Source organism: Gobius niger (genome assembly GCF_951799975.1).
Source record: "Gobius niger genome assembly, chromosome: 1".
Taxonomy (NCBI): Eukaryota; Metazoa; Chordata; class Actinopteri; order Gobiiformes; family Gobiidae; genus Gobius; species Gobius niger.
Window position 1 is genome coordinate 61,145,063 of NC_136852.1, and position 56,114 is coordinate 61,201,176.

The 56,114-nt window shown below is 40.2% G+C and overlaps 1 protein-coding gene across 1 annotated transcript; it reads left to right on the forward strand.

Annotated features, from left to right (window-relative positions):
- The first annotated feature begins 9,639 nt into the window (after nt 1–9,639).
- Nucleotides 9,640–39,556, forward strand: aacs (acetoacetyl-CoA synthetase). The gene is made up of 18 exons (XM_079555130.1): nt 9,640–9,945; nt 10,340–10,443; nt 11,001–11,121; nt 11,847–11,960; nt 16,687–16,784; nt 17,429–17,543; nt 17,638–17,719; nt 17,778–17,931; nt 19,357–19,437; nt 19,889–20,013; nt 29,174–29,238; nt 32,570–32,692; nt 36,336–36,449; nt 37,369–37,494; nt 37,583–37,652; nt 38,445–38,503; nt 38,749–38,951; nt 39,282–39,556. The coding sequence occupies exons 1-18, from the start codon at nt 9,807–9,809 to the stop codon at nt 39,417–39,419; spliced, it is 2,031 nt and encodes a 676-aa protein (XP_079411256.1). The 5' UTR covers nt 9,640–9,806; the 3' UTR covers nt 39,420–39,556.
- Nucleotides 39,557–56,114: the final 16,558 nt, after the last annotated feature.

The window sequence follows — 56,114 nt, forward strand, 5'->3', positions numbered from 1 at the left end:
AAAGTGGCGCTGATACAGAGATTATTGCAGTTTTGCAAAGGGGTTATTGCACATGTTACTTTACAGTCTTGTTGTAGAGTCTAACAGCAGTGAGGATGAAGGCCCTGTGGTAGCGCTCCTTCTTGCACTGAGGTGTCTCAGTCTACCACTGAAAGAGCTGCTCAGCTCCTCTACAGTCCCGTGCAGTGGGTGGGAGGTGTTGTCCATGATGTCCATTATTAGTTTTAACATTTCTAAACTCTGTATAGTCCCTTTCAATTTACGCATTGGCTTCATAGTAATAATAATAATAATAATAATAATAATAATAATAATAATAATAATAATAATAATAATAATAATAATAATAATAATAATAATAATAATAACAACAAAAAATATAATGATCATTGAAAATAAATAAAATACCCTGGCAGGCAGGCTATACACCTCAACAATAAACTGGACAATGAACTGGCCTGTGCACTCAGGACTTTGTTTGACTCTGTGGCTGCTATATCCTATGTGCTGTTGTCTGCTGGGAGGATGTGAACTCCTCAGACTTGACAGGACTTGATGTTGGCCAAGTTCTCATCCAGGACAACACCTCGCACCCACTGCATGGGACTGTTGAGGAGCTGAGCAGCTCAGTGGCAGACTGGTACCTCAGTCTGCCACTGAGGTACCAGTCTGCGCTCCGCTACCGCAGGTCCTTCATCCCCACAACTGTCAATGTACCTCATGTGCATTTGGCCCCCGGGCCTTAGTTTGCCCTGCTAGGGGATCGGATTTGGTCGCTGGGCTTGATGTTGGCTTGTGCACATTGCATAAACTTTCACCCAATAAATACAATAAATACAATAATGTACAATTTATTTTATTACAGATGTTTGCCTAAAGAACAAAAAGAGCAAACAAAAATGCATCTTTACTGTGAGTCCTCTGGCCTGACTGTGACTTTACAGGGAGCAGGGACGCCTCCAGCTTGTCTCCATGTAGATGTCCATTTTCAAGTCCATTCTTTGATTACTCACTGCAAAAATAGCATTTTCTGTGTCAAGCTGGTCATTAGGAGCATGTTATGTATTGCATGTTATGTATTGTTATGTATTCGGTGCGTGGTGGGGATGGATTTTTTTATGTCTGAGAATAGCAAAAACATGGTTCTCAAATACGCTAACAAACATTTTGACCATTACTGTGAATGTCATTACACACACAATGGTTCATAAAGTCAACTTCATCTCCAGAAACGAGCCTTAAGAATAATCTTTTGTGTAGTTCGTAGACATTCCTCAAGGCCCCTGTTTGCTAAAGCCGGTGTTCTTAGTGTTCACCAGGTTAACCACTTCCAAGTTGGTCAATTTGTTTACGGTTCCGTTAAAGGGCTACTGCTACAGCACCTCAATAAAATGTTTTCCTTTAACAATGAATTTCCTCGATTTCCCACTCGCAGCAGCAATCTAATCAGAGCACCTTTTGCTCGCTCCAGACACTCTCAGTTCAGTGTTCTATACAGAGGACCCACAATATGGAATATCCTGCCAACTCCTCTCACGGAGCTTTCCCCAATGCAGTTTAGAAAATCTCTTAAATCTTTGCTTCTGAGTGATTGCTATTTTCCTCTTGGGATCCATTTCTAAACCCAGTATTGATGTACGTTGTATTGTGTTTTCTGACAATGTACACTCAAAAAACGGACTCAGGCCACTCTTAAAATGAACACATTAAACATTAATTATCTGGATAATACTATATTAAGTATAACCCAAACCTAAAAAGAACTATTCACTGTAAAGTAAATTATTTGTGTTTGTTCAGCCGATCTTTGAGGTGACACATTTATATTTCATTTGCCTGAAGCATATACATTTATTTTGGCAGCATCCGAAAAAGTGTATTCAATGTAACCTAAAATATTTTCATTAAATGAGCCCCTCTTTAATGCAAACACATTAATCATTCATTTGCTTAAAGAAAACATATGATTTTGTTAATAACCAAATAGTGTTAATCCGTGTAACCAAAACGTTTTTCATTATCAATCAGGCTAAACACATTCACACATAGTTTGCCTAACAAACATAAAACACTTTTCATTAAAACCTAAATAGATTAAATAATTCTAACCTAAACTACGTTCATATGTGAGTGTTTGGACATGCCCCAACACATTTAAAAGAGATTGGGCGAGGAGGGCGGGATTTGAATTTTCACTTCCAGGAGTTCACCAGCCATTTTGACCATGTGCGTCGTTGGACTCGGTTGGCAGGCAAGGCCAGATGTCCAAATGGTAAGTGTTCTTTTTTTTTAATGAACGAATATGCAAATGTCTTTAGCATTATGAAAACTCATATAGGTCGTTGTACAAGAGTAATTGTCTCGCTCGTGGTAAGACGCTTTCTGTTGATAATTTACCTCAGGCTGCCATACAAACTAAACTTTTCAAACAAGCAAATCAAGCTAATCATTCCAGATTTTGGATGTAAGCAAGACGAGGTCCGTCTTGAAGGTGTATATCAGGGCACACATTTGGACAGACGCTTTAGCTGCTCATTGTTTTAGTGTTCAGCTGAAATCATTATCCAGCCTTTGCTCAAACTCAAGTTTTTCGCCTGCAGCTCGCGCAGTAACGTGAGTCAGTCAAAGATATTCGCCGTTCACGTGAATCGTGAAGATCTGTCATCAGAAAAAAATAAAAAATAAGGGGAGAGGGGGTTTATGGCGTGTAACGCTATGCACTGGCTGAGGCTTGTTAAATGTTCACCGGTGCTGTTGCGCCAAATATGCCATTTCCCCGTGGCTGCAGCCGGAGGAGCCTCCAGCTCCAGGCTGCGTGAGCCCCGCTGCCCCACGTGCGCTCGCTCACTTCACCTGAGCAGCGCAACAGCCGCCCGCATCAGCCGGCTGACTGTAGGCTCGTCTACTCGCTAACCCCGGTCCAACAGACGCACCACTGAGGGCGATGAACCGCACGAGACATCGCGCTGACGCTGAGGTGAAAGTTATACCGCTGTATGGGCGCTTTTACTGCTGTTCACTTCGTAGCTATAGTGGTAGCGGCTAAAGCGCAACTATACAGTGCGCAACTATGCATAAAACTAATCCAAGTTTTGTGATGACTGTAGTTTTCATATTTGACAATACCCGCGTGAAACATTAGAGGATCTACAAGCTAAAACCTGCAAGGCTAACGGATAGCTACATTTACTGTGAGGCTAAATTGACAGGGCAAGTGCCCGTGGTTCTGCGCACGCTCTGCGCTCGTTTGAGTGCGGTGGAGGTCTGCAGGCAGCACGTCGTGGTTGATGCGCGGTTGCGGTCAGCGAGGAGAGGGCTGACCTCCTCAGGTGGACGGTGTGGTCATTGGGTGCTCACAGATATGTTTCTGCTGATCAGAGATGTTAACGTTGGCAAGTTTACTAAAACTGAACGTGTCTAAAAATACTTGCAACTATATGCCAAACCATTTGTAAACTTTTAGTAGCCTACTGTAGCCATAATAACAAACTGATACCATTTTATTCTGAAGTGTATGCTATATTCCTATAAATAATCAATACAAGTTTAAAATCCAGATTTAAAAATCGAAAATGTAATTTTTGTATATATATATAACCTTTTTGGAATCCCACATTATGTACAAATCCTTTACTCTATTCACTCTGTGATTAAACTGAAGCCATAAGTAGAACTACAGTTCTAAATAAAAAACTTTAGTGGAACTTCAGTGTTCAATTAATATAGTTGTCCATCATATGCACTACATAAAGTGGATTGTTGAGCTAATTAATTTAAAATCTACATGTTCTGTTAAAAAATTCCCACGAACCACGCTTTCCGCCACGGACCGTGAAGGGACACCTTTTTTACTATGTATGTGTTTGCATGTCTGTTAACTACATTTCATTGTACTTTTCTTTTTTCTGTATGTGCTGCATGAGCTAAAAGAGGGTTTTTGTTTTGCAGATCTCTCCTGCCGTGTACAAGTACAAAGCTCATCCCAGTAAAAGCTCTGTAAAGGCAAGTCATGATTTGTGTTTGGGAGATGCATCACACCTTGATCTACATTGACGTTTGAACAATGTTAATTTCAGTTCAATCACAAATTGAAATTATTCCTGGACCAATTGGGAAATTAAGGCCACAAATGCCATTTAAAGGGGCTAGATGCAAGTTAGCCATTTTATACTCACTACTGCCACCTCAGGTCATACGTGTAACTGCACCTTGTATATTAAAGGAATAGGCCACCGTTTTTACATACTGAGATTAGTTCTTTAGGATCTGCCTGGTCTTCACCCGTGCCTTCAGTCACGTAAACACAGCGCAGACGGCGTTAGCATTTAGCCTCTCCCCCTCTCCTCCATAGCTCCAAACCAGGTGAAGATAGAAGCTACCAAGCTCTTCCACGTTTTCCCTATTTAAATATGGTTACGCGAAGTGTTCCACTACAAAGTATAATTACACACAATTAAACAATGTGGATTTTCTAAGAGGATAAAAGGGGGAACTATATTGTAAGGCGTAATAATACTAGGAGTAATTTGGCATCCGCACAGTAAAGTGAAGATTACTGCGCGTATTTCGAACTACTCCTGGTATTATTACGCCTTACAATATAGTTCCCCCCTTTTATCCTCTTAGAAAATCCACATTGTTTAATTGTGTGTAATTATACTTTGTAGTGGAACACTTCGCGTAACCATATTTAAATAGGGAAAACGTGGAAGAGCTTGGTAGCTTCTATCTTGACCTGTTTTGGAGCTATAGTGGAGAGAGGGAGAGGCTAAATGCTAACGCCGTCTGCGCTGTGTTTACGTGACTGAAGGCACGGGGGAAAACCAGACAGGTCCTATAGAACTCGTCAAAGCTCAGGTAAGAACATATCTCAGTATGTAAAAACGGTGGCCTGTTCCTTTAAGCTTGTGCATGACGGATATTCGACCCGAAGTAACACCTTTTTAAGTGACAGTGCAGGATTTTAGAGGCAGTTGTGGTGAACAGGTCTGAGCTCATTCTACACACTATGACATTGTTGGAACATGTAGGGGGAGGAAAATGCATAATTTTAACATTGTTAAACTCCGTATAGTCTCTTTTTTAAAGGAATGTTTAAATAAACAAATTATAAAATTATGGTCTACAATGCATTAAATGACATACTTTGTTACAATGTTACCAGCATAACAACTACTACTTACATATTAAATTGAAAGCATGCATGTCAAATTATTAGACTATGGCCTTGCAAAAACTGTAATGCTGTTTCCAAGCGGATTTTGTGTTTGATTTGACAAACGTGATATTATTATTATCTGTACTTAATGTCTGTCTTCTTTTTTTAGGCTGTCCCCGCTTGCCGCACAAAGTTACCAAGCTATTTTTGGTTGGGAGCATGCGCATGTTGATGTTGAAAAGATTCGTCATTGTTGAAGGTTGGTATGTTTTTTAAAATGGGCGTGGTGGCTTAGGAAACATTACAATTTTCTCAGTGGGTTATGAAATGTGGTCTGCCTTAAACATGTTCTTCCTGTTTTGAGAATGTAAACGTTCTCTAAAATTCTAAATAAAGAAAATACTTTTTTTATTTCTGGATTTAATCAAATACATTTACAAAGTTCAGTCATTAAAATAAAAATTGGGATACAAATAATAAATATCTAGCAATTACATTTCATTGGGTTCTATTATCTTCTAAAAAAAAAACTCGCATTACAGAGTCAATCTATCCAGGATTTCGTGATGTTGCACTTGCAACGTCTCTGAAACTTGGATTGCGCGCATTCAAAGGGCCTATGTTACCGGCCTTAACACTACTTAGAGACTAGAGTTGCTGCTGGTCACGGAGATGTCTCTGAGACTTCCCCTGGAGATAAGGCCAGTCTCCAGGTAACCTCTGTGAAAATCAACCAGTTCAATGTTAGCTGTGGCGTCCCCGCAATGTCTCCTAGACATGTCGGCTACAAAGGAGATCTCAAAGAGTCGTGTGGAGTCTCTTTGAGATCTCCTTGATATCCGAAGGGTCTAGGGGACATTGGGGGGGACATCACAGAGAGGTCTCACAGGTTTATGATAACAAATAGTATTCACAACATTGTCACAACTGCTTGAGACCGTGTCGACCTCTTCAAGGTCATGCAGAGACTTTTTCAAGTCTCTATGTGGTCTCCGCTGAAATCGAAAGTTGATGTTCATTTTCACCCGAGATTACCTGGTCTCTGGAACATCTCCTTGAGCAGATCAGTCTCCAGGCCTTGATATGGGCCCTTTAGCTTTGTGCTTCTTATTAGAGTATATACTTGCCAAACATTGTATGTTGACTGTTGCAGTTCTTTAATAATGAAAGAATTTCATTTTGTTTTTTGTCAATTGTTTATTTTCTAGATTAAAGGAGTATGATGGCGTCTCCGGCCGTTCTGAGGGTCCTATTTGGAGATGAGTCAGACTCCAGAAAAATGACTCTACTGTCAGGAATTCCTGGGACAACCGAAGAGCTTTACGAAGTTATTAAAGACTTTCAAGTGCAAAGACCTTTTAGAATCCAGTATATGGACACAGACTTAGATGCATTTATAAACTTGGATTCAATGTTTGAAATCAGCTCCAAGGCCACAATAAAAGAGGCCTATTTACCTCCCGAGGATACCTTAATCACGCTATACCCTGTGGAAATGACAAACGCACCAGATCTAGTATTGACATCAACGCCCAGCACTTCAAGACCTGAAACAGTTTCCTCCCTTGTTTCATCCTGCAGCAATGACACTATCATTTTACAAACTCCCCATTCATCACCAGAATTGAGAATGACCTGGCCTCGAGTGTTCGTCATCCCAAAATTTCCGTATGAGGTGGAACTTGAACTGCGGCAAAAAAATTCAGAGTTCGCAACAACTGGAAAATACAGGAAATACTGATCTGTTAAGATGATTTGTTTTAAAATATTTTGTTAATTGTGCTAATTTTATACTTGTTCAAGAGCAGTGAAAATTTAAGGGAGAGTTTACAATTTGTGTACATTTTGAACATAAGCTAGTGAGATTTTATACACAAGATCCCATGTTGATGGCGACATATTTTGTTTGAAAAGATATTGTGATTCATTTGTAACCATTCAAAACGTCACCTGTTAATAATGGATTTTACAGTGATTATAGAGCTCAACATTCCCAGCCACTTGTGGTCACATGTTGGGGTCCGGAAAGAAAACATCTGATTCTTCGATTTGCATTAATGTTTCGAAAATTCTAACGCTTGAGTCTAAAAGCACCGCGCCGGCTAATCTGCTCTGTGCTAGTATTTTTGGAAGAACGAAAAAAAAAAAAGAATGGGACTTTTTATTCTGGATCCCAACATGTGACTAGAAGTCTGCAGGCTTGTTGCACGGTATGGCTATGCTAGTTCCTCTGAGCGCCAGTACTTCCTGTCTGTATTCTTTTCCTGGAATAATAATCATATTTTCTTAAGATTATGTTGTGGGCAGTGAGTTCCCAGTAGATGATCATTTACTGCGTGTTCAAATCTTGATGTAGCGAGTTCAGAGGAGACGCCTGTGATCATGAAGGATTGATAGTTTGTCTTGAAGCTATAGGCTAACATGCTATATACTATTTCAAATTGTATAATGCATGAAATTAATGCTAGCCAAGACAAACTTGCTAATCCTTATGAACATAGACCTCTCCTCTACGGAAATATTTACACTGTACAGCAAGTCGTTCACCTGCAGGAAGTGATCATCTACCAGGAACTCGCTGTCCACCACAGAACTTGTAGGAAATACGATGATTCGAACGGGTCTTACTAGCGCCTACAACTTCAGCTCAGAGGAACTAGCATAGCCACATTGTGCAACAAGCCAAATTGTTAATAGGGTTTGGACATGAGCAACGTTAACTATCAGTCAAATATACAACAAGTCCGAGGTTGAGAGTGTGACTTTGGCATTCATACTAGTGCTGAGCTATCCTGATAAAAATGCCGTCCTCATGGGGATTCTCGCTCCATTTAACGCTGACTGTTAAGAATTCATTTTTTTCAGAATACAGTTTTATTAGATTAGAAAATCATATTTCTAATGTCTAAGTGTAAAATTGACTTTCTGGAAGAAAAACAACTTTTAGAAACTGTTCAGAGTAAAGTTTTAACTTGTTAAAAGAAATAAATCTTTTAGAACAAATATGGTTGTCTGGATCAAATTTGTATGTTTTATTTAGAATGAAAACTTTTGAGTTGAACAACCACAAATTATAATAATACATTTAGAATATAAAATAGCTTTAGATATAATTATTAAAAATGGCTTGACCAAACTCATTTATAATTATTTACATAAAAACCTTTTAGTTGAGCTATTAATTGTTAAAAATTGATTGCCCAAACCCATTTCATTTTTTTTACTTGAAAGCCTTTCCTTTTAGTCAGCCAAATGAAGAAATATAGTTCTGGTCAAACTAAACAATATTAACATATACAGAAAAACTTGGTTTGAGTTAAGTTTAAATATATTTTTTGGATGGAACTTCTGCCCACAATTAAATTGAGTTAGTCCAATGAATCATTTTTTTGAGTGTACTTGAATTTACTTTTTTGACAATTGCATGCCTCACATTTGCTTTTAATTTTAACTTATGGAGGTTGCCACTCATTAAGCCCCTTGAGGGTTTTCGGCAACCTTCCATCACATTTGTGAAACCATAATCATGCTATTGTTTTATTATGTGAAAATAAATCAAATCAAATCAAACTTGGTAGAGTTGTGGAGGAACACAGATTCTGCACACCAGGAGGCCCCTGATATAACATGTGTTTAACTATTGCATTATTTGTATAGTTGCACAGGTGCAAAATAATAAAAATGAGAAGCATTGATTTTTCGTTTATATTGGAAAATGAACTGCTCAATTTCACAACTAATGAAATGCAGCATTGCACAATTATTTTCACAAGAGCTGAACTGTTGTCTTGAATGGAGCCAGGGCCAGATTCTGTTCTGTGATTGGGCACACCCCTCAAACATCCCTCCTCGCCTCGGCTGTGATTGGTTTCTTGACAAATCTTGCCCGCCTTCAGTCAGCGCTCATTGGCCTCTTCGGATGTCTGTCCTGAAGAGACGATCAAACCTTGCGCATAGGGCATTGCATAGAGCCATCGCTCGGCTGATGTGAGACCAGCGCCCTGAGAACCAATCACGGATCTTCATAAAGCTCAGGCGTGCCCGTGACGATACACTGCGCACACTCCGCTGCGCGTGCATGAAGGAGACGTTCATAGTCAATACAAACATTCGGTTTTCCATTATTGTTTTAGAATAAATAAAACAAATGGATAATATCTATAAATTAATTAAACTATCTCGGGCGCCAACATCAATTGATGACAAAATAATGGTGCTTCTAAAATTGCGCTAAGCTACTGGTAATTCATATCTGACCTCTTTTATGAAATTTGGTGTAAATTAATTTATGTTTTGCATTGAACAAGAAATCGTGTAGGCTATTGTTTTTCTGGTAAATATTGCTGTATATATGTATACAATATAAAGCATGTGCATGCTTTTAGATAATTTAATAAATACTTTAATTATACCCTTTGAGCTTTTGACAAGGGTTTCTTGAACTAGCCTTCCTGTGCGTCATGACGCAGGGCGGAGCTTGTCCTGACAGTTTTCTTGTGCTGCCCCATGCTTGTCTTTGACAGAGCCCTGCTAGCTGTCGCGCACAGTAATACCTCAGTACTTTACCCGCTGATCTTCAGCTCACGGACAGCAAGCGGACAGTGAGACACAACTGACTTCACCCTAGCAAAACAAGAGGCGCATCATCATGTCCAAAGACATGGAACAAAAGAGTGAAAAGATCATGGACATGGAGTGTAAGGCGCTGTGGTACCCAGACTCCAAGAGGAATACACAGATGGATACATTCAGGATACAGGTCAACAGAGATTTCGGCCTTAATCTGGGTGAGTTGGGAGGAGGAGACTCAAAGACTAGACAGAGTCGAAGACATGGGGTTACACAAAGGTATCTTGTCTAGCTGGTTTGTTAAGCCACATTAAAGCAACAGACGTGCAATACCATGTCACAATTCATACGTGTAATCATTTCATCGAGTTATTGTTGCTTTGGTTTGTCAGAGTGTTGTTTAAGAGTACATCTGATTGAGAAGTGATGTTGAAGCAATTTTAAGTACTCTTAACTATTCAAAATGAAGTTATAGTATTTCCTGAGTCCTAGGAAATATTGTAGCTCACATACATCAACATGAGCAAATCACATTAGACCATTTAGATGCACAGGATCAGTTCTGCTTAACTCAATGTTGATAAGAAAGTAGCCCCTCTTTTCTGTCTGCAGCAAACTATCAGGACTTGTATGAGTGGTCAGTGGACAATTATCCAGAGTTCTGGACACAAGTGTGGAATTTCTGTGGAGTTGTTTGCTCCAAACCGTATGAAGAGGTAAGAAAAAATACCTGTAGTAGAATTGACAATTCTACTACAATGTTACCAAGACTTACTGGATCATCCACATCATACCGTATCTTAGATATAGATTCATCTGTCAGCTACTAGGCTTTCACATAACTTCAGTCACCTTGCGAAAATGACACTCATATTGTTGGATTAATTTTAAATGAAGCAAGATGAAGCAATCTAATTGTAGAACATTTGTTTGACTTTGATAAGCCATCATTTCTTCATCTGTTGCAATCGCTGTGTGTGTATCATTGCATTGCACCCATTTTGTAAATTAAACATAATATTACAAGGTCTTTTATTCTCCTCTGTCTGAGTCAGTTTTAGTCTGAATATTTACAAATATCAAGTTTTAGTCTGAATATTTACAAATATCAACAATATTAACGATTGTGGGATTGTGTGTAGGTTTATTCTTTTTCAAAAAAAAAAAAGAAACTGGCTGAACACATACAAGCAGCATTTTGATGATTAGTTTACCTTCATATCATGACCATTTCCCCAATGTTCATTCTCTGTTTCCTGTCGATGTGCGCCAGGTGATGGATGCATCAAAGCAGATATCAGACGTTCCTGAGTGGTTTAGAGGTGCACGACTAAACTACGCTGAAAATCTCCTCAAACATGCAGACCAGGACAAAGTTGCTCTGTATGCTGCCAGTAAGTAAATTATAGATCATTTGTTTAGCTTCATGAAATGCTGTGCAAATAATCTTGGAAATGCAGAACATTTACAACACATTTTGCTCATTATGGCATTCATTGGTGAGTTTTACATTGCTCATTCTAATTTATTTTCTTTCTGGATATTAAAAGACAGCAGAATCCGTCCTGTTCGTGGCAAGTAGTATAAATGCTGCATACGTCAGTGACGTGTTATTAGATTAGGGCCCTGCTCTACCTCTCAGACTGTCACACCGTAATGAAAAGGCCATACTTTATGGCTGTGCAGGAGAGAGAGAGAGAGAGATAAAGTGGGCTAGGGAAAATGCATCCGTGTTTGTAGCTGTAATGCAATTATATGCAGGAGCCTGCCTCAGTGTCAGTAAACTCAGTCAGATAAGAGGTCATGGCATGTCTGAATGTTGGGTTGATATTAGAGAGTTCCTGTTTCGCCAATTATGTATCCCAAAATATTTAAACAATTTGTCTTGTAAATTTTCCCTTTGATTTCATATAAGAAAAACGTCTGTTCTCTAAGCTGTTTAAGTCCATAGATACTGAAGGAAACAAAGAAAGAAGCAGAATTTAATCAATTCAAAATAGAAAATCATTGTAAACATAATGCCAATTTAGTTTTGCATTCAGGGAATCAAATAAATGTAATGGCTAAAACCAAACATTCATGTTCCCATTGTTTTAATCTGTGTCCCGTTCCTTCATAGCGGAGAAAGATGAAGAGATAGTGAAGGTCACATTTGGGGAGCTCCGACGTGATGTGGCGGTGTTTGCAGCAGCCATGAGGAAAATGGGTATCCAGACTGGAGATAGGGTCGTGGGTGAGTCTCCGTCTCAGTTCAATGTGAAGCACTGTGCCATTTTGTTGAGGAGAGTTTTGAATAAGAGTGTGGGTGTGTCTACGAGCGAGAAGTTTGCCTTTCTGGCACAAGGCACAGTCTATACTGAATGTGCCCATTTATTTGGGCTCACTCATATTTGAACAGTGAGGAACGGCTGAAATACACATTTTCTAACACAATTTTAAACAGCTCTCGGAAAGTTCACACATGTCTTTATGTCTTTATCTTTTTCATTGACAATGCCTTTTTGCCACATAGCCAAGGAAAGGAAATCCGTATTTAGAGGAGTTAGCGACTTTTACCATTCATCATTACTGAGAGGTCACAATAAAAGAAACTCTAGCTTTCCTACACAAAGTCTTTCTTTTGTTCAGTGGCATATTTCTGGCCGCAGTGTATTCAGTGTTTGTATTATGTCAGCATGATAGGATTGTGTCTCACTGTACATTATCAAACCACTGAATCTCAAATATCCATAAAAAACAAACACTTGATTGTTTATACTAAAATATGCTGTTACCTAGAAAGCCAGTCATTTCTAGCGCTGATAATATGTATTACAATTTGCTATCTACGGGGAAATTCTCCATCTATTGAGCCCAAAAGCCTTTCTAAATCTAATAACGGTAAGAAACTCCATGTGGTTGGAACTTGTGCCATTGGAACCATGTTAGTGTACATATAGTAATTTTTTAATAATTACATTTAGTAATATCTAAGATTAGAACAGAATTTGGCTGCAGAAAGTAATCAAAATACATATCTTGATATTATTTTTTGTTCACTGGTTGTGCTTGAATTCATATTGAACGCCATAGCTTAAGAACAAGAACTTGAATGGGCCCGTGCTGGCCAGTTTCGAGATGGATATTGCGGTGAAATCCATTAGCTAAATGACTTAAGCTTTGTGGGAATCTCATTAGAAAGATGCAGCAGGGACAGCTAGGACTCGAGAGGCAAAGGAAGGGACAGGAGGAGATTGCACCCCCTTTATATCTGCCATCGCTCCTGTTCTCTTAGCCCTTATGCACGTGCATCATTGCGTCATCTTATTGGTGTGTGTTGCAAAAAGAGATGTCCTTGTCCCCTTGTTGGAAGTGAAATGGCTTGCCAAGGCCTCACATCTTGATGATATATAAGCACTTAGCTAATGAAGACAGCTTTAGTAGACCGCCACCAACTCCTCCTCCACTTTGCACACCCTCCCTCCTGAGTTTAACTTCGCTATTACTGTGAACACTACACATTCATACTGCCTGTTGTCACACAGTAATAGAATAAAGAATTAAATTATTTACTCTTTTTGGTGAAAAAAACATATTTAAAACATTTCTATGATAGGACAGCACAAGCTTGTCTCCATGGCGATGTTGCTTGCCTTGCTTTTTTTTGCTTAATCCCCACCTTAGGTTTAATACATGAGGTCCTCTTCCAAATGTTTGAAATAACAAACCACTGCGAAAATTGGTTAGTGTCCAGCTGATTGTTTGCATTTTGTTTTGAGATTAACCGTTTTTGTTGCTCTGCAAGATACAGTATAAGTTTTTAAAGAGGGGGTATCCAGTGGCACTGAGCCCGACCGCCACGTGACGTTGCAGAGGGGGTATTATGCTTTTTTCAATCACATAGCACCAGTCTATAGCACACTACAATGATGACGAATCCTTCTGTTGGTCTGTAAATGCAGTAAATTAGAATAACTGCCTTGTATAAAATTGCTCTCTCACAATGGCTGTAGCGAATGTCTTGAAATAGGCCTCTGTCTCTTTAAGGACCTCTGACCCTTTCCGACACGCCCCCTCCACACGCTGTCTGTGGCATCAGTGGGGAGGGGGTTCTGCTGAGGAGCAGTGGTTGGTTACTCGGCTGGTGACAAAATCTCGGAGGCGTCTCCAGGAGGTGGAGGCGTTCCTAGGAGGACTCAGGCAAACCTATCCCTAAAATGGCTGCCATCAGAGTTTTTACAGATTACTCAAAAATACGTGAATGTGCCGAGGCAACACTTCAGGCATGTTTTTAATGAGGGAATGACATAATAACATGATGTAAAGCTTGAAAAAGTCGATTTTGCATAATACCCCCACTTTAACATTTGACAGGGCTTTATAGGCTCTGTGCTTGATCAAAGGGACATGTTCCATTTGAAGCCTCACGTTATCACTTTACAATTCTTTAGCCTGCGATTCCATTATAGGGATTAGTCTACTGGGAATAAAAGTTAAGTGGGCTTTTCTACTGTGGAACAGTGGCACTCATTCAATTGACCTAAAGCTCCCAAAGATTAATTAAAAATTGTCTTTGTATGACGTTTCCATGACTCCCCATTGTGACATGGGCACTGCCTCTTAAACAACTCTATTCCACTTTGAGTTTTTTATTGGTCATTATGTGCAGCTTTCAGAATAAAAATGGTTGTTACTACGGGCATAATAAGTGTTGGTAGCCTTTAGAAATATTTTTTATTATAGACAATAAAAAAAACAAGCCCTGCCAATACTTATGTCACCCTCTAGAAGTCTTGTATCAAGTATCACAACAGGAGTGACCTCTCAGGGCTGCACGCAAACATCCAAACAGTGAAACAAAAAAATTTACAAACAGTATCATACACCACTAGAACTGTGAATTGTCTGTACCTGTACAGTTAATAAACTGTGCTGGAATTATACTTATAGTGATACCTGTGCTGCATTAATTATTATCTAGAACCGTAAAGCCGATCACGGCCAGAGGCTTTATCATAAATTGTATTGGGAGTGGGACAGCATAATAATACAGTAGTTGGGCTGTTGTCTTAATATGTCACCAGCACTTTTTTTAGGGGCAGCCTTTACTATAGAGGTATTGTTAAAATGCTGTGTAATTTGTTGTTAGTAGTATTCCAAACCTACCCAACGCACAGCAACACGTTTTAATAAGAGTGACTCATCAAATGTTTATTAGTTTTTTATTTGTCAAACAAACAAGCACAAGAACATTTCCAAAGGCTCTTTAAGGTTTCCTTATTGGAGTGAGTTCTTAACTCTATTGTATGAGGCAGCCAGGCAAGACACTGTAGTAACAACATAATGCATGACGCTGTTGTTCCTGCTCTGATGTATGAGAAAGGTAATTCTCAAAGCGCCTGGCAGCCAGCGGAGCAGGGCGGTGATCTGTCATGTACAATGCCATCCAACCCGGATCTGCCTCCTGGTTATAGCTGGGCTCCACGTAGCAACCATTCAGAAAAATGAGTCATGATTCATCAAGAACGGTGACAGTACAGTTGGCCAATGGTCCAGGAAGTACCGTCTGTATAGTTTTATATAGACAGATAAGGTGTTGTTTATCTTATCTTAAACATATCTTTGCTGAAATAGAGCAGGAAAGCTTCTGTGTGATTCCAGTTGGCTCAGTGCCCAATGTCTTTTACTTGGTGTCAATATCTGTCCACGAAGAAGACTGGTTTTGTCCTCGAGCTCTATTTCCATTATTGATGTTTGAATCAATGCTGCAGAGCAAGAGATACATGCTTAGATCTGCTTGTTAAAATGAAATATAAACAGTTTTTGAGTCCATATTCTCAGGTATAAAGTTAGTCTAGTTTTAATAGCACAGGAGCATGAAGATTTTAATTTTACTGATCAAGGAATTGTCCTAGAAAGAAATTCACACTTTTTTAATGTGATTCCACGACACAGTTCAAAGCCGTGTAGTTTTTGAGGATATCGATGTGATAGTATAAAGGCTCAGTAGTTGTTATGGCTGATTTTAACTTTAGCTGGAAAACATTAACACCGTCTTTAGGGTGTCCGCCGTTTGACTCACACAAAAAAGCACTTTCAATAACAAAAACTCACGTTGCCAGTGTCGATTCAGTTTCCAATCTTTTATTTTCTTTTATATCAAAGTCCAAAAACTGCGTTGTGCGTGGGTGCGGTCAAAGACCGTGTCGGTCACCCTCCAAACCTAGTTTCTCTTCCCACACACTTGTCTCCCCTACTTGACCTGATTCCCGGTGGCCTAGTTTCCTTTGACCCGCCCACTACCACTATGAAACGTGCTAGAATTTAGAAATACTTTTAATAATTGGTTAACGTAAAATATGGCTTTAATTAGGCAATTATCTCATTTTAGTCAAAAGATGTTTACAGTAGTGAATGTATTTAGAACCAGGTTTTAGACCTCTGTGTCTTTGTACTATTACTTGTACTTTATAAAGACAAAACTGCGCTCTAAATGCTAAAAGAAGTTTTTAATCAATGATTTTCAAACTACAACAAAAATATCACTCAAAGCAAGACCTAAATCTCTTTAACAAGACAGTACCAGGTCTAAACTTAAACTGAAAATTGTTAACTTTGGTTGAAGCAGATCTAAAACAGAACCAAACTGACCCAAGCAGTTCTACATAGGAACTAGCCCGATAGAGGACTAGTGAAACCGCCTAACCCTTTTTATTATACAAAAACTAAACCTGCGGGGGACTCGAGTACCATTGCAGCATACTCCGTACCATCAGCAGAACCCAAACCACACTATTCTCAACACTGTTATGTCATCAGAAGTAATAGATACTTTTTTCTCACAAAGATAATGTCTAAAAATACAGAACAAGATACTACAACCATGATGATGTTTCCCTTCAATTTAGTGTTTTACATCTTGGTTCTTCTCATGTTTCATCCTGCTTTATGTCCAACTCCTTCTCCATTTCTTCTTTTAGGCTATCTTCCCAATGGTATTCATGCGTTAGAAGCTATGTTAGCCGCAGCCAGCATTGGGGCCATTTGGAGCTCCACATCGGTCGACTTTGGTGTCAATGTAAGTTTGTTTCAATGCAACACAAATCTGTGTGATGATACTCACGTTTTATTGAACATATTAGCAAAAATGATTTATCTTTTGGTAATAATCACTTTGATTATAAGCATGACAGGCACGTGAGCAGAGAAATAAATATATTTTTGTGTGAGTGTACAAGTTTTTTCTAAGAATGACATTCAACTCAATGGTTGAATTTTGCCTTTTGTTAGGGGCTTTTGGAGCGCTTCTGTTTCTTGAGTGCTAGTGCCCTCTTGTGGCAAACATAAATGCTGCAAAAATAACTCGACATAAACAAAGCATGGAGAACTTCAAGAGGCAATTAGCAACGAATGTGTATTTGCTTCATCAAATGCATGCTTTCATAAAACAAGCTTTCTGAAAAATATTTTGTGTGAATTAACTTAAAGATATTAATCCAAACCCTGAAACAATTTTTCAAATATTGTTAGCCACATAGCATAATTTAAAACAATTTTTTCCACTGTTTTTGGAAAACATGAAAAAAAAGAAGACATTTTTAGGCAACACATTAGAGTTCTCTTATTGCCATTGTAACAATACAAAAATTACTCATGCAATTATGCTATGTGGCTAACGATATATTTTCTATTCATATTTCTCTTGCATATCCTATTTTCCAGGGTGTCCTCGATAGGTTTTCACAAATCCAACCCAAACTAATCTTCTCTGTTGCGGCTGTGGTTTATAATGGAAAAACACACGACCACATGGAAAAGCTGACCAGTGTTGTTAAAGGTGTGTAACGGTATTTAATAACATGCATGTTGTGTCTTTGCCTTACAGTATTTGTTTATATCCAACAACTCTTCTTTCTTTGGTCTTTCTGTAGGCTTACCTGACCTGAAAAAAGTTGTAGTAATTCCCTATGCTCGCTCGAAGCAGGAAACAGACCTTTCTAAGATTCCCAACAGGTACGATGATTTTTCAAAGAATGAGACGGCATGTGGTACATCTTTACTTTGTCTACAGTGTATTTATAGAAGACTTCTTGGCAACTGGACGCGGCGATGCTGGCCAATTTCCACAGCTAGAGTTTGAGCAGCTTCCCTTCAGTCACCCACTCTTTATTATGTACTCTTCTGGCACTACGGGAGCCCCTAAATGCATGGTCCACTCTGCCGGGGTAAGATACTATGACAATAACAGAGATTTTAAAGATCGCAAAAATCTACTGAATGATTATCATAATTAATCATCAATAATAGTCAATACCAATAGTCATTGGTAATTAGGCTAGTAGACACTATGGTTTTTATTTTATTGTGATTTGTTACATGTGACAAAAACAAACCACATTAATATCTTAAGATGAAAAAAATTGAAATTAGAAATCCAAATGTTTCCATCTATGCCTGCCCTTTAAATGGTATCAATTCATCATTCATTTTATCTTAAAACATCATTGATATGATCCAAAAAATGATTTATTGCTATAACAAGTTTTCTTTAACAACAGTACATTTTAGTAAATTTGTCAGATTCTCAGACTTGTCAGATGTGATAAGCTGCTTTTCCTCTGTTGTACTGAGAAAGGTTGGTCTACATAACATCATCACATACAAACACATAACTTGATATAAATATTATTAACTGGCTGCAAACACTAAATAAGCAGGCAAGTGTTTTATATTGATTTATCATTCATTTGTTTGATTTTATTTTTTTTTGGCCACAAGATGGCAGCATATCTACACCAGTTATGAATTAAACGCACTCGAAGTGGCCACTTTTCCAAGGTTAAAACACTCAGCTGTCAGAGCAACTTACCTGGCAAAATAGACTATCAACACTCTGCATCATTAACATGTTTTACTGATGCGCTGTTTGCTCTTTGTCACGTATTCTATACTTTTCTTACTAACTTCTATCACATCGAGTCCTTTCAACCACCTTCTTCATGTTTCTTATTATGGTCTACAGTATATTGGTGTTTTTGTGGTCCATCCTCTCCCCTTGAAGCCTGCAATAATTTGCAGGGTAATGTTTTGTGAAAACATTTCATCGTGAGACACTGGCAGTCTTTTTGGCTCTCCCAATTAGCCCTGGCACTGTTGTGCTCTCTGCTTTGTTACGGCTCTGTTAACATGCTGTCAACAGCAAGAAGGCATGCACCAAAGCGAAGGCTATGGCAGTTTGTTCAGCCAAATACTACATTCACACTGTATTTAACAGGCACACCCCTGCACACTGACTCCATACGCACCCAACACAGTCCACAGCTACTGCCAGTGAAGCATTCGTCCTGTTGTGATCAGTGGGTGATTGGGGATTCAATTTAACACAAAATAGTATTTTGTGTGGGTCTTTGTGTGTTTTTTTTAGCCTAAAAGATTTTACGGTTGAGGAACTTGATTATTGAACTTTCTTTGTTCCAAGCTGAAAATGTTGATAAAATTCCAAATGTTAATGTCTTGCCATGTTTCAAGGTTGTTGTTTTTTTTTCCTCAATAAAAAATCAAAGAAGCTTCACTCTTCAACTATAAACTATATTGATCATTGGTGAATCATTGTTTATGGAAAATAATACGTTTGTTTCTTGCCATTTTAGGGTACTCTCATTCAGCATTTGAAAGAACATGTTCTCCATGGCAATTTGACCTCGAGTGACGTCATCATCTACTACACCACGGTGGGTCCTGAAGTCTCTTGTAAAAAACATCCCAACATTTGTATCTATCTATTTGATGTTGTATGTCTTGTTGCAGCGACATTAGTTTGACTTTGTGGCATCCAGCTCTCAGTGGGGGGCAAAGGGTGCAGGAGGCTTTAATCACGAATCTGTGTTCATCAACAATAGGCACACTCAGCTCTTCTAATGAGCGCTATTGTGTGCCAAAGGTCATTGTCGTGTATATTTTCTAATGGTTCCTCAAAGAATACAGAATCCTTGATGAGAGACTCTTTTTTGATTGAATATTAGAATTTGTGTGGATTTCAAAGTGGCTTTTATTAAAATTGCCAACGCGCTAACCCTGCTAACCAACTTTCAACTTGATACCCATTTAGCGGTCTATTTGTCTATGTTAATGTGAAGGGAGTGTTTTCACAAGATAAACTGAGTGCTGTGTGCCTGTATCCAGACCGGCTGGATGATGTGGAACTGGCTGGTGTCTGCCCTGGCAGTGGGAGCCTCAGTGGTTTTATATGACGGTTCACCTCTCGTGCCCACCCCCAATGTACTGTGGAACTTGACTGACCAGCTGGGGTGAGAACACATTCTTCACACACACACACACACACAAAAAAAAGCTTTCATTTTGATCGGCAATCAGTTGAAATCAATCGTTTAAGAGCAAAGACGTACTAGATTCTGAGCACAAGAAGCATCAGTTGTTGATAAAGTTATAGAATAGCATAAGCCTACACAATTTACTGGAGAAATAATTTTAAAAATGAATAGGAAAAAATGTAATGGAAAGGATGCGATTCCATTATGTAAGCTATTATGTGACACGTAACCTCCGAGTGCAATCTCCGGAGTCCGCGGTTCCTCCTCTCTCGATATTTACACAATAGCGAATGTTGTCTTGCACAAATCAACAATAGTTCAAGGACACATCACAGACAATGAGATATTGATGGCCATGTGTTAAAGGGGGCGTATTATGCTTTTTTCAATCACATAGCACCAGTCTATAGCACACTACAATGATGACGAAACCTTCTGTTGGTCTGTAAATGCAGTAAATTAGAATAACTGCCTTCTTGAAATAGGCCTCTGTCTCTTTAAGAACCTCTGACCCTTTCCGACACGCCCCCTCCACACACTGTCTGTGGCATCAGTGGGGAGGGGGTTCTGCTGAGGAGCAGTGGTTGGTTACTCGGCTGGTGACGAAAGCTCGGAGGCGTCTCCAGGAGGTGGGGGCGTTCCTAGGAGGACTCAGGCAAACGTATCCCTAAAATGGCCGCCATCAGAGTTTTTACAGATTACTCAAAAATATGTGAATGTGCCAAGGCAACACTTCAGGCATGTTTTTAATGAGTGAATGACATAATAACATGATGTAAAGCTTGAAAAAGTCGATTTTGCATAATACCCCCCCCTTTAAAAACATTACGTTGGATGTAAACACTCACTGAGGTACGAGTTTTTTATCTCTAAAAAACAAAAGTAAACACAGTTCAATTGTTTTTGAGCTGGCTCGTTCAAAATCTTGGTGCTTTTTTAATTCAGTAACTCACTGCCTGCCTTGTAATCTTGAGCTATTTAGTTATTATGTATTATTTATTATATTATTTGGACACCACTATTAACTCATAGGGAAATAGCGTGAATTAATACATAAGTCACGTGATGCTCGCGACTCGTGCTCATATTCACCTCATTCCGTCCCGCCCACATTTTCTTCTTTTTGCCAAAGTCCGTTCCATCAAGCGGAGAACAAGGGTAAATGTTTAATAGATTGATTTGTGTAAAATTTCCAATGTTCTTTTGCACCAACAAGTCAACATTCCACCATTTCTCTGTGCGGCCTGAAAATGGCTTTGTGTCCATGTAGAACTGATTTTCTCTTGACTTCTCCTGTCCCCTGTAAACTAATACGAGTGAAGGGGCGGGCACAAGGGCCAGCACCCACGCAAACTTCCGGAATAAGGTGACTAGCTCATTGAAATAAACTTCCAGACTGAAGATAAAGTCAGTAAAGTTTGCAATAACATTGATATGAGATATTCCACTATCAGTTATCAAAAGAAACTCTTGCGGCTGTAGAGCTGCGTGAGGAAACAGCTCAGAGTGTTATTGACGACCGCAAAAGAGCTGCTTCGACATCAGTGACAAAGTGCTGTGATGTCGAACTCCGCTGAACAGGCGCTTTCCACCGAGCTGGGTCAGCTGTCTTCAAGTCTATTGTTACTACAATTGATGGTAATGCCGTACATTTGGACCCACTTAAAAAAAGGTCAAAACGCCATGGTAAAGAAACGTTTTTTTGTTTCAATATCAATTTTGTTTTTAATTACTGTTGGATGCATAATAAACCAAACCTATTGACTACACCGCTCTGAACTGAAATGAAATACTGTGTTTTGGATTCAGTATTTCATTTCTATTGACACTTGTACATAAGGATGGAGAATATTTTCACTTATCTAATGTAGCAATCTTGAATACTGTTGTACATACTTTAGTTGAGTCCAAGTTCTGTCTTTCACTCATTTACTTTACATACAGTAAAACTTGAAAGTACGTGAGAGAAACATACTGTGGTCAGCAGAAGTCAGACTCTTCAAGGCAGTGATACTACAGGCACATCTTCAGTGTTGGCATATTGCCCTTAGCAAGAAATGGAATTGGTCACAGTGAGAAAAAAATCTGACATAGATGGGAAGAAATGCCAAATCTATGTAGAGCAAAAGTGTCAGGAAGAGTAATTTGAGTGCTGAGGCTCAGGACAGGGGCAGTTTGCACAGAGACTCCAACTAATGAGCTGCTTTAGAATCCGTTTGGCTTTTCCAACCAATTTACATTCATCATTTTGGAGCATGACCACAAATGATGATTGGTTGCCTGGTAACCGATCTTGTAAAGTCGAAGTCATTTCCCTGCGTTGTGTACCAACTTGAAGTGACACACCAGGATCTGAAAATGTAAATAGGCGTTCAGAACTACCAGTACGGCAATACGTTTTCAGAGGGAGTACATTTTGGAACCAATTAACTGCTGATGTAGCCCTTTACACATACTTCCCACAATCCAATGCTTTGTGGAAAACCCTGTGGGAAGGGCTGACATGAAACTTCCTCTGCTCTCATCTTGTGAACGGAGCCTGGACATTTTAATTGGGGCTAAATCTGCCAAGGCCTCCCGGAGACTTGAACTCACTTTTGAGAGTTGAGTGTTGGATTTTGTGCGGTCCAGGTTTGCCGTCGATTGTTGCATTACTTGAGCGGATGACATTTACAGTTTTAAAGGATTAGGAGGTCAGCGACACTATTACAACATGACATTTTCGATGATGGAATGGTAATTTACTGAAAACGTTTGCCAAATGTATAATTGCAGCAATTGTTGCATTAAAAAGCAGAGAGAGTAGGAGATGGAAAAGATCATTGGTGTTTTTTTTCTTAGGTTCAGTGATTTTAGGAGTACTTTGTTAAAATGAGCAGCACACGGTACAGGAAGTCAAATGTCTGTTAACTCCTTTATGTGCTTTTTCAACAATGTTCACTACAAAACCTTTCTGTTACGCTGCCACTTTAAAAGTTTTTCATTAGCATTACCTTTTGAGAGAAGACTGAAATATGAACTGCAAAAATGTATAGAAGACTCATGAGAAGAAGAATCATTTGTTTTGTAGAGATCCAAATTACAGGCATTGAGTTTCATGCATAATTCCATATGAAATGTATTTTGTTGCCTGTTGGAAAGGATATTGTACCGCCCCAATGACTGCGGTTTTTGCCATTTCCGATTCCGACTATTAGGGCTGCAACTAATTATTTTGGTAATCAATTAATCTACCAATTATTTTTACGATTAATCGATTAATCGCTTGGCTATGAAAGGTTTATGAAAATGTTATTTTTTCAAACCACTAAAAGCTAAAGTGACACCACTGGAGCTTGTTTTGATGGAGTAAACAAAGTGATTGTTTGTAAGTAGCTCTTAGAGTTAAAGCAGTACAAAGTAACTCTGGCCCCTAGAGGCCATAAGCGCAACTGCAGGTGTCGTTGCAAGTTGCGAGTTTTTAACTTATTAATTGATTAATTTGTGAGAGTAAATACTACGCAGACAGAAATGGCGAAGGGAGAGGGGATATTGTACATCCAATTACACAATGGAAATTCTTTTTTTCACTCAATCTTGGCTGTAAATACTGTTTAAAGTGAAGCTAGCCCACAGTTAGCTTTTCCCGTTAGCCTGTTAGCTTCTTCTTTGTGATTCTATTAGTGTGTATTGCGCCTCCGACCAGGTGCAGGGAAAGTTGCAATTGTAGTTTTCTGGCCAGAGACACCAGGAGGAGATGAAATCTCATTAACACTTGTATTACTCCCAGAGGGACTACGAAAAGGATTTATTCACCTTATTCCGGAGGTTCGCGTGGGCTCCGCCATGAACTGTGCCCGCCCCTTTTCTCCTATCTGTTAACATGGGACTGGAGAAGTCCAGATAAAATCAGTCACTACACGAAAATGAAGCCGTTTTTTCGGCCGCGCAGAGAAACGTTGCAGTGTTGACATGTTGGTGCAAATGAACATTGGACATTTTACACGAATCAGTCGACTAAACATCAGATTTGAGCGGAGAATATTTTCCCTCGTTCTCTGTATAAATGAAGCACATTGAGTTGCCTTGTGTACGAAATGCGCGGTATAAATAAAGTTGCCTTGCCTTGAACGGGTTTCACGCTCGACCGGAAGTGTCTGTACAACGGAAGTGCCGAGACAATGCAAAAGTGGGTGGGGCGGAATAAGGTGAATTAAGGTAAAGTTAGTATTGCTTTAATTCTGATTTCTGATTGGATGAGACACAGACAGATATTAATGAAACTGCTCTTCCATCTAAGCTACTGTCACCCCGATACAAGTGATTACGAAGCATGCTCACTTCAACAGTGCAATAGTTAAGACATCATACTCTGCTTTTTTTAAGCATCGACTTTTGCTGTACTTGTGTAGGAGTTCACTACTGTATTGTCGTAGAAGTTTCTTTTCCTCAAGTTTTGCCAAACATAAGATTTGGTCCCAAGAAAAGAAGCAGGGCCAGTGCCAAAAGCGGATGATTTTGCCAACTCACAAACTGCATGCCGTTCATGTTGTGAGAATTAAAACCGACAGTTATTTTTATGTTCTAAAGGCGAGCTGATTCTCTACGGGTTGTTGCTGCTATTTGGGCTCAGTGATACCTAGAGCACAAGAGTGTCTATTTTTTTTATCACCAGATCGGAGTGCAGGAGGTCAGTAAACATTTGGCGACAAGTGCCTTTTCAATTGCTGCATCACGACACGCACAAAGCAGCGCTAATGCAATAACTGCTCAGTCCTCGAGCTCGATTGGCTTCAAGTATCTCTTATTGACTCGACAGCTTTCCGTAATGTGCCACACTTGTACTGTACGGGCCGCAAACACAGGCACACACAATGTCGGGCGGCCTCCATCCTAAACAGCCTATTAGTCCCACACACCTGGCCACCTGCCTCCAATCAGCACTGAGCCAGCGTTTCCATGGCAGCGAGTGGCCAACAAATCCGCACTTGGACGGGGGGTCTCACATGATTGATGGGCTCATAAATAGCGTTCAAGATGACAGGGACGCCATTTGAGGTTGCGCGAGTGGCTTTTTGGATGTCGGCACATATACATTCACTTCTTTCTCTCATGTGTCTTTTTGTGTGGCGAGATCATCAACAAAGAAAAGTTAAAAAAAAAAAGATTTGTAGATGTAAAATTACACATGATAGAATAGGTTGTGTTCACGTGACATCACAACAGTCTAAAGAGCCTATAGTTTAAAATTGAGGTGGAGGGCAACTGAAAATTCCATGGTGGTAACTATGGTAACAATGGCGACTGGCAAGCAGCGAATTTCTATGTCTTAGTTTTTGGTTAATATCTCAGTCATTACTGGGAGAATCCACATGAAACAAAAAGTGCCTCAAAGTTCAATGTCTTCTCTGTCAGGACTTATGAACTAGTGTCTGAAAGGCATTTCAAAAGTTTGCTGAATCCAATCACTACCAAATACTGGAAAAACATTTGTCAATTTTCGTTTTGGAGGTTTCTTACAAAAACTGTATTTCTCCCATAGAGTTGTATTCGCATCTGCTCTCCACCTGACATTATCACATTCTAAAATGTGAACACAACCTATTGTAGTAGATTGTCATGCTCTATTTTTATTTCCTAGTATTTCAGCTTTTTTTCCCCCACTGTTTTTTTTGTTTGTTTCCCTTTGTCAAGTGCATTTTTCTATTTTCTCCTGAACATTTTACAGCGCTAATGTTTACAGAAACCACCTGCGTATTGACCTTGTATTATGGAAAGCTGTGGCTCAAGCTTGAAATTACACCCTGTCCTTTTCATAACATGTAGTGTTTTGTAAACCAGGCTTACAGAACTGCACTTTTGCTTGTTCCAATAGGAATGGTATAGAGTTGTATGTTCTTTTTGACCTCATAGCACCTCCGCCTCCGTGCCCGACCTCCTCCCACCTATACACCGCCCGGTCACTTGTTGGTTGTCACTCAACCAGTTTCCTCTTTCACATTTGATTGATAGACGTGGCTTCTATAGTGATACGCTGCTGTGGGGGATTGATTGATGTCAGAATAGGCAGGAAGAAACAGCTTCAGACTCACTCATTCACAGAGGAAAAGCTTGTAATGCTCTTTTGTATTCAGATTAAAAGTGGAACCGTGACATGTTGACACTTTTTGCTGCCCGAGTGTCAGCTGCCAGGCCAGGCTTGCATTCTCCCAAAAAAATAAAAGACATGCTTCAAAGTTAGCCTCCAGCAATACACGTAGGCTTGTGTTGTTTATTTTTTACAGATCACATGACAAAAACTGTACACCACTATATGATTGTGGCTGATGCATGCGGTAAACAAATGTCAAACATGTACTGTGGTGACTTTCTCACTCTATACCGTCAGCAACCGGGGCAACCGGAGTTAGTACAAGCACATAGTGACATCCTGAAGCATAAGAATATCTTTATGAAAAGTATCTAATGAATCATCAGTAGTATCTAATGAATCATCAGTAGTGATTAGCTTCCAGATCTAACATAATGGACCATAAATTGTCCCTTGGCAAGTGAAAAATCGTGTCTTTGTTTCCTCTAAAGGTTTGTTGGCAATTTTGTTACGGACATTGCCCATTATAAACTAGTGGGAAAGCTGTCAGCATGATGCAAGATGTAAGTATGGCGCTGACTGTGCCGACTGCCCTGTGTTACCATGGGTTACACATAGATATTGCTGTGTGTTAGCAGTAATTTTGAGGTCAAGGTCAGGTCTTCTTATGAAGTTCACTTACAAAACAGTCATCACGGCCCCCAAATTGCTGTTTTCAGTTACATCACATGAAGGAATATCATCATAGCAATCATAGCAATTAACGTTTAACCTCTTAGCACCCACCTGAACAGAGCACATTTTCTCCAGTTTGGCTTTACCCAAATCTAAAAGCTTCTTGACAAAAGTGTCAAAATAGCAACAAAAATGAGACAAAAACAGGGATGAAAATGCAGCAGAAGAGTGACAAAAACGTGTGCAAAAAAGTGACCAAAACATGACAAAAATGAGGATCAGAAAAGTGACAAAAATGTGACAGAAATGTGAAGAAAAAGTGATGAAAAAATTGCAAAAATATGACAAAAGCTCAACCAAAAAGAGCAGCAGAAACAGAAAAGGGACAAAAATGTGTGACGAAAATGCTACAAAAAAGCCTCAAAACAGCAACAGAAAAGTCGCTAAAAGCAATAAAAATGTGGGGAAAAATGTGACACGCCGTATAGATTTGGGTAAATCTGAATCAGTTGGTTAAGGCGGGGGTTAAAAGGTTAAAGGCACTGTACGGAGTTTAAAAATGTTAAAATTATGTATTTTCCTCCCCCTACAGGTTCCAGCCATGTCCTAATGTGTAGAATGAGCCCCGACCTATTAACCACAACTGCCTCTAGTATCCTGCATTGTCACTCAAAAAGTTGTTACTTCGGGTCTGAAGTGCCGTCATACACAAGCTTAATATAGAAGGTGCAGTTACGCATAAGACCTGAGGTGGCAGTAGTGAGTATAAAAATGACTAACTTGCATCTAGCCCCTTTAAGTAAATGGCCAATTCTTCATCATAAAGTGTGACTTAGTGTTATATACACCTCTACTTTTGGGCACGTAAATCAACTAATCTGAACAATCACAGCACTTCTAAACTAGTTCATTTTGATGAGATTGTAGCAGTGCTGTGAACTCCCCTCCACTTACATCATCACATCATGACTTTTTTTTTGAGTGGAAGTCATTTGTCAGGTCATTTCCTTCAAGACTGAACCTAATCCTGTTCGTTTCAACCGCTTTCACTTGGCCCTTGAGAAGATTTCGGTGGCTTGTGCGGCTTCTTGAAACTGGCTCTCCCCACAGGGACGGCCGATATTCAGGGGGACAGTTTGGTGACGCATAAAAATGTTGAAATTATGCCTCGTCATGCATAGGTAGAAGGCCGCAAATGAACCAGCGTGAACTCTTGCGTGGTGCGTGCGGCGGTTTGTCAGTTTGTCGTTTACCAAGTCTCTATCTCTCTCAACTTTGATTCATCTAATGCAGAGACCATTTGCTGGTGCAGATCACTTCACCGCACAGCCTCCTTCAATAATGTTAAAGATAGCCCGATTGCATTGCTCTGCCAGACTTCTGTTATTGCCAGATAAGTTTGACAATAACGGGACATGCAGTGTGGCTTCTCAAATCATTTTTCAAAGCCACTTTTTAATCAGTGGCTTATATCTGTAATAAGTGTGCCGCTGACATCCTTGACAAGACCTTGGGAGGAGATTGTATTCAGCAGCATGTTAAATAAAATGCTTTTGACTGGCTAATCTGATCTTAACACATCGCTGCAAGTGATATTAAAGAAAGCATAAAATTAGGATAAAAAAAAAAAAAGCATTGCGGCACCGTTTTCAATTTATGGATGGGATTGTGAACCGCCAACATGCTTTGTGCTTTTTCATTGATGATAGCAACAAATGTAGTCGTAACATAAACAACACACCACTGAAATTATACAGCATTTTTCATTTTAGTCGAACAATAGGGTCATTGCTGGAGGCCAAGACTCCCCTGTAAAAGGAATTGTGAAATGTGCAGCTTGGGAAACCTTTTCAGGAATCAATCCAACCTCGAACCTTCCTGCTGTGAGGCTAACTCCGGCCCCAGCAGAATGTTATAAGCCAATCAGAGCCATGAGAACAATCGTGGAGTGAGCACTCCGCCCTGCCCTGACTCCTGAACCTTCTAACAGTTTTACATTAAATTATGCAGTGAGAAATAGAAACTCCGAGCCGAGGTTATTCTCTGCAACACTTCCCTTTTTAAATGTAATAATAAAATGGCATGTCGGTCCAGCCACCTATCTGTTTGACACTTTGAGCAAGATGTCTTGACAATTAAAAAACAGACTGCCATAAAAACGAAGCCTGCATAATAAAGCCACCACAGAGGATGACTCATTGTGTTTGTTAATTTGCTTCTGTTGTTTGTGTCATGCTGTCATATCCAAAATGGAGGAGGGGGGGGTTCACCGCTTTCTCTTTATTGACAACATGAAGGCTATTGTTGAAATTCCCCACATGTTTCTTTGCAAGCTGGTAAATGTATAAGTCTAAATAAAGGTACTCTTTTTTTCTTTTTTTTTCATTTCAGCATCACTATTTTTGGGACCGGAGCTAAGTGGCTATCAGTGCTTCAGGAGAGGAACTTGAAACCGAGTAAGTCGTTATACTGTATGTGCATGAAGAGATACGGATGGGCACACCTAGATAACAAGCAGCTTCATGAAAATGCCTGCTCGAAAATGAAACATAAAAATGAGAAAAAATGATGGACAGCGTAATGACTATAATGGGCATGTAGTTTGACTCTGTTCGTCCTTTAGACAATTTGCAGCATGAATCAACAGTTTGGCCCATGCCCTGGTGTTTGACAGAGAATCGGCCAGATAAGGATAATTCACACCAGTCGTGGATGGGAGCAGCTAATTGCTTTTAGTGTCAGAGCTCTCCGGAGACTCTGGCTGCTCTCCGCGTATAATCAGAGCCGCGTTGTCACTTATTAGCCCTCCAGCTAACCTTCATGTGTGTTATGTTGATGCTGTTACATTCTGTTTCATTACACAAACGAAGGATGAAAAGCTTTTGGGCCGGTGTTGCTAAAAACGCTTTTCAAATTAGAAGCACACATTTTAGATACTGTAATTACTGACGGCAATTACACCCATCTTTAATAATGGGATTTTTTTGGGGCTGTATTTATCTACATAAAAGTGTAGCTCTCATTATTATTTCAAAGGTGGATATTGTGCAAAGTTCACTTTTTAGACCTTTTTACCCGCTCTCATCGAAAACATACCTGGAGCTGTGTTTCAAGCCGCTATCTTGCACATCTTTCAGTAATCTTTGTGGCTGCTCTTAGCAGCACGGCAACAGCTCCTAAAAAGCTCCTAAAAAGCTCCTCCTGAGGTCTTGCATATCCAGGAAATGCATTCCTCGCTTCTCGATCTCTTGCTAAACTTAATCCTTTCATCGCAAAGTGAAAACACTCACCACAACTTCATTACTGCCACACTGACTTTTTACTCTTTATTGAAACAGCTGCCCAGCGAAGGTGAGCAAAAGGGGTGGGAGGGGCTTATTTGGAGATGGAGGATCGAGCGAAGTTAAACTACTGGATATTTAGGTTTTAGCTGTTTTAGATCAATATGGCGTGTGAAGATGTATTTGAGATTATCACCAAGTACCTGCAAAAAGCAATGAGATTTTTGTTTTTTGCTCATAAACAAGGTGTTCATGTCAACATCATTTTTACTGAGCCACAGATCTGGCATTGTGTCAGCCCTTTTGGATGTCGGGTAAAGAGACTGTGTGTGGTATGCCTCCAGTGAGCAGGGGGAGGGCAGGGGAGCTTCATCTCAGGCAGCCCCAGTGGAGAGGCCCTTTCCCTGGGCTGACATTTGGACTTGGCACCCTGTGGTATTCTGGGGATTACGGTCTGGGACTGTGCAATTTATCAAATTTAGCAGAAATTGTAAATTCAACTATAGTCAGTCAAAGTTATCGTCATGGGGCTGGTTATAGCCAATCAGGTGGCAGTAACAGCTGCTTGAGTGAAATGCAATCTTTTTATATGATATTGTGAAATGCAGTCTTTTTATATGATATTGAAGTGGAATTTAATCAGCTAATGTAAAAGCTATATTTATTAGTTCTTAATGGGAAAAGAAAATGTATTCGAAATGAAAATCAAAATTAATCAATATTGTCTGATTTACAGTGCCTCTCGTGAGTATTCATACACCTTGAACTTTTGCACATTTTGTCATGTTTACAACCCTAAACATGAAGATTTTATTTTGATTTTTTTACTGAACGTTCACACACAAGTAACCGACAACTGTGAAGTGAAAGCAAAATGATACATGATTCTGTTAATTTTCAAAAAATAGAAAAGTGAAAAGTGGGGCTTGCATAAGTATTCATACAGCATTTTCTGAGTGCATTAAGTTGCCTTTAAAACATTTCTAATGACTCCAAAATGTTCACACCTTGGCCTAACGGTTAAATAGAGGCCACCTGTGTGTAATCTACTCTCAGTATAATTTCAGCTGTTCTTTTAGGCCCTCAGAGCTGTGGTCGGAGTGTATTGGTCACTGAACAGCATAATGAAGGTCAAGGAGCTCACCAGAGAGGTCAGGGATAAAGTTGTGGAGAAGTTTAAAGCAGCCTTAAGTTATACAAAGATTTCCCAAGATTTGAACCTCTCCCGGAGCACTGTTCAATCCATTGTTTGGAAATGGAAAGAGTATAGCACCACTGCCAACTTACCAAGGCGTGGTCCTCCACCTAAAATATCAGAGCGAACAAGGAGAACACTGGTCAGAAAGGCAACCAAGTGCCCCATGATAACTCTGGAGGAACTCCGAAGTGCTGCTGCTGAGCTGGGGGAAACTGTACATGGGACAACTATAAGTCGTATTCTTCACAAATCTGGCCTTCATGGACGAGTGGAAGAAGAAAGCCATTATTGAAAGGAGGCCATAAAAAATCCCGTTTGAAGTTTGCTAGAAGTCATATGGAGGACACAGCTCCATGTGGAAGAAGGAGCTTTGGTCAGATGAGACAAAAATTGAACTTTTTGGCCCAAATGCAAAACGTTATGTATGGAGCAAATCTGACACTGCTCATCGTCCTGAGTGCACCATCCCCAATGTCAAATATACGGGGGGAAGCATCATGATGTGGGGCTGCTTTTCCTCAGCGGGGACTGGGGAGACTGTAAGAATAGTTGGGAAGGTGGATGGAGCCAAATACAGAGACATTTTGGAGGAAAACCTGCTGGAGTCAGCAAGAGAACTGAGGCTGGGGCGGAGATTTACCTTCCAGCAGGACAATGACCCGGAGCACAAAGCTAAATCTTCAATGGAATGGTTCAATAAAAACATATTAATGTGTTAGAATGGCCCAGTCAAAGTCCTGACCTAAATCCTATTGAAAATCTGTGGAAAGGTCTGAAAACTTCTGTTCACAAACGCTCTCCTTCTAATGTGACAGAGCTGGAGTTGTTTTTTAAAGATGAATGGGCTAAAATGTCAGTCTCTACATGTGCTAATCTTGTAGAGTCAAACCCCAAAAGACTTTCTGCTGTTATTACAGCAAAAGGGGGTTCCACAAAGTATTCATGCATGCTGTATGAATACTTATGCAAGCCCCACTTTTCACTTTTCTATTTTTTGAAAAATAACAGAATCATGTATCATTTCGCTTTCACTTCACAGTTGTCTGTTACTTGTGTGTGAACGTTAAGTAAAAAAATCAAAATAAAATCTTTATGTTCAGGGTTGTAAACATGACAAAATGTGCAAAAGTTCAAGGTGTATGAATACTCACGAGAGGCACTGTATGTAATAATATATTATTGGTCAATTGCCCTGCTTTAGTTTTAGCTACCATGTCTGTAAAATTTAAAATGTCTATGATATTCATTCATCTTACACACGTATAACAAAAGGTAACTGTTGCTAACCCTATGCTGTTGTTCTTGCAGTGGAAACACACAGCCTCCAGTCTCTGCACACCATCCTGTCAACTGGTTCTCCTCTCAAGCCCCAGAGTTACGACTATGTCTATGAGTGCATCAAACGCAACGTGCTACTAGGCTCCATTTCCGGTATTTTATTCATTCTCTTGACCATTTGGAACAAAAGTGGCTTCAGTCTTTGTGTTGCAACATCACAGTTATATGACAGCTAATTTCAGCAACATTTGAAGAGACTGACTCATACAGAATACAAGTTAAAAAAAAGGAAGTGTATAGAAGAGTACATCACCACCTACAGCCACATACACATATTGTCCTTTTTGAGGCTATTGTTGTGTTGACAGGCCAATAGAAATCTGTTTGTCCCTCTCTGTGAGCAATGAAGCGTTAAGCATTTAGCAGCACGAGTGACTGATGTGTACCAGACAGATGCACATAAACAGTGGGCAGCCACATGTGTCTATTGACCACACAGCAGCACTGTGAATGACAGGCGTCATGTCATTAGCATTAAGACAGATGCATCTTTAGAAGAGGGTATACATAAATGTATGAAAGAGAAACTTGAAAGAGAACTGAAGAGGCCACTCTTATCTAGACATGGGCTTACTTTATATGCTATATATTCAGCTACTATTAGACTTGTGCTATGTTTGCATAGGTATTTTAATAAACTGAGCATAAAGGCCTGGGTTTGAATTGTCAACAACCCCTGTGCCATGACAGCGATTTAAAGACTCATGTCTGCTTGAAGAGTCAATTAGTCATTTCATTGCTGGGGAAACGATGCGGATGGTGGTCACCTTAATGGTCAGTGTGATTGGTTGAGACACAGGAGCCGTGGGTTCAAATTTGGTTGTGATCATAGGATGTCTTCTGCATGATTTGACTGTGTCAAAGCACAGGAGTATGCTATGACATACTACTGATTTCAGGTCATCAGCCAACATCCTATGCCATTTACATTTGGCAGTCAAGTTTTTAGCTGTCTTTATTACTTTAGCGGTCTAATCATAACAGTGATTGTACAATTTAAAGTGCAACTAAACGGGCGTGGCAGAGCCTTTCCCCACCCACAAACACAAGTCAAAAAGTGCTGAGAAAGGGGTGGTCTCGGAGGCTTTGGGGGAGACGAGGGGGGTGAGTGTGTGGGCGGGGTCTGCTCTGTTGACAGTCTCAGACCAAGCCCCTCGATTTGACAGGACTGACAGACTGCTGTCACCGCTGTCACGACAGTGCGCAAGGTTTATTTTTTCGTAGGAGAGTTGGTGCACTCTCATGGCTTGTGATTGCTTGATGTAGCAACTAGTGATGCGGGTCAGGGTTTTTTTCAACCCGCGGGTCCCGCATTTGGAGCAGGTTCTAACCCGACCCAGCCCGCCCCGCAATCATTAAATATTACGCGTTACAAATATGATCCGTATGAACAGTACCGGCGTGTCATCGCGCGCGCTCTCTCTCTCCCTCCGAAGAGCGCTGGGCAAGAGGGAGAGAGGAAGAGAGCAGAGGTCAGCCTAACGCGAAGTCACACAGTCGCACATACTGTGGAAAATAGGAGATATGAGCTCCACAAAAGCGTTCTCTGGATCACAAGCTGCAAAACGCTGCTTGTTTTATGAAAATCCGACGTATATTTACGCCAAAAACCTGCTGTAAAGACGACGGTGGAACCCGCAACCCGTTCGTCACTAGTAGCAACTATCCTACTAAAAAAAAAAAAAGATCTACTCGCTCGCTGTCAGTGACTGCGAACAGAGAGAGAGCATCGCACAGTAGCTTTTCTAAGGGATTTATGCCTCTACACCACCTCAGCCGAAGTGTGAGCATCGCAGGGGCGCCATCTACTGGTTTGACTGCGCGACGCGTGTCCTGGTTGCTGCGTGACGGAGGCGGAGGCGTGTGTGGGCGGGGCCACAGAGGCACAGAGGCAGAACTGATGACGTTTTGTGGACGCCGTGGACACACTCTCCTCCAACCACAAAATATCAAATGTAGTTGCTGCGTGAAACCAGTAGGGGGCGCGAACCATGCGGTTTTAGACACAAAAGTGAGATTTTGAACAAGTTTGCACCAAATGTCAACATATTGACTGGGACATGTAGCTAACTCTATTCAACAACCATTTAGACCGTTTATCAGCAAAAAAAAGTGGATTTGGTGTTTAGTTACTCTTTAAATATAATCTCACATAACATAACATAATATAATATAATATAATATAATATTGTATTATATAACAATAATACCATTCCTATCTATGTGTCTGCAAAGCAGCAGGTCTTATGCCTGTCAGGCTCCCTCTTGTCTCCAGGAGTAACAGTTCCAGGTCCTGGTTAGATGTTGGCTGGCCTGACCCCTGAGGTCGGCCTGACCCCTGAGGTCAGCCCACTGTCTGTGCATGTACTGGTGGTCCAGTGACATATGTGACATATGTGCCGAGTGCCGACCCTCAAACTGCGTGAATGCCCTTGTACAAAAATGCTTTTACAGCAAACCGGGAGTATACCGCCCCTTCTTCACAAGTAAACTGGCTCTTTGTTTTTCATATTTTTGTTTATGATTTCATTTTGTTCATACGCTCTTGTGTGTTAGTGCGTGCACATAATGCTGGCAGCAGGACTGGCTGGCCCCTGTTGCTCCTCTTTGGGTTTTTTAACACTTTCCCTGCTGGATCTCTGCCACCCTAATATACCTCCGTCTGACTCCCCATATGTCCAAACAGTCTCTGAACTCCCTACCAAAATAAATTAGAAACTACTATTATGTGTACACAGGTAAAAGGTAAAAACAAAACCATTGTACGTTACATGTTTTACTGTATTACATTTCATATATAGGGGGGGGGGGCACAAAGTACATGGTACACAGCATCTCAATTTTCATAGACTACGGCCTGATTTGTTTTCAGAGCCCTGGCAGACAGAGCCATTGAAGGAAAGGTGTAATTTCCGCTTCCTATATCAAGCACAAACAGATCTTTCAAGTGAGCGAGTTAAATAAAACGCACAGACACAGCGAAGATGATGTTGAAGGACGTGGAGAGCATGCCAAGATGGCATTTAGCTCAAGTCTAGTTTTGTGTGTGTGAGTTTATGTGGCCAACCATTAGAGTGTGATAATAGTATAATTGCTTGTCTTCGCAATATAACTTTGTGTGTTTAATCACAAGACAAACTTTTCTCTTCCTCCTGGGAGCCAATTAAAGCTCAACAAAGAACCTGGCAGAGAGAGAGAGAGAGAGAGAGAGAGAGAGAGATGGAAAGAAAGACTTGAGCAGAGAAAGGACGCTGCAGTGGAGAGAGAAGACGGGAGATGGATAGATGATGTCTGATATAGAGAGGGGAATACATAGAGGTAAAGTTATAACAATAGAAAGGTGTCAGAAATAGTTTGTTATTGAGAGCTGCAAAGACAAATGGATGGTGCTGCAAAAGGAAATAGGCTTTGTTCAGTTTAAGAAAGAAGTTTATATAGGCCAGCAGAGGTGGGGCAACTGTAGTGTGCACATTTTTGGCAGACGTTTGAGGAACAGAAAGGATAAAAAGGATAAATGTAACCTGGAAGGAAATCAGTATAAAATCCATTATAAACAGTACAATCTACAACCACTTAGGTCACATATACAGAGAAACCTGCATCACAACACAAAGCTGGACACTGCAGAGCTAACAAAAGTACAAATGTATTTTCCGTATTGTAATGATTGCATTTTATATAAATGTAAACAGATGTGATATTGTATTGAAGACACTCCACCCTCCCGTGTCTCCAGGTGGTACTGACATAGTGTCCTGCTTCATGGGTCAGAATCCCACAGTCCCAGTGTACCGCGGAGAGATCCAAACCAGGAACCTGGGAATGGCTGTGGAGGCCTGGGGATTTGATGGTGAGACATGCAAAACCAGAGAAAACACATGAATACACATGTGCTTGACAGGAATATCCTGTTTTTTTACTTGCCACAGCTAGCCGTAATTTGTTTCTGGTGGTTTGGTTCAGCGTTAAATTTGCCAAAGTGGCTTGTAAGCTGACAGCACCAAAAATGCACTACCTAAATATCTTGACCAAATTGAATAGATTGGTGGTGTTTTTGATCCAATCAGTTGCGAATGCTGCTCTAAACATGCGACCTCTGCCTGAACAATTCAAGCCCCATATTGATGTCAGTGCATGTTATTGGCACTTTTATATCAATCTAGCTATTGCCAGGTTAATTGGATAGTGAACAATAAGTAAATACAGGTACTTGAATCAGATTTGGACCCATTATTAACCCCTTGTTTTGACTTTGAACAGTAAGGGAAAGGCAGAACCACGCTGGTATTTATTAAGCAATAGTAACATATTCCTCGATTCTTTTGGCAGTTACAAATTCTCAAAATCTCTAACTGATTCTTCATTAACCAACCTCACAAAGGGCTATTTCTCTTCTTCCTGGAGTCTTCGAAGCGCTGTATGTTTTTCTCATTGATTGTAGTCCCCTATTCCCCTGCTCCGATCCCTCATCTTCCCCGCTGCAGGCTGAGCTGGCAGATCTCCACCACCTCAAAGCAAATCTATTGAGCAATAATTTAAAAGCAGTTTTGTCGGAAAAGGTCCGGATTATTTTAGTCACTATCTAAGCCTTTAATACCATCCTGGGGGAGATGGCCAAGGCCGTGTGAAGCCATGGTATTATTAGCTTCAATGCCAGAGTGCTTTAGCCTATGATGTGTACATTTATATATCTGTGCCTTTGTTCTAGGTGTAAACCTGTATGGTGTGACTGGTTTTCGTTGTGAATAATGTGTATGTTGTGGACACAGGTAAGGCTGTTTGGGGGGAGAGCGGTGAACTGGTCTGCCTAAAGCCCATCCCTTGCCAGCCAACACACTTTTGGAATGACGAGAATGGCTACAAATATCACAAGGCCTACTTTTCTACATTTCCAGGTTGGTAGTCGCTTAACCGATCCTTCCTCATTATAGGAAAAATCTCAACACACCGTATTGATTATATGGATGCTTATAACTCTCACAGGTGTATGGGCGCATGGAGACTACTGTAAGATCAATCCAAAGACCGGAGGCATTGTCATGTTAGGCAGAAGGTCAGCTATCAACAGTTGATGTTTTTTTAAAGAGGACATATCACGCAAAATTCCTCTTCAAAACATACCTGGAACTGTATTTTGCTTTATTCATACCGGTTTGATCTATCCTTTTTAATTTGGTAATTTCTTCTTGTACTGCTTAAAAGAACAGGCCACCGTTTTTCCATTCTGAGATAATGTTCTTACCTGAGCTTAGACAAGTTTATACGTACCTGTCTGGTCTTTGTGCGTGCCTGTGGAAGAGCTTGGTGGCCTCCAACTTCACCCTGTTTGGAGCTATAGGAATACACTGGGAGAGGCCAAATGCTAACAACATCTTTGGTCGTTTTGCGTGACTGAGCGCACACACAAAGACCAGACAGGTACGTATCAACTTGTCTAAGCTCAGGTAAGAACATATCTCAGTATGTAAAAACGGTGGCCTGTTCCTTTAAGTGCTTAGATTTGTACGTCCTGAATTTTCTTGCAACATAAATAGAGCACTGAATCCACATCATTGGACCCATTCTAAGCAGTTCTGTTGTCAGAGTGGATTTAATACGCCACCATCAATTTGTTAATATGACATAAACGCAACCATTACCATTGAGATGCAAACCAATACAGTGCTCTTTCCTTACACGATTATTATATGAAGTTTAAAAGGCCAGTGCTGACTAAGATGCTCAAAATCAAGTTTATAAGCGACAGTTATGCATGATATGTCCACTTTAATTGTGTAACGTTAATATAATATACAACCGTGATGATCATGATAAATAACCTATATTTTCTGTTAATGTTTGCCAGTGATGGGACATTAAACCCCAATGGAGTTCGTTTTGGCAGCTCAGAGATCTACAACATTGGTAACATTTTATTACAATTTTGTCAAGCAAGTATTTGTGTGATCCTGTATCCTCCAGGCTCACCTAAAATTAAAATGTTTTTGATTGTTGCACAGCACTAATTAAACCACTTCGTGCCCATTCACTTAACTGTGCCAATAGTGCTACAACTTGCTACTTGCATCCCAGCCTTAGTTTTGAAAGATGTCAGCGGGAATAACGATAAATCTAATGGTGTATATCTTTCTTGTCTCTGTTGTATCCAGTGGAAGCATTTGAGGATGTATCCGACAGCCTGTGTGTCCCTCAGTATAACGGCGATGGAGAAGAGAGGGTGATTCTGTTCTTAAAGATGGCACCAGGGAAACCCTTCAGCCCAGACTTGGTGTCAAAGGTTAGAGGAGCCATTAGGAAAGCTCTGTCTGCTCGCCACGTCCCCGCCCTCCTGCTGGAGACCAAAGACATTCCTGTAAGTACGAGAACAAGAATAACCCGAGCTCTAATGAAGTGTGTCAGCCTGTCACAACGGTGAGATAGAGTTGATGTGTGGGTTTTCCAAATCCAGTTTAAAATTATATTGGAGAAGTGAACTGTTGACTAGCTATATTAAGTTTTAGTAAGTTTTGTTAGAGAGTTTTGAAAAATGTTATTTGAAAGTATGTAACAGCATACCTCGTGTTTTTCAGCCGTCGCTGTCTTGATTACTTGTTTTGTTTGTTGTCGGCAGATGTTACACCTGCCCACTGTTCAAGGCTTTAGGTGCTTTGTAGTAACTTACTTTCCCTTGTGTGTTGTACAGTACACCATCAGCGGTAAGAAAGTGGAGGTGGCAGTAAAACAGGTGATCGCCGGCCGAGAGGTGTCTCAGAGAGGAGCTTTCTCCAACCCTGACTCACTTGACCTTTACAAGAACATTCCTGAACTGCAAAACTTTTAAACCTATGAATAAGGCCCATGGTTTTTAGATAACATTAACATTGCAATTAATTATGGATGTTTCACTAAAAGAAATGTTCACCTCCAGTGTGACTCGCATCAACTCCATGTGTCTTGGGAAATGATTTATAAGTTGTTCTCTGTCTTAATTGTCTGATTTGGATTTTTTTTTTTTCTTACTTGAAATCAAGTAAGCCGTAGAGTGTAGAGTATATTTTTCACACATTTAGTCCTTCATCAACAAAGTAATACATCATGGGAAATGCCATAAAATGCTATGAATATGCTAGGAATATCATCATAAGTTGAACAGTTACTGTGTGAATGAAGTTAATGACTGTGGCTTCTTGACTTCACTAAAGTTCAGGTCAATAATAATAATTTACTGCATATCAAAGATAATTTATCAAACCATTAACTGGACTGAGACTGCCGTTTGTGATTGAGCGATCAAACGGCTAAAGGCCCCCCAGGTACTCCACACGCGAATGGGGCAGTGGTACTTGAATCCGCTCCGATCAAAGGTTGCGGACAATAGAAGGAAATTTCCCATCATGCTTTTGCCTTGGCCTCTGTGTGTTTCTCAGCGTCATGGGAACTGTAGCTCCCAGACATGAAAGCCATGAACCGTGCAAATAACAGAAACGTGATTGTGGTGAACATCTCACTGTGTCTTGTATCGCCATATCTTTTTCTATGTGGTGTGTGCTGCTTTATCACTGTATGTGAAGCTGGGGTACTCATACTGTATATTTTTGAACTGTTAAAGGCACTACTGTTATATACCGGTGTATATATATATATATGTGTGTGCAAGTGCAGATAGTGACGCATTACATGTAAACCAAAGTCATGATGCTTTGTGATGTGGGCAATTCCAGTTTGGTTAAATTAACCACAGTAATGCTTACTGAAATGTTCTCTTTAACTCTTTAACAGATAAAGTGACACACTAACATTTATTTTTGTAATCCTCACTTCACTCACCATTTTCACGAGGTCGCTTTTGTAAACCATCTGTTTACTTTCATCACAATAAAATGGTAAGAGTCTAAAGGCTGAAATTAATTGACAGGGATATGCAACTGTATCTATTTGTTTGTACATTATGTTGGACTTTTTTCTTTTGTTTTGACAAATGTTCCATAGATTATGCTAACATGCTAAAAACAGTACTTTCCTTCTTAAATGACAAATATGTGTTTGTTAAATGCTGAGAAAGGGATCATAACTATACACTTGCACTTTAGTGTGTTACATGGTACTATAGAGACTTGTTGTGGCTACTAGATCTGAGTTGCTGATCTTACTAATAAATAATTTTATAATTTAACTGTTGTAGCTATTCATTTTTGCTTGAGCACTTTATTATCGACTATAGAGCGACTTAAATATTTATTTATTTGTGAATTGTACAACATAAATTTACAATTACAGTACAAAACCTTAAAGGAATAGGCCACCGTTTTTAAATACTGAGATATTCATACTTTAGCTTAGAGGAGTTGATGTGTTGCTGTCTGATCTTTACGTGTGCGCTCAGTCACGCAAACAGCACAGACGGCGTTAGCATATAGCCTCTCCTCTCCTCATCTATGGATCCAAACAGAAGTGAAGTTAGAAGTAGCCAAGCTCTTTCATGTTTTCCCTACACAAAATTAAACATGTCGATTTTCTAAGCGGATAAAAAGAACTATATTGCAAGGCATAGTAATATTACTGCCCCTTGCAATATAGTAGTATTGGCATAGTAATATTACTACTGCAATATAGTTCCCTATTTATCTGCTTAGAAAATCAACAGGTTTAATTTTGTGTAACTTTACCTTTAACAAAAATAACGCCAGAAAACAAAACAAAAAAAACGTCAGAACAGCAAGAAACAACAAGAAAGAAACTAAAAGACATACATCGCTCCATAAATATGTGGTTGGGGCGAGGCGGGGTCATACATGTTACATGGTCATAATGCTGAATACTTTCTTTAAATTGAGCCTCACTGTCATCCCCACCATGATTGTAAACCTTCTCTTCACCATATCTGCCCCTAGTCTAAGTTATTATTGTTATCATTGTCATTTTTTAACAGCAATAACAACAATAATAATTATTATCTTTATTATTAAATCTTTTTTAAGATAACCATTTTGATCATTTTCTTTTGTTTTCCCATCTTTGTGTTTTTTTTGAAAGTTCACTTCTCTTGTGTAAAGCGCTTTGGGTGACTCATGTGAAAAGCACTATACAAATAGAAATAACGACACAAAATCCCTTCCCCTCAGTTAGCTTAAAATGCTACTGAACTCCAAGTTGTTCCTGCGTTAACAGCCGCATATGTGTGTAAGAGCCAATCATTCTGACAGACATCTAATACAAAAATAAACCTGCAACCTTTGTATGCGCAAATGCTGCACACAGTCCATCTGCCGAATTTCAAAACAACTTAAAAATAAAGATTTGGTTTGAATCCAAGTTTTCAAAGTCAAAACATTGACTGTGAAAATGGAAAAGCTGAAATATCTCCTGTATTTCCTTCCCAAAGAAGATGCACTTGATAAACATAAATGCAAACAACTGAGGTCCCAGGAGAAAGAACTTGGTCCAATCCGACTAGGCATGTAACTAAACACATTAGCACTGACTAAATGATGTTTACTGTGACATGGTGCGTTTGTGTATTTAGAGCTTAATTTGTTGTCTGTGTGATCAATTTAAAATGGAAATTCATCTTCAGTCACTAATGATTCTCTCGTCATTCTCCTTGTGTGGAGAGTTTGAGCACTGTTTCAGCCTCGAGTGGTAAGAAAAGGATCATTCGTTATATTTTATTGCAGTGTTAAAGTCTTGGTGACTCAATCTATCAATCATATGGCTGTCTTGGTTGTTGTTGATGGTTGTTGATATGCGTATGCTTCTGGCTCTTCCTCTTCCGTACATCAGCCCAATTATGTGTATGTGGCATTAGAAGCCCCCTCATTCTCTAGCGCTAAATGTGTTACACATCAATTGGTCAGTAATGATGATACCTCCACTTTGAAGGCTTCTGGACACAAAATAATTAAAGAACTTGTGCACTATGAGGCTGCATCCACAAAGGAGCTAGCAAATGAAACATTTTATTGAGCTCTTTATATTATATATTTTTTGAATCCAAAGTGCAAGTGGCTTTGAACAAATATAAATATCTAAAAGCAAAAATACAGATAAACAAGTTGTAAACAGTATTCATACAAATACTGATTGAAAGAAGCCTGCGAAGTGATCCTATCAGTATCCTTCAGCAGATATGTTATTTTTTCCAAATGTAAAGTATTGGACAGTTCGTGGAACCACATGCAAGTGAGTACCGCTCCTTTCAATGACATTAGAAGTTCTTTGTTTGGCTGTGATGAAGGAGTAGGATATGAACCATTGCAGGGCTTAGGTGAATTTTCTAAATAACTGAGATGTGCCAAGGATAGTTGATAAAGGTTCTGGTGACATTCAAGATTTTTTGACAGTGCATAAAATATATCAGGCCAATGAGAAGAAAGCATGATAGAGCTTTCTGTCGCAGGTCTGACATTTATCACAATCTGTCTATGTCTATGTATTATTTTGAACTGTACAGTATAAGACAAGGCGTTATTGGAGCAGGAGAGTATCTACTCCAGATATTCTTCCCAGATACTTTATCATCAGAGATATGAACATCCACATCCTTCTTCCAGTTATCTTTATATTTATTGGACGGGAGCTAGGACACTGTCAGTAGTTTGTTGTATGTATTGGAGATAGATACATTCCTCTAATATACAGTCGCATACAGTCGTCAGACCTTATTGATTCATCTGTGTAAGTCTCTTCTACAGATACAAATGTTCCTGTAATTGAAACACAGTATTTTCGAGTCCTCTGGGGCCAGGACTCCACTGTAAAAGAGATTTTTTAACTCAGTGGGACTTTCCCGTTTAAAAGAAGGTTATATAAATAAATGTACCTGTAATGTCCAATATGTGATGTACGTAATAGCACAGGTGGGAATGTACCATGAACGGTAATTCATAGCCTGTTCTTATTCAGTTACTCAGATTAATATATTGTGTCAAATGATATAATAATAATCCTGGCTTTGTCTTTCCAATTTATCAGCTCCTTTGATAGTTCTCCTTTCCTCCTCTCAGTCAACAGTATGAGATAACAGAACTTAATATGCCTTCCATGCAGTTTAATTTCAGTTTGTTTGGTGTTGTCATTGCGCTGAGGGTGACAGGAGAAGCAGCTAAATGGAAACGGATCTCTGTAGAGATTTGTGTTTGTATAACCGCCCAAATTGTGTTGAGCAGATGTGCAAATTGGTATCACACATTTCAGATTCCACTGGAGAGTAAACAGTTTGTGCCCTCTGGAATGACAATTGTGACTTTATGAAACTGTTACATCATCTAATTGTAAGTTAGCCAGGTAGTTTAAGCTCAGTCTGATACCTGCACATTAATTAAAAAAGAAAAATTGCTAAAATAACTGAAGTTGCAATAGCAGTAGTGCAAAGAATTGTAAAAAATTGTGACATCTCCAAAGAGTTGAGTTCATTTATTAAGCAACGACACACAATGCAAAACACAGTGTTGTGCCTGATAATAAACACTTTACATTGGTGAGTTATGCATTTTTCTAATTCTAAAGTGCTAACTGGTTTGAAATAACACTGTGAAACAGAGATGAGTGCTTCTGAATGACACAACTCCAAGCAATGTGTAAACAAGCAGCAACCTCCCTCTCTCTTGGTACACCTGCGATTTGCCTTTTTCTGCAAACTGCATTTGTGTTTTTTGTGTTCCACACTGTCTTACTGTCTTACTTTTGTACGTCTTTGCTGTGTTTTTGTGGGGTTCAGCTGTTTTTTTTTGTACTGCAGAGAGTCCACAATGGTCCTGAAGAAAGCAGGTTTTTAAAAGTAAACAAGCAGCTAGCTTATGAGCTAAAGATGGGATGAGAGAGGGGTGAAAGAAGCTATTTTTGTGACGAAACAAAATCCTTCAATGAATAAAAATGCAAGCCTGAGATTTGGCTTCTCTCCTGTAACAATAGCCTCGAAGTTTAGTGGATACTGTCATGCTAATGAGCCTGAGACAAGCCCAGGGCAGATTAATTGACAGGAAACAAGCAGTTATCAATTTGATGGAGTTTCTTTGATGAGAGGTGAAAAGTTATTAATTGAGTACGGAGGGACGGGGCTCTCAATTTGCTGGTTGATCAAAATTCCTGCCCTCACCTATGGTCATGAGATCTGGGTAATGACCGAAAGGGCAAGATCACGGATACAGGCAGCCGAAAAGAGTTTCTTTCTCAGTGTAGCATCCTTAGAAGTGAGGAGGTGCCGCTGCTCCTTCACGTGGAGAGGAGCCAGCTGAGGTGGCTCAGGCTGTTTCAGAGGCCTCCTGACCGCCTCGCTTGGGAGGTTTTCCGAGCATGTCCCATTGGGAGGAGGCCCCCGGTAAGACCCAGGACACGCTGGATGGACCGTGTCTCTGAGCTGGCCTGGTGTCGCCCCAGGATCCCCCCAGAAAGGATAGAGGAGGTGTACCTGGAAGTCTAGACATCTCTGTCCCAAAGTGGAAGAAGATGGACGGATAGATGATTGAATAGCTCAAAAACCTTTGTCTATGACGGAGAACTCCAAGTGTTTGCAGGCATAACTGCAAACAACAACAGTCTTCCATATGAGCAACTAAATGGAAAGATGAAGAGAGCAATGTATCTGTTGGAAAAATTCAATAACATTGGAATAAGTTGTAGCTTCATAGTGCCAAGTTTACCAAAGTTTGTATCGCTGATTAAAACAGAGGTGTGTACATACAGGTGAAAACCTCAAGGGTAATTGATTCTTCTGAGATCTTTTGTAAAGGACAATAAGCCACAGTTCAAATGTCACACACAGAATACCAATCTCAGAGTGTGCTTCGGCTGTGTGAGCAACTGCCTTTGCATTTCTCATGTTTGCTCCGTGCCACATAAGATGATTGGAAAAATGAACTTCCTGACTTGTGAGGTGTAACTCAAGTAGGGTTTACTGAACTTTGGAAATGCACTAGAAAGAAGTGACATTTAAAAGAACTTGCAACTAAAATATGTATGTTTATTTGTTCACGGAGGATCTGTGACTGAAGTTTGGAAAAGAAAAAAAAAATCTCTTTTGAGGATCCAAACAGAAAATCTTTCACGTCTCCCCCATGCATGGCACATGCAGACCACGGTATTTCATCACTGAAGTTGGCTTTTGTATCCAGAACTATATGTCCTTTGAGACCAAAGCTTGCAATGCACTGGTTAAACTGGTTAAGGGTCACTGCAAGTTTTAACTTTTACACAGTATGATGTTGCAGGACAGACAAGCTACAGTAGAAGAGCAGCACAAGAATATCTAATGCTTCTCCTGCTTCAGAAATCCAGTCTGTCTCCCACGTTTTCATTAATACTTCCTTAACTTGAAACTTCTCTAACAATGTGCAACTATTTTTACACTGTAATAAAAATAATGAGAGAGTCTTTGAGTAAAACAGAAACCGTTCTGTTTTTACGTTTTTAAGGTAAAATTCTGTTGCTCAATTCAGATACTCTTGTTCAGCTTTTCAGGTCTTGATCCAATAGACTTTCCATCTTCAATTTCACCTATAGAGGTGAATTGAAGTACTTGTTGAGAGTATCCAACCCCAACAGTTACTGGAACTCAAACCATATCTGTAAAACAAGACCGACTGATGAACTCACTTCTGCTTTCATTCTGCTCCCTCAAGCGAGTTGAAGATTGACATGGATAACTGTAGAATTTGGAAATTGCAGAGTAAGAGAAAGGCATCTTAAATAGGTAAGTAAAAGAACATGGGAGAAAAGAAGGCAGTATAACCCATATACGCTCCAAACACTGTTATGATCATTTGAATTTGCTCCAATTTTATCTGCCAATCTCGTGCTCTTTTTGTTGATGGTTCGAATGTAGGTGGCTGCCTGCTTTGTGAAGGCGAGTGTCACTCAGCTTCTGTCACACTGAGTTCTTTTTGTGAGTGAAAGCGCGTCTTAACTAAAGATGCCATTGAGTTCATTCGCAGGTCTCTTTCAGCCTTTAAAGCAGGTTGATGTTCACTGGAGATGGGAGGACTAAAGTGGAGTGTTCATATAAAGCCGTTTCTCACGCTAAGAGACTAAGAGGTTTGCAATAAAAAAAGACAGTATCTCACGTTTGCAGTCCATCAAGGTCAAAATGGAAGTGGAAAACAACAAAGAGAGCTTCAAAGACTTTTAAGATCTCAGTCCTCCTTCTCAATAACAAAAGATGTTAAACTATTGCCAATAGTCTTAAATGACCACTACAAACTGTCTAAGCAAATAGTCAAGCTTATTATTCCCTGAATCCAAACACAGATTCTTCAATCAGTTTTCTATTGGGACTTGATATGTGATGGGGCCCTTAATAAGAATAATAATAGATAGGCGCCCCGGGTCCCAGCAAGTCTATTGACAACCCTGTCTTCACCACATCATTATGAACTGCACTTTACAATACCCACAGTTATAGCTAATTCTAATGGCAAATATTAATGTTAGTTTCTAATACCTTCTTCCTCCTGAAATGATGAAGGGCTTTTTTCCCACGCTTTAAGTCAATTATCTCACATCTGCATCGATCTGTGTCCTTGAGCTTGGGATTGGATTCACAGTGCGATGCAAGTGTAAAGTAAGAAAACAAAGTGGGAAATGCATTTGATGGGCCTTGTGCGTGAGTGGATCAGGGCCAATGGATTAGCGGAGACTGGTGGAAAAGGCTTTACCACAGCACTGGATTATACAGGAAGAGCTCTCACCTCTTATATTGACCCAATGAGTAAACACATGCAGGTAGACGGTAGTGAACAAATGTTTGCTAGCACGTGTGTGGGCAGGTGGTCAAAAGGTTGGCACTGCTATACGTAAAATGTTATTATTTAGATTTTTGAAGGATAACTATATTAGTATGGTGTGCATGGTGCAGTAAGTACATAAAGGGAGATACACTAAACTGTTTTGTTATAGATCACCAAAACAAAAAATGCTGTACGATTTCAAGTAGCAATTGATATGTGCTTAACTATTTTTGTATTTGTATTTATTTCTTTACTATTTTGTCGAGTTTTTGTCACGTTTTTGTCACATTTGTGTTGCTTTGCCGGCATGTTTTTTTTTGTCACTCTTTTCTTGCGCTTTCATCCTTGAAGCGTTTACATTTGGGTAAAGCCAAACTGGAGAAAATGTGCTCTGTTCAGGTGGGGGTTAAGAGGTTAAAAGCTAATTTTGATTCTCTGTCCCCAACCGGACCAGGCCCGGCTACGCACCACTCACTCAGCAAAGCATCAGTCATCAATATCTATTCTGCACAGACACTCACTCCTATACACTCTGTCAAACCCGCGCCCATCACCCACTTCCACCCACCCGCCCGCTTTCCCATACCCACACACTTCCACCTGCACCTGCCTGCCTTCCCATACCTATTGGCCTGTTCTCCCAATCGTCACTCCACTCCAAGAGTTTTCTTGTTGCTTCAGATATACAAATTAGGCATTGTTCACAAGATTATATTGGCCTAGAGCTTAGTTACAGAGATGTTACTAATGCCATTTGGACCACTAAGAATTATGCACATACACAAAAAAGGAAGGCTAAAACAAACACATAATGTAAGGTCCACAAATGTGAACTTATATCAAGTTTTGTCAAGATCCTATCCATCTGATTTCCTCCCTTACTTCCATCTCTGATCACACACTGAGCAGAGCAGGATGTTCACATTTGCATGAAATTGAAGTGGAGGCCACCAGTGAGCACACTGATTTCATCTAAACGCCACAGCTCACAAAAATATCACAAATGAAGCAAGGAGTACCTGCATGGTAGAATCACAGCTGATTCCAGAGCCAAATCCACACATGTAGCCCCTTCAGTACATGGTACTAGCAGGATTTTGGGGGAAATTTCCTGACGTTCTTCTAAGGAGAAAGCAAGTGGGGATTATTACTTTCGTTCACATCCACAACAGGACATTTCTAAAACATAGACAGGCATTCAAAATCAAGCTGTAAATGCTCCACTAAGGCTCTTGGAAATTAGACAGGGAGATCAGTAATGAAAGTCTGAATATGCAAGCAATATTAATCTGCCTTACGTAAGACACTGTGGGAAGATCTTCACCTTAGCTCTCAGAATGTGCTCATGGATCGATCGTGTCTCCATCTCTGATATTAAAAAAGACTAAAATAGCATCACCTGAGAGTGTTTCTTGTCTTAATCAGTTCCACCAGGGAAGTAGAAACTCTCGATGGACCCTGGATATTTGTTACAGACTAATGAGGGTTCTGCTGACAGAAACTTATTAAAGGCGCCGTAAATGGCCGCCCTGGTATCGATTATGGATTTGCCTGTGTGAGATGGCACTGCTGTTGCAACTAATCCACAAACACAACTGCCAAAATTCACTTCAGGAGAAGTAAAGCTGTTATGAGTATAGGATGGCTGTTTTGAGTGTGTTCCAAGTGACGGGTCAAGGAACTTCAAAACTCAGTACAAAGTCTTCTGGATATATATATATTTTTTGTTGGTAATCAGATGCAAAGTCACGCTTTATTGCAGGCAATTGAGACAGACCAAATAAATCCGTTTCCAGCAAGTTGTGTTCATAAAACAATCTTTTAAATATCCTACCAATTCCTTAATTTCAGAAGATAAAGGAGAGTTAACAACGAAGTACACCTAACATTTTTCCTCGCTGATTTGCTGTAAATTGATCCTTATCGTCCTCTGCCCAGGATTATCCTGAAGGCCAACCACTCTGCCGGGCGGTCCAAAAAGCGGTCAGAGCAACAGCTTTAATTGGCCTGGAAATAGCTGAGGGAGCTAGTTGGGAGGAGCTCTACAGCAGCTGGAAGCCAGGTTTTAGATATGGAGCAGGAATTTGATGTCCCATGCTTATGTGGCTCTGGAAGGATTCAGTCTCAGTCCAGTGCCTGCAATTTGGGATGTTTGTGTGGGCTACAGTCACCTTGGCAACTACATGGATTTAAGTTTCAGTCTTCCTCAATTTACATCTATGATTTCATTACTCTCAATCAGATTACATGTTTGTTTCAGTTTGTTTGAAGGTGTCTCAACTCGAAACGTAGAGTAAGTAAGTACTTTATTTGCCATTTTACAGTTGTACAACGAAATTCGGTTAGTCCTGAGCCGCTGCGACTGAGCGCGCCGCCATTGTGGGCCAACCTGACCAGCATATTTTTGGAGGTAGGGTGAAACCGGAGTAATCTGAGATCTAATTATGTGAATGATGTCTGAATGAATCACTGAGCAGCCCAACCATTCACTATCTGCTTCATATCATAATCACACGTCACTTTACCCAATCATGTCTTATCAGCCTATTTGTTCTGCGTCGCCAACATCTGAACCTGCACATGTCTAATTACTGACACAAATGCTACCTGAAGCCTCCTAACAAAGACTGATGAACACCACCGAATGCATTAGGCTATTATCATACCATTGTAAAAGTATTTGAATTGACAAAACTAAACAGAGTTTGTAAAGGCAAGATTTACAAGACTGTTTTTGGCCACACTTATGCCCCTGAATTGGCTTCCATGTCTGATCCCTGTCTTTCACTCTCACTCATACTTACAAAGAGGAGAACATGTCCCATCCCAGGGGAGCATGTTCCCCCCTAAGCGGGATTACATAGGGCTGTGACCGTCTCTCAATACGAAGCTCTCTCAGACACACAGACACAATCTCTGCTGAATATTCATTACAAGCTGTTGCTCTTCTGGTATAGATCCAGGTGTGTGTATGCGTGTGTGGTGTAGTCAGAGTAACTGACTGTATTATATTATATGTAGATGAATATCAGTGTTGTGTGACGTAATCTCTTTTCAGCCTTGTCCTATTTAAAGCTTAAGAAAAAAACTCAGTTTCAGTAGTTCAATAATAGTTTGAGTTGAAACACATCTTCATAAAACTTGTTAATGTGTGTGTGTAAAGGGCTCGGAACAGGGATTTTAACATTGCAGAATATGTGCTTGATGGAGCAGTGTAAAAGCCGTTTCCTCACCTGGCTGTGTCCTCACAGATGTGTCTATATTAGTGTGTGGATATGTGTGTCTATAGCAGTGCGTACATACAGTATGAGCCTGTGGTAGCGATTTGGTGGAGCAGAGCAGAGATGGTCCTTTTGGTCCAGGTGGCAGCAGGCCTCCACAGCTGTGCCGCTTTAACGGCTCTTACAGCAGGATTACAGACTCAAGAGCGTGAGCCAGGCCTGGGCCTTCACTCACCACTGAGCAGTGAGCTCTGACTGCAGACTAGGACTGGGAACTCATCAGAAACTTACTGCATATTTTATTCAAAGCAAGTTAAGATCAGATCGCATATGAGTCCTTGAACTGCACAGTATATTGGTACTTTTTTAACACAAGTCGCTCATCAATACATTTTAGTATTATGGAAAATCTGTATAAATTACAGCAGCAGAGCAGAAATGTAAAACCTGTCCATACCGTCCTGCTCTTGACACAATCCTGACAAATGAGTCTATTTTCCTGCAGGGTTTGGTATCTCCCGACAGAGGGGTGAAGAGTTTAGTCACATGGATGTGGCCCGGAGTTGAACCGCTCATCCATCTTCCGCGTCTCGAGGAGCTGGCTGAATTGAAGCGGGTACCTGTTTCGGATATTTAAAATGTACAGTGTTACGCGTCTCCACATATGTTGCACGAGTCAGAACATGAAGACAGTTTTCGCACTTCTACACCGTGTCTAACAATGATAACAGCGATGTTTACTTTTGTAAACTGACAAAAATGTGTTGCTATTCTCCATTTTAAAGGTCCTATATCATGCAAAATCAACTTTTTAGAGCTTTTAGCCATGTTGTTATGCTATTTCCTTATCAAAAAACATCCCCAGAGTGGTTTGTGGCTTCATTCACGCAGCTCTCAGTAATCCTCCTGAATCCTGCTCTCTGAGCAGCTGCTCCTCCCTCTCCTGGTGAACGACTGACCTGTTCAGTTGTGTCGACACAGCGGAACGGAAGTGCTCGACGTCTGTAATGCAATGTCTTAATTCTATGCTTGCGGCCTGATTTTAATTTGAAAACCACCCTTTTCATTATTTCTGTCGTAAGAGAGAAACAAAGAGAAAAAAAAAAAAAAAAGGATGTGCCCGAGGTGCTCCAGGTCAGCTGAGGCCAAAACAAACACATCCCCTGAGCGTCTGAACAGACGTCATGTTTGCGCTGCAGCTGTGAAGATGGAGCTCGTTGCAACTTATTCTGGACACCTGTTCTTTATTCTTACCTAACGGTAATGTCACGGACGGAGAAAAAGAAGCGCATTTGGCTACGAGGACGGGAGTTTATTCAACCTTTTTCAAGAAGAGGCCACTTGAAGTTTTTTTCTCTGGGATTCAGCGACTATCACCAAAATATTTTTTTTCTGTGACTGTCACTGATGGATGTTTGGTGAACCTTCGCCTGAATCAAAGTGGATTAACTTTTATAACCAACGCGAGTCCCATAATGTAAACAACGATGGACCAGAGCGGTGAGTCAGTCCAAAAGCGGGTTAGCATATTAGCATGTGTGTTAGCATATTAGCTTGTGTGTTAGCCATTTATGAAGCTGTGAAGCAGATGTCAACTCCTTATAACTGCATTGTGAAGTATCTTCACTTATTGCTGTTTATTTATATTACGGTAAAGTATGTGCGGAGAGAGGGGGCGGAGTTAACTGAATCGAAGCGTGTCTTCCGGGTTTGAAAAATACCTCCAGAAAACACTTATATTTATCACAAAAATGAGTGCTCAGTAGCGGTAGAGGTACAATCATTCATATAAATGCCTATACTTAACTTTGGAATGGCTAAAATAGCATGATATAGATCCTTTAATCCGTGTTTTCACCCGCACAAATGAGTGTTCAAGTGCAGTAAAACAGTAGAGGGGCCAGCCTAACATCTGGAGCTGACACTTTGCTGTATTGGGCTGGCTGACGAGGCGCGACCACACGCCACAGCGCCGACAGACACCGACACGTCGTTAGGCCCTCGTTAAGCTCGTTAGGCCTCCGTGTTATGTTTTCTGCTAATGAGCCCGCTACAAGGTGACTGAGCCATGGAGCTCTGTGGGACTGTGCCGCTGTGTGATTCCAGGTATTGTTCCGAGAAAGCCAAAGACAATAAGAAACTATAGAAACAGCTGGATACAGGTGATGACTCCTGACGCGTAAGTAAGTTGTTTTAAGTAAATGGCCTGTCCAGACACTTATTCCTACTTTCTCTTCAAAAGCACTAGCCTCGGGAACCCTGCTTGTAGTGATTTGCACTGTCCAATTTAATGATAGTCCAAGTACCTTGTTAAAGGGGGGGTATTATGCAAAATCGACTTTTTCAAGCTTTACATCATGTTATTATGTCATTCCCTCATTAATAACATGTCTGAAGTGTTGCCTTGGCACATTCATGTATTTTTGAGTAATCTGTAAAAACTCTGATGGCGGCCATTTTAGGGACAGCTTTGCCTGAGTCCTCCTAGGAACGCCCCCACCTCCTGGAGACGCCTCCGACCTTTCATCACCAGCCGAGTAACCAACCACTGCTCCTCAGCAGAACCCCCTCCCCACTGATGCCACAGACAGCGTGTGGAGGGGGCGTGTTGGAAAGGGTCAGAGGTTCTTAAAGAGACAGAGGCCTATTTCAAGACATTTGCTACAGTCATTTTGAGAGAGCAATTTTATACAAGGCAGTTATTCTAATTTACTGCATTTACAGACCAACAGAAGGTTTCGTCATTATTGTAGTGTGCTATAGACTGGTGCTATGTGATTGAAAAAAGAATAATACCCCCTCTTTAACAGTGTTGGGTACAGTAACTGAATACATGTATTTAGAATAAGTATTTAGAATATTGGGTAATTGTATTAAGGTACAGTTACTGTTTCATTTGAGGAATACATCAAAGTCATTCAATTTCAGTTTCATAATAATAACATTAAAGAGACTAGATGCAAGTTGGTCATTTTACACTCGCTACTGCCATCTCAGGTCTTATGCGTAACTGCAGTCTCTATATGTTCGTGCATGACGGCACTTCGGACCCAAGGCAACACCTTTTGAAGTGACAGCGCAGGATTTTAGAGGCAGTTGTGGTTAACAGGTCTGAGCTCATTCTACACATTAGGACATTGTTGGAACAAAACTCTGTATAGTCCCTTTAAAGGATCTGTATCATGCTATTTTAGCCACCCCAAAGTAAAGTATAGGCATTTATATGATATATTGTACCTCTACCACTATGGAGTACTATTTTTGTGAGAAATATAAGTATTTTCTGGGGGTATTTTGCAAACCCGGAAGACACAGCGCTTCGACTATTAACTCCGCCCCCTCTCTCCAAGCAAATCCGCCCATGCATTATTATCTGCAAATATCACAACAATAAGTGAAGTTAATTCACAATGCGGTTATAAGGAGTTGACATCTGCAACACAGCTTCACAAATGGCTAACACACACAAGCTAACACGCGTTTTGATTAACTCACTGGTCTATCCATCGGGTGTTTACATTATGGGACTAGCATTACAGCATGGCTAAAAGCTCCAAAAAGTCGATTTTGTATGATATAGGACCTTTAAGACGATAAAAAGGATCAAAACAGCCAGGAAAAAGTTCATCTCTGTTTTCTAGGCTGTGGGGCGGGCATTTGCAAAGTGCTTTTTTTGCATTTCACATTAGTGGTAAATACGTTCGTAAACACCCGTGTAACAAGTGTAGAAGAAGAAGAATACATTCCGTTCTGTACTAAATCCGGAATACGTTACTAAATAGGCGAGTATTCAGTATTCCGTAACTAAATACAATTTCAAAGTATTTTCCCCAACACTGCTTGTTTATTCACGTCGCCCCCGTGTGGAAGACTCTCTCGAATCCGTTACCCATATCTTTCAGAAGTAAATTCATCAACTTTATTGAGCCAGTTCAAAGATTTGACTGACATTATTAAAACCACCTCTCCCTCATTTGCATTTGACTAGAAAACCTGCAGTCGGGAGTCGGGACTGTTTGCACCTGTGTCCATCCTCTTCCATTAGATGCCTTTTTGGATGAAGAGTCCGCCTAGCCCTGCCGACTTGGTCTGCCTGAGTGAAAACACCTGTGTGGGGGGCGTGGCTTCTCGTGCCTCTCAGCAGCTTCCAGGTGCCATTAGTGGAATATTATGTAAATGTCTATACACCAGCCTATATCATTATCAAAAGCTTTTACTCTGTGTCACGAAACAAGAAAAGATAAACCTCACAAGTGTATAAAAGTGTTGAAAGAACTTTTCCGAAGTCCATCTGCACACGTTTCAAAAAATACTGGACGCAGGTTTATATTAATCATTCTGCTGTGAATGCCAGGATCCCGTATTGTTTATGCAAGCGTTCTGGCTTCTCTCATTGGCACGGCTAATGTAAATGGCTCATGTAATTCCTGGCTGGATGTCTGGAGTCTGTGGTTGTGCTAAACCTGTTTCGGCATTTCAGCAGTTTGTGTAAGTGTTATTGTGAGATGAACGTATATCTGTGTTTTTTCATTTCCTCTAAGCTTTTGGAATTACTCAAATCAAAGCAATTGATGGACACATTTAAATGTCTGTTCGGTGCTCGCAATTGGTGTGGCTCACAAGTTAGCTTTTCATGCTCAAAGATGTTCAAAGTAAGTGATTGCCTTTTTGTTAATTTTGCGCAATTTTCATATGCAGGGAATGGTAGGCCAAACGTCTGGTCTGGTTGTCCTCTAGTGCCACCGATATGTGCACGATAACCTTTTGCACACACGACTTTCCGTGTTAAATCATCCTGTTTGCCACAGCCTATTGTGTTGTGTCTTTGTTGTTGTTTATGTGCATGTAGGTGTGTGTGTGTGTGTGTGTGTGTGTGTGTGTGGCATGTGCACTTGTGTGTGGGTGAAGCTGAACAAATACTGCGAGTTTCCTCTGTGATTGTGTTCACAGTGTCGAGCTCTCAGCCTGTAATTAGCACACAGACAGCCATCTGTCCAAACAGCGCTCCACAGCCCGGCCCTGCTCAGATCCAGTGCTCTACACACAACACGCTGTTTGCTGTCTCTTCTGTCCTCCATCTGCATACCTCCAGCTCGCTCGCTCGTCCTCTTACCCTTCACTGTTTGCTCTCTTTGGAGCTTCATCTGCAGATATGGCTTTTCTGATCAGCTTTTTCCAAATATAATATGAGTTTTATTGACAATGACAGTAAAATAAAGGAAAAGGCTGTGTAGTGCTTAAAAGACACATTTGCAGTCTTAGGTGAAATGTCTCAGTACCAAGTTCAGATGGCAACTTCTTTGAAATCTTTTGTTGTTTTAAGACTGCTGGTGTTACTGGTCATTGTTGATGAAGTAGTTTAGTAGTAGTAGTAGAGGACCGCTTATTGCACATAATAGAGGATGTGAAGATGGTGCAGATGCAGCTGACACCGTGTAAGACAGACAAAAACAACAATAGGTAATAAAAATAAGTGACCAGTGACCAGGACTTGGTCTCCATAACCAGTGTATACTATACAGAATCATGTGTATGTATTAATCTCTCTCACCAGATAGCAGATTTGGAAATAAATGAAAATACAGTACAATAGTG

What these genes read in the sequence shown, in the direction of transcription:
- aacs (XM_079555130.1), top strand. Translation starts at nt 9,807, where the DNA reads ATGTCCAAAGACATGGAACAAAAGAGTGAAAAGATCATGGACATGGAG. An exon ending in GCTCCAAACCGTATGAAGAG is followed by an intron (nt 10,444 to 11,000) that starts GTAAGAAAAAAT and finishes GATGTGCGCCAG; the next exon opens with GTGATGGATGCATCAAAGCA. An exon ending in GACTGGAGATAGGGTCGTGG is followed by an intron (nt 11,961 to 16,686) that starts GTGAGTCTCCGT and finishes TTCTTCTTTTAG; the next exon opens with GCTATCTTCCCAATGGTATT.